The 72089-nt window shown below is 44.0% G+C and overlaps 1 protein-coding gene across 1 annotated transcript; it reads right to left on the reverse strand.

The window, feature by feature from the left end:
• Nucleotides 1–17627: 17627 nt before the first annotated feature.
• Nucleotides 17628–26450, reverse strand: CCL19 (C-C motif chemokine ligand 19). Its single transcript, XM_044276236.1, has 4 exons — nt 26293–26450; nt 23571–23697; nt 22602–22701; nt 17628–21202 (listed from the first exon to the last, which is right to left on the reverse strand). Exons 1-4 carry the CDS (start codon nt 26348–26350, stop codon nt 21185–21187), a joined length of 303 nt encoding a protein of 100 aa, XP_044132171.1. The 5' UTR covers nt 26351–26450; the 3' UTR covers nt 17628–21184.
• Between the last annotated feature and the right edge of the window lie 45639 nt (nt 26451–72089).

Raw genomic sequence — 72089 nt, forward strand, 5'->3', positions numbered from 1 at the left:
TGTCGTTGATAAAAAAAAAATGTTTGGGCAAAAAAAAAAATGGTTTGGGTAAAAGTTATAGCATTTGCAAACTATGGTACAAAAATGTGAATTTCCGCTTTTTGAAACAGCTCTGACTTTCTGAGCACCTGTCATGTTTCCTGAGGTTCTACAATGCCCAAACAGTAGAAAAACCCCACAAATGACCCCATTTCGGAAAGTAGACACCCTAAGGTATTCGCTGATGGGCATAGTGAGTTCATAGAACTTTTTATTTTTTGTCACAAGTTAGCGGAAAATGATGATGATTTTATTTTTATTTTTTTTCTTACAAAGTCTCATATTCCACTAACTTGCGACAAAAAATAAAAAATTCTAAAAACTTGCCATGCCCCTCACGGAATACCTTGGGGTGTCTTCTTTCCAAAATGGGGTCACTTGTGGGGTAGTTATACTGCCCTGGCAATTTAGGGGCCCAAATGTGTGAGAAGAACTTTGCAATCAAAATGTGTAAAAAATGACCGGTGAAATCCGAAAGGTGCACTTTGGAATATGTGCCCCTTTGCCCACCTTGGCTGCAAAAAAGTGTCACACATCTGGTATCGCCGTACTCAGGAGAAGTTGGGGAATGTGTTTTGGGGTGTCATTTTACATATACCCATGCTGGGTGACAAAAATATCTTGGTCAAATGCCAACTTTGTATAAAAAAATGGGAAAAGTTGTCTTTTGCCAAGATATTTCTCTCACCCAGCATGGGTATATGTAAAATGACACCCCAAAACACATTCCCCAACTTCTCCTGAGTACGGCGATACCAGATGTGTGACACTTTTTTGCAGCCAAGGTGGGCAAAGGGGCACATATTCCAAAGTGCACCTTTCAGATTTTGCAGGCCATTTTTTACACATTTTGATTGCAAGGTACTTCTCACACATTTGGGCCCCTAAATTGCCAGGGCAGTATAACTACGCCACAAGTGACCCAATTTTGGAAAGAAGACACCCCAAGGTATTCCGTGAGGGGCATGGCGAGTTCCTAGAATTTTTTATTTTTTGTCGCAAGTTAGTGGAATATGAGACTTTGTAAGGAAAAAAGAAAAAAAAAGAAAAATCATCATTTTCCGCTAACTTGTGACAAAAAATAAAAAATTCTAGGAACTCGCCGTGCCCCTCACGGAATACCTTGGGGTGTCTTCTTTCCAAAATGGGGTCACTTGTGGCGTAGTTATACTGCCCTGGCAATTTAGGGGCCCAAATGTGTAAGAAGTACCTTGCAATCAAAATCTGTAAAAAATGGCCGGTGAAATCCGAAAGGTGCACTTTGCAATATGTGCCCCTTTGCCCACCTTGGCAGCAAAAAAGTGTCACACATGTGGTATCGCCGTACTCAGGAGAAGTTGGGGAATGTGTTTTGGGGTGTCATTTTACATATACCCATGCTGGGTGAGAGAAATATCTTGGCAAAAGACAACTTTTCCCATTTTTTTATACAAAGTTGGCATTTGACCAAGATATTTTTCTCACCCAGCATGGGTATATGTAAAATGACACCCCAAAACACATTGCCCAACTTCTCCTGAGTACGGCGATACCACATGTGTGACACTTTTTTGCAGCCTAGATGCGCAAAGGGGCCCAAATTCCTTTTAGGAGGGCATTTTTAGACATTTGGATCCCAGACTTCTTCTCACACTTTCGGGCCCCTAAAAAGCCAGGGCAGTATAAATACCCCACATGTGACCCCACTTTGGAAAGAAGACACCCCAAGGTATTCAATGAGGGGCCTGGCGAGTTCCTAGAATTTTTTTTTTTTTGCATAAGTTAGCGGATATTGATTTTTTTTTGTTTTTTTCCTCACAAAGTCTCACTTTCCGCTAACTTAGGACAAAAATTTCAATCTTTCATGGACTCAATATGCCCCTCACGGAATACCTTGGGGTGTCTTCTTTCCGAAATGGGGTCACATGTGGGGTATTTATACTGCCCTGGCTTTTTAGGGGCCCTAAAGCGTGAGAAGAAGTCTGGAATATAAATGTCTAAAAATGTTTACGCATTTGGATTCCGTGAGGGGTATGGTGCGTCCATGTGAGATTTTATTTTTTGACACAAGTTAGTGGAATATGAGACTTTGTAAGAAAAAACAAAAACAAACAAAAAAATTCCGCTAACTTGTGCCAAAAAAAATGTCTGAATGGAGCCTTACCAGGTCGGGGGGGGGGGGGGTGATCAATGACAGGGGGGTGATCAATGACAGGGGGGTGATCAATGACAGGGGGGTGATCACCCATATAGACTCCCTGATCACCCCCCTGTCACTGATCACCCCCCCTGTAAGGCTCCATTCAGACATCCGCATGATTTTTTACGGATCCATGGATACATGTATCGGATCCACAGAACGCATGCGGACGTCTGAATGGAGCCTTACAGGGGGGTTATCAATGACAGGGGGTGATCAGGGTAATCAGGGTGATCACCCCCCTGTCACTGATCACCCCCCCTGTAAAGCTCCATTCAGACATCCGCATGATTTTTTACGGATCCATGGATACATGGATCGGATCCACAGAACGCATGCGGACGTCTGAATGGAGCCTTACAGGGGGGTTATCAATGACAGGGGGTGATCAGGGTAATCAGGGTGATCACCCCCCTGTCACTGATCACCCCCCCTGTAAGGCTCCATTCAGACATCCGCATGATTTTTTACGGATCCATGGATACATGGATCGGATCCACAAAACGCATGCGGACGTCTGAATGGAGCCTTACAGGGGGGTTATCAATGACAGGGGGTGATCAGGGTAATCAGGGTGATCACCCCCCTGTCACTGATCACCCCCCCTGTAAAGCTCCATTCAGACATCCGCATGATTTTTTACGGATCCATGGATACATGTATCGGATCCACAGAACGCATGCGGACAACTGAATGGAGCCTTACAGGGGGGTTATCAATGACAGGGGGTGATCAGGGTAATCAGGGTGATCACCCCCCTGTCACTGATCACCCCCCCTGTAAGGCTCCATTCAGACATCCGCATGATTTTTTACGGATCCATAGATACATGGATCGGATCCACAAAACGCATGCGGACGTCTGAATGGAGCCTTACAGGGGGGTTATCAATGACAGGGGGTGATCAGGGTAATCAGGGTGATCACCCCCCTGTCACTGATCACCCCCCCTGTAAGGCTCCATTCAGACATCCGCATGTGTTTTGTGGATCCGATCCATGTATCCATGGATCCGTAAAAAATCATGCGGATGTCTGAATGGAGCCTTACAGGGGGGGTGATCAATGACAGGGGGTGATCAGGGAGTGTATATGGGTGATCACCCGCCTGTCATTGATCACCCCCCTGTCATTGATCACCCCCCTGTAAGGCTCCATTCAGACATCCGCATGATTTTTTACGGATCCATGGATCGGATGCACAAAACGCATGCTGACGTCTGAATGGAGCCTTACAGGGGGGTTATCAATGACAGGGGGTGATCAGGGTAATCAGGGTGATCACCCCCCTGTCACTGATCACCCCCCCTGTAAGGCTCCATTCAGACATCCGCATGATTTTTTACGGATCCATGGATCCATGGATCGGATCCACAAAACGCATGCGGACGTCTGAATGGAGCCTTACAGGGGGGTTATCAATGACAGGGGGTGATCAGGGTAATCAGGGTGATCACCCCCCTGTCACTGATCACCCCCCCTGTAAGGCTCCATTCAGACATCCGCATGATTTTTTACGGATCCATGGATACATGGATCGGATCCACAAAACGCATGCTGACGTCTGAATGGAGCCTTACAGGGGGGTTATCAATGACAGGGGGTGATCAGGGTAATCACCCCCCTGTCACTGATCACCCCCCTTGTAAGGTTCCATTCAGACATCCGCATGATTTTTTACGGATCCATGGATCGGATCCACAAAACGCATGCGGACGTCTGAATGGAGCCTTACAGGGGGGTTATCAATGACAGGGGGGTGATCAGGGAGTGTATATGGGTGATCACCCGCCTGTCATTGATCACCCCCTGTAAGGCTCCATTCAGACGTCCGCATGTGTTTTGCGGATCCGATCCATGTATCCATGGATCCGTAAAAATCATGCGGACGTCTGAATGGAGCCTTACAGGGAAGTGATCAATGACAGGGGGTGATCAGGGAGTGTATATGGGTGATCACCCGCCTGTCATTGATCACCCCCCTGTAAGGCTCCATTCAGACGTCCGTATGCTTTTTGCGGATCCGATCCATGTATCCGTGGATCCGTAAAAATCATACGGACGTCTGAACGGAGCCTGACAGGGGGGGTGATCAATGACAGGGCGGTGATCAATGACAGGGGGGTGATCAGGGAGTTTATATGGGGTGATCAGGGGTTTATAAGGGGTTAATAAGTGACGGGGGGGGGGGGGTGTAGTGTAGTGTTTGGTGCGACTGTACTGACCTACCTGAGTCCTCTGGTGGTCGATCCTAACAAAAGGGACCACCAGAGGACCAGGTAGGAGGTATATTAGACGCTGTTATGAAAACAGCGTCTAATATACCTGTTAGGGGTTAAAAAATTCGGATCTCCAGCCTGCCAGCGAGCGATCGCCGCTGGCAGGCTGGAGATCCACTCGCTTACCTTCCGTTCCTGTGAGCGCGCGCGCCTGTGTGCGCGCGTTCACAGGAAATCTCGGCTCACGCGAGATGACGCCAATCGGCGTTAGTGTGACCTGGCAGCGCCGCAGCATTGACGCCTTTCGGCGTTAGTGTGACGGCAGAAGGTTAACTAGATAATCCATTTAGGACTATTTATTGCTGGATTACCAGGATTTCTCAACCACTAGGTGCTGGATTAAACATGCATTCATGTATTAAAGGGGCTGTCTTACTTTAGCAAATAGAATTTATTATGTAGAGGGAGTTACGGTAATAGAAGACACTTACTAATGTATTGTTATTATCCATATTGCTTCCTTTGCTGGCTGGATTCATTATTCCATCACATTATACACTGCTCGTTTCCATGGTGGCCAGGACTGTGGGAGCGCACATAGGCCTGTGCTTTTTCCTATAGTGTGCAAGCATGACCACTACTGATTGATTGTAGCGTGGTCGTAACTATGGAAATGAGCAGTGTATAATGTAATGGAAAAATGAATCCAGCCAGCAAAGGAAGCAATATGGATAATAACAATACACTAGTAAGTGCCTTGTATTAACTTCAGCTGCATGATAAATGCTATTTGCTGAAGTGGGACAACTAATGTACTGCACTCTTACACTATGGGACATTGTGCTTCTTCTTTTGACTCCCAGAAAAAAAAAAAATTGTTGACCAAAGGTGTAACAATTATTATTAAAAATGGGAACATAAATAGTAATAAAAATAAGTCCCATTTGAACACAGTTTTACAGGTTACAGAATTATATAAATTATAAACTATAATTATATATGCACATGGAAAGTAGAGTCCTATCTTGTACTGATCCTGAATTACAGCTTGCATTATAGTTCAGAGCTTCACTTTTGATTCTTCAGGCTTCAGAGCGGAAATCTCACAGCACCCTCAGTTGTTTTTTAGTGACTTACCAGAGCCTGATGTGATGTTTTGCATCAATGACAAGACTTATATTTATACCAGTTGTCCGATGTAGGAAAAATTGAGGCTATTCATACAAATTCGTCCGACAGCTTTATCTCCCAACCCTTCCATACACATGCCGATCATGCATGTCTCCTGAAAGCGGAGAGGGGGGAAAGTCACTGCCAGATACCTCCGGCAGCAGTTTATCACCCCAAGAAAAAAGGACCAGGGTGTTGAAATGTAATGTCCGATCCTTATTCCCTCTATACACTGGGAGAGTGCCAAAAAGTCCCCATACACATTAAATGGTCGGCCAGTCCAATCGAAATGTAATGAGTATGGCCAGCTGCCTCCGTCTGCATTAATATGATCGGATCCGTTCAGAACGGATCCGATAAGATGTGATGCCCACAAATAATGAATGATTATGAGGATAATTGCTGCATGTTAATGAAGCTCTACTGTGGCTCCTCAGGCAGGCAATGACAGGGAATGATCGCTTCGCTCCTGATCATATATTAGGCTGCGGCGCAATTGCACAGTAGAGCATTTTAATGAGGAGTCAGAACTAATGCATAGAAAATTTGAAGAAAAAGGATATGTAATAAATAAACTAGAGCACATTAAGGAAAATTTAAAGAAAATGGATTGTGATATTTTATTACAAACTAAACCACAGGGTATGAAAACAGAGGTTTTGAATAAAAAAAGATGATGGATCCCTAAAAACTCCCATAATTACACAATACAGTGAAAAAGAAGGAGACTTTAAGCTGATTATTAAAAGACATTGGGGCATACTCAAACAAGATAAAGTGATAGGAGAAAAAAATTCCACCGTACCCCACCTTCGCTTTTAAAAAAGCACATAATTTAGCCAGCCTGGTAGCGCCCTCTATTGGCAGAAACCAAACGGGAAGAAATAATAGGGATAAGGGTAAAAATATTGATATAGCAGGATTTTTCCTGTGTAAAATGTGCAACTGCTGGATAGTGAAAAACACAACTAGGATTGGAGAAATCAGGGATGGACAAGAGTCACATAATATTAAGGATAAAATAACATGCACCACAAAAGGATTTCATAAAATGTCCATGCAATAAAATATATATAGGCCGCACTAAAAAGGCACTTAAAATAAGGATAGGAGAGCATATTAAAAATATACAGAAAAAATATCATCCCTTATCTCGCCATTATGCGGAACACCATGGGGGTCGTTTTGAGGGCTCATCATTTGGAGGCATTGAAAAAGTAAAAAAGGACATTAGAGGTGGGGATTATATTTAAAAAAATGCCCCATTGCGAAAGTCAATGGATATATAAACTTAACAGCTAAGAAATTGAATTATTTGCCTTTTATTAGACATGTACAAATGATCCACTCAAAAATAACCATCATATAAATAAATTACTTAAATATCTATAGCGACACCCTTATATAGCCTATCTCTATTAGAGATTGTTAGAATAACAACAAGGATGGCAATCAAAGGGTTAAAGGTTAGCCTCTACCCTGTGCACAAGTAACCATGGGAACGGAACACCTACATAAGGAGGAGAATTAGCATACGTACCTATCCCTGACGAAGAAACACGAGTGTTTCTAAACGCGTTGGATGTTTTTTTTTCCCTGAAGGCACCCGTACCCTCAGGTGTGACGTCACACAGGATCCGTTCTTGGACTTGCTTTCTTCGGCTTTCCTGCGCTTATGCCAGCTACCGGCCGGAGTGGCGCGCGCAGAAGATGGGAGGCGAAAGGACAGAGCAAGCTAATCACCACGAGGATAATAGATAAAGGTAGAAGAGAAAAGAGGAAAAAAGGACTTTGGACAGGATACGCATATTGGAGGCAACTGACAGCATACCATCCCAGGTGAGGACGCTGCATATATAGATTGCATTATATCACATTGTATCATTAGGTCTCACCTTTGTAGCACCCGAGGGACGGGATCCAATCAACCTGGCAGTTTCTATTTAGATCACTATTGTGTAGTCCAGGCAGGGCTTACAATCGGAACCCAGCAGCGGCCCCTGGGATCATTCCCAAGGCGTTATCAGACACCTAGGTTGCAAAGAGTAGCGGCAGCGCAGGAGTACCCGTCTCCATTCTCAAGAATAGAACATGCTCTATATGTTTTGCGGGGCCGAGGAACGGAACTACGGATGTAAACAGAAGACATTGTTCTGTCCACATGTTTTGCAGCCGCATTGAAATGAATGGGTCCACACCCGTTCTGCAAAATTCATACGGTCGTGCAGGGGAGCACCCAGGAAAATGTGGCATGTGTAGTGCGCTGTGCTAATTCAATTTTTCAAAGCCCCCTTTATATTTCAAACTGCAGGGACGGGGTGTAGTGTGTTGCGCTGATTCTTTTACTTGGCAATTCTAAAAGCTCTGCAGGAAAACATTTTTTTTTGGGCCCGCCCATTATTAAAAGCCCCTCCTACATATAATAGGCCACTCCCAACAAACACTGTACAGCTGACATTCTATAGTTGCGGCCTGTCTCTACACATCATACGGAGAGGGGGGGGAGGTCTGTCCTGGCTGCACTGCCTGCTTCACATCATACAATAGACAGCAGGCTGCAGCCAGGAAGCTCCTCCGCTCTCCTCCCTCCCCAGATCCTGCTCAAGGCTTGTGGTTCCCCCTACCATCTGCCACCCGCCCGTGGCCTGCTGCCCCCCTTGGCCGTCCTCACCCAGCTCTGAATCCTCCTTCTGCAAATGGCAGGGGAAGGAGCCGAAGCATCTCCTCTCCTACATAGCACCTCATACCTCTTACATCCAGTGATGTCACCTTTGTTGTAGACGTTCTCTTTCCTCATCTTCTCCATTCAGACCAGACCGCCGTGATGATTTTTCAGCCATCTCCCGTCTCTGCAGAGATTGACAAACAGACATTAGTTTCCCACATTTCCATCATCTTCACATCTTCTGAACACCCTTTCCTGCCACCCCCAATACTGTGCCCGCTGTGCCCCCAATACTATACTGCAGAAACAGTCCCCCTGGAAATACTAATACCACACAGATAGTGCCCCAATACTGTGCCCGCTGTGCCCCCAATACTATACTGCAGAAACAGTCCCCCTGGAAATACTACCACACAGATAGTGCCCCAATACTGTGCCCCCGCTGTGCCCCCAATAGTATACTGCAGAAACAGTCCCCCTGGAAATACTGCTACCACACAGATAGTGCCCCCTTCAACAATTATTGGCACACAGTGCTCTAAAAAAATAACTGCGCCCAGACACTACTAGTATAAAGATAATGTCCCCCAAAAATTATTGTACCCCCGCTTAGTACCCGCTGTTGAGCTAATGTCCCCATAATGTATGCCAGTATAAAATACTCCTATATAGTGCCCCAGTAAATGCCCTCGTAGTGCTCCTCTCCCCTTCCCCATAGTGTCGCCCATAATATGCCAGTAAAAAATGCCCCAAGTGCCACCATATGCCCCAATAGTGCTCCTTTCCCCCATAGTGCCTACCATAATGTGCCAGTAAAAAAATGCCCCCTTAGTGCCACCAGATGCAATAATGCCCCCATAATGTGCCAATAAGAATAAAGGCCCCTTTAGAGCCCCCACTTCCCCTTAGTGCCCCCAAATAATGCCCCTATAGTGCCACCAGATGCCACATAGTGCCATTCTCCCCTATAGTGCCCCCCATAATGTGTAAAAAAAAGCCCCTTTAGAGCCCCCATAGTGCTCCTCTCCCCCATGGTGCCCCCCAAATAATGCCGCCATAGTGCCGCTCTCCCCTTTACTGCCCCCCCATAGTGCCGTTCTCCCCTTTACTGCCCCCATAGTGCCTTTTTCCCATTTACTGCCCCCCATAGTGCCGTTCTCCCCTTTACTGCCCCCCATAGTGCCGTTCTCCCCTTTAGTGCCCCCCCATAGTGCTGTTCTCCCCTTTAGTGCCCCCCATAGTGCCGTTCTCCCCTTTAGTGCCCCCATAGTGTCGTTCTCCCCTTTAGTGCCCCCATAGTGCCGTTCTCCCCTTTAGTGCCCCCATAGTGCAGTTCTCCCCTTTAGTGCCCCCATAGTGCCCCCATAGTGCCGTTCTCCCCTTTAGTGCCCCCATAGTGCCGTTCTCCCCTTTAGTGCCCCCATAGTGCAGTTCTCCCCTTTAGTGCCCCCATAGTGCCCCCATAGTGCCGTTCTCCCCTTTAGTGCAGTTCTCCCCTTTAGTGCCCCCATAGTGCAGTTCTCCCCTTTAGTGCCCCCATAGTGCCATTCTCCCCTTTAGTGCCCCCATAGTGCAGTTCTCCCCTTTAGTGCCCCCATAGTGCAGTTCTCCCCTTTAGTGCCCCCATAGTGCAGTTCTCCCCTTTAGTGCCCCCATAGTGCAGTTCTCCCCTTTACTGCCCCCATAGTTCCGTTCTCCCCTTTAGTGCCCCCATAGTGCAGTTCTCCCCTTTAGTGCCCCCATAGTGCAGTTCTCCCCTTTAGTGCCCCCATAGTGCCGTTCTCCCCTTTAGTGCCCCCATAGTGCCATTCTCCCCTTTAGTGCCCCCATAGTGCAGTTTTCCCCTTTAGTGCCCCCATAGTGCAGTTCTCCCCTTTAGTGCCCCCATAGTGCAGTTCTCCCCTTTAGTGCCCCCATAGTGCCATTCTCCCCTTTAGTGCCCCCATAGTGCAGTTCTCCCCTTTAGTGCCCCCATAGTGCCCCCATAGTGCCGTTCTCCCCTTTAGTGCCCCCATAGTGCCGTTCTCCCCTTTAGTGCCCCCATAGTGCAGTTCTCCCCTTTAGTGCCCCCATAGTGCCCCCATAGTGCCGTTCTCCCCTTTAGTGCAGTTCTCCCCTTTAGTGCCCCCATAGTGCAGTTCTCCCCTTTAGTGCCCCCATAGTGCCATTCTCCCCTTTAGTGCCCCCATAGTGCAGTTCTCCCCTTTAGTGCCCCCATAGTGCAGTTCTCCCCTTTAGTGCCCCCATAGTGCAGTTCTCCCCTTTACTGCCCCCATAGTGCCGTTCTCCCCTTTAGTGCCCCCATAGTGCAGTTCTCCCCTTTAGTGCCCCCATAGTGCAGTTCTCCCCTTTAGTGCCCCCATAGTGCCGTTCTCCCCTTTAGTGCCCCCATAGTGCCCCCATAGTGCAGTTCTCCCCTTTAGTGCCCCCATAGTGCAGTTCTCCCCTTTAGTGCCCCCATAGTGCAGTTCTCCCCTTTAGTGCCCCCATAGTGCAGTTCTCCCCTTTAGTGCCCCCATAGTGCCGTTCTCCCCTTTAGTGCCCCCATAGTGCCGTTCTCCCCTTTAGTGCCCCATAGTGCAGTTCTCCCCTTTAGTGCCCCCATAGTGCAGTTCTCCCCTTTACTGCCCCCATAGTGCCGTTCTCCCCTTTAGTGCCCCCATAGTGCAGTTCTCCCCTTTAGTGCCCCCATAGTGCAGTTCTCCCCTTTACTGCCCCCATAGTGCCGTTCTCCCCTTTAGTGCCCCCATAGTGCAGTTCTCCCCTTTAGTGCCCCCATAGTGCAGTTCTCCCCTTTAGTGCCCCCATAGTGCCGTTCTCCCCTTTAGTGCCCCCATAGTGCAGTTCTCCCCTTTAGTGCCCCCATAGTGCAGTTCTCCCCTTTAGTGCCCCCATAGTGCAGTTCTCCCCTTTACTGCCCCCATAGTGCCGTTCTCCCCTTTAGTGCCCCCATAGTGCAGTTCTCCCCTTTAGTGCCCCCATAGTGCAGTTCTCCCCCTTTAGTGCCCCCATAGTGCAGTTCTCCCCTTTAGTGCCCCCATAGTGCAGTTCTCCCCTTTAGTGCCCCCATAGTGCCGTTCTCCCCTTTAGTGCCCCCATAGTGCAGTTCTCCCCTTTAGTGCCCCCATAGTGCAGTTCTCCTCTTTAGTGCCCCCATAGTGCAGTTCTCCCCTTTAGTGCCCCCATAGTGCAGTTCTCCCCTTTAGTGCCCCCATAGTGCAGTTCTCCCCTTTAGTGCCCCCATAGTGCAGTTCTCCCCTTTAGTGCCCCCATAGTGCAGTTCTCCCCTTTAGTGCCCCCATAGTGCAGTTCTCCCCTTTAGTGCCCCCATAGTGCAGTTCTCCCCTTTAGTGCCCCCATAGTGCAGTTCTCCCCTTTAGTGCCCCCATAGTGCCAGCTCCCCCCCCCCTCAAAAAATAAATAAATAAATAAATACACCGATACTTACCAGCAGCGATGCGATGCAGCCTCTTCCGGCCCGTGTCCCTGCTGTGTGCTGCCCGGCTCAGGCGGCGCGATGATTACGTAATCGCGCCGCCAGAGCCGGCCTCTGATAGGCTGCAGGCATTAGTGTCTGCGGCCTATCAGAAGAACAGGGGAGGGACACACCTCTCCCTCCCCTGCCGCAGCACAGATATGGAGATGAGCGCTTCCACAATGGAAGCGCTCATCTCCTACTGCCCCTTCGGCCCCCCCCCCCCCCCCCCCCACCACTGCAATTACATCCAGGGCCGCGCCGCCTGTGGTGATCGGCGGTGCGGCCCTGAAGGATTAAAAAATTAAAATTTTGGCTGGTTGTTCTAGGGGGGGTCCAGACCCGCTGGACTCCCCCTGTGGGTGCGCCACTGCGGTCGTGTGAATGATCCCTTAGGACACTATAAAACTGATGACAGATTGCCTTTAAGTCTGGATCAGTACAAGATAAGCAAAAGTATGAGGCAGATTTACTAAAAGTGGCATACGTTACAATGTCTAACATTATGAATAACGTAAGACAAGTTTACTATTCTGGCTCATGTACCTATTGTAAATACTGCATCAGATTTATGATAGAATTCTGTCTGTGTGCCAAAAAAATGTGTCCGTGCACAAAAAGTCTAAGTTTACACCACCGAAGAGTTTTAGCACATTTTTGGAGCACAAAGCCTCATTTAGGCCATGCACCCTAGGAAAGCTTCACCCCGTTCCCACAAAGCCATTCCCCTTGTTGGACGAAAAAAAAAGCTTAGAAGAGTGCAGACCGGTTAGTAAATGCGATGCAAAGCATGCACATCAGTTTATTGACGCAAACTGTGCCAAAATTGGCATATTTTTATTAGTAAATTTACTTTAAGTAACGCAACTATTTATGTATATAAATATAAACTGCATAATGATATTGATAGGGGCATGGCCTGAATGGGCTTTGCACCTCATGGTGCCATTGAGACATATGGTTTTATTGGTTTGGGTTTTCTGCCCCCCCTCGTTGTGTCTCTGATTATTTCTCCTCAGGTGAAGTAAGCCAGCTGGATACCGGGCAGCTTCAGGATTGGTCAGTCTAGCTGAAGGGTCAGTGATTGTTATTGGTTAGATCTGTTGCTGTCCGGTTGCTGGGCCTTGTTCTATTTTTATCTAGGAGCTGGATTGGTTAGCGATGCGGTGCGGCGGGAAAGCTACCTATTTAAGAAGGTATCGTACCTGTGGAGATCAGCCCGCCCTCCCTGCATATTTGTTGCGGTCTTTGTTTCATTTTGGGGGGGTTAGTCGCTCAGAATTCTGGGTGGACTTAAATTATTTCAGTAAATGGACTTTAATATTATTCAATATGGTTTTATATTGGTTTAAAGTGGTTGAGTTATGTAACCCCCAAGAATTTTATAAAGACCGCGGCCTTTTCATCCATTTGAAGTGTGTGTTGTATTATTAATTAGTTAAAAGGTTATTGTTGAATATGGCACCATCAAAAGTAGTGATACAATCATCAAACTGATGTGGTTTCCAACTACACATAATACTGCAACCGCTGACATTTGTGCTAGATATGTACATAAAAGAAAGAGGAAGTCAGTATGGTTTACGAGGAAGTGGCAGCCGTTACCATGTCTAATAAAACTGTACATTAAAATACAGAGGTAGACAGAAATGAGACAAGCTACGGCGTGATAAAGTAAGACAAGGCAAATGAAGACGATTTCTGATGGATGAAGAAAACCTATGTTTAAAAGAGAACCGGCCTGGTAATCCGCTGATCACTTCGGCTTCAGCTTCTCTATTCCTCAAGTCCTATCAGATAACAGTCTGCATATAAGATGCTATATGTGTCATCCACTGATTCCCCCATAACAGTGCCATCCACAGATTCCCCCATAACAGTGCCATCCACAGATTCCCCCATAACAGTGCCATCCACAGATGCCCCCATAACAGTGCCATCCACAAATGCCCCCATAACAGTGCCATCCAAAGATGCCCCCATAACAGTGCCATCCAAAGATGCCCCCATAACAGTGTCATCCACAGATTCCCCATAACAGTGTAAGACACAGATCCCCCATAATAGTGTAATCCACAGATCACCATTAGTTCAAAACCCACCAAAAGCACACCTTTTGGTTCAAAATATTTTTTCTCTTATTTTCTTCCTTAAAAACCTAGGTGCGTCTTATGGGCCAGTGCCGGTCTTATAGCGCGAAAAATAAGATGTTCGTTTTTTAGAATATTCATAATTTTTTTAATCTGAAGTGAACAGTCATTGGCCCAAAAGCACATTAAGCAGGGAGGAATTATTTTTTTAGATGGAAAAAATGATGAATATTCTAAAAAATGAATATATAGCACTATAGAATATAGTGCTATATATTTGTTTTTAGAATATTCGTCAATTTTTTCCATCTGAAAAAAAATAATGATTCCTCCCTGCTTCTTGCTTGTGGGCCAATGAGTCATTGGCCCACAAGCAACTTAAACAGGGAGGAATCCTGACTTCAGATGGAAAAAAATAACGAATATTCTAAAAAACAAATATATAGCACTATATTCTATATAGTGTATATATTCATTTTTAAAATATTCATCATTTTTTTCTATCTGAAGTCTTGATTCCTCCCTGCTTAAGTTGCTTGTGGCCCAACGGCTCATTGGCCCACAAGCAAGAAGCAGGGAGGAATCATGTTTTCAGATGGAAAAAAATGCCAAATATTTGATATAACGAATATATAGCACTGTATTCTAAATATTCGCGAATTTGCGATAAATATTCGTAATTAGAATATTAACGCTAAACACTATTTGTAGTATTAATATACAATATTTAGCACACTGTTAATAGAATTCATTTTACATGGTCATGTTCCTAATTTCATTATCTACTAAGGCTTTAAAGGGTTATCCAATCTGTATAATGACCCTTAGAATTTCCGGCCCCTCCTCTAGAGCATACTTACCTGCTCCCCGGTACCCTCATACCTCCAGATCCCTGCACGGCTGCCCTGCTATTGGCTGCTTCCTTCCCTCCATACAGCAGTGGCTTCAAAGCGCAATTTCAGGCATCAGTAAGGAAGTATGGAGATAGGTTGGATAGCTGCAACATAGTACTTGTGGGTGTAGAAGTCCACTATCAGGTCTAGACTTTAGCTTTAACTTGCCTAGTAGTAGTCTTAGGTGATGGGTGCCTGGGCTGTAGTCACTCACTTTACAGCAGTGTCTATTATGCAGGCGTTCAGCTGTCTGGTCTCTCAAGCGTTTTCTTGAGGCTTGTTTAGGAAGATTCTCTGTTGAGAATATCTTCCAGGAGCAGGAGCTTGGCAGTATGCTACCTCTCCTTACTGTATCTCAACAGCAACTCCCCCTCCTACCAAGTAGGGCGGAACAGGGCAGTTAGCCCTGTTCCTGTCAACAATTTTCCAACCATACCTCTTGCTGGAAGGTACAGCCAAATAACATACAATCAGGGCCAGTACAAGGATTTTTGCCAGCACAAGCAAAGCTACATTTTGGCACGTTTTCATAAGCATTTATGTTTTTTACTTTTAAGAATTTGTCTAAACCCTTTTTGAAACTGTCCACTGTTCCTGCTGTGACCACGTCCTGAGGAAGTCTATTCCACAGATTCACAGTTCTTGCAGTAAAAAAGCTATGACGCTTCTGGAGACTGAACTTTTTCTTCTCCAGTCGGAGACAGCGCCCCCTTGTCTTTTGAGCACTTTTTACATAGAACAGCTTTTCGCTGTATTTTTTGTATGGCCCATTTATATACTTGTACAGGTTAATCATGTCCCCCCTTAGACTTCTCTTCTCAAGACTAAATAAATTCAATTATTTTAATCTTTCTTCATAACTAAGACCCTCCATGTCCATCAGCCCTCCATGTCACATTTCTCTTCCCTCCATGTCACATTTCTCTCCCTTCTTTTTACATAATCCCCTCTGTCACATCACCCCATGTCACATTTCTCCCCCTCCATGTCACATTTCACCCCCTCACTGTCACATTTCTCCCCCTCAAGGCCTCAATGTCACATTTTTCCCCCTCCATGTCAAATCACCCATGTTACATCAGCCCTCCATGTCACATTTCTACCCCTACTTGTCACATTTCACCCCTTCAATGTCACATTTCTTCCCCTTCAAACCATGTCTTCATAAGCATTTATGTTTTTTACTTTTAAGAATTCGTCTAAACCCTTTTTGAAACTGTCCACTGTTCCTGCTGTGACCACGTCCTGAGGAAGTCTATTCCACAGATTCACAGTTCTTGCAGTAAAAAAGCTATGACGCTTCTGGAGACTGAACTTTTTCTTCTCCAGTCGGAGACAGCGCCCCCTTGTCTTTTGAGCACTTTTTACATAGAACAGCTTTTCGCTGTATTTTTTGTATGGCCCATTTATATACTTGTACAGGTTAATCATGTCCCCCCTTAGACTTCTCTTCTCAAGACTAAATAAATTCAATTATTTTAATCTTTCTTCATAACTAAGACCCTCCATGTCCATCAGCCCTCCATGTCACATTTCTCTTCCCTCCATGTCACATTTCTCTCCCTTCTTTTTACATAATCCCCTCTGTCACATCACCCCATGTCACATTTCTCCCCCTCCATGTCACATTTCACCCCCTCACTGTCACATTTCTCCCCCTCAAGGCCTCAATGTCACATTTTTCCCCCTCCATGTCAAATCACCCATGTTACATCAGCCCTCCATGTCACATTTCTACCCCTACTTGTCACATTTCACCCCTTCAATGTCACATTTCTTCCCCTTCAAACCATGTCACATCACCCCCTTCGTGTCACATCATGATCACATCATTACCCCCTATTGTGTCACATTTCAGTCCCCCCCATGGCACATCACCCCCCCCCCCGGCCGGCCCTGGCCCCATCCCCATGTCACAGACTACAGACATTGTCCCCCCTCCCATCATGTCACGGTCACCAATTTTTTTTAAAACATTTATGCTGTGCACTCTGACGCTACTGCCTCATCATTGATCACCTACCCACCTGTCCTGCTGCTACGGCAATCTGGATGTGTGTGAGTCAGACTTACAGACACAGTCAGCTCCAGTCCCTGCTGCCACCCGCCGCCACTGCGCCACTCGCCAGTCACACCCCCCTGGCCTGAACCCGTGACTGTGTTGCCGTGCTGCCGGGCCCGTGCTGCTCTGTGAGTGAGGGCCGAGGCTGCGCGGCGCTCCCAGGCTAGGTAACATCAGTATGAGGGTTTAGTAAGACCGCAGAGTGCACCTGTCTTTGTAAAAGTTATTGTTATTTTGTTTTATTGCTTATCACATCCACACATTTGCTATCCTGTGAAGGATGTCTATTGTGGTACTTGTGGTCCGCTATGGGCATCCTCTATTGTATGCATTTTTGCTAGGGATTGCCATTAGCAGCGGATCACAAGTGCAGGATCTGCCCCCCGGTATAGATGCACCACTGCATATGGGGTTGAGCACTTCCTGCTTTTTAATATCACGCCAATTTGTAGTTTACTTCCACAGATCTGGCCACATGGGGGAGAGGTCTGCCTGAAAGGTCCTTGAATATGGAAAATCCCTTTAAACCATGTACATATGTTTTTTTACAAGATATGGTACCCACCCTATCTATGAGCAAAAGCAGACCTGTTCCAGTCTCTGTATTACATGATCAGCCATTCATAAAATGAATGACTGGCATGTATTATTACATTTCCTCTGAAGTAGCTGGGAAGTGTATAGCTAGACAAAAAGTTTTCCCAATCCCACCCCAGCTGATCGTAGTGGCAGCTAAGATCTATGCGTAGTTTTGATGAGACTATTAACCCAATATAGCGCATATCATTAAAATACTAAACAGCTTCAACAGACCAATAAATCAAGAGATACAAGAGGTACTTTTTTAGTTTTATTTACTTTAAATCACTTTTAATATACAAAAGACCCAACACCATAAAAATATAATAATAAAAAAAAACACATTATGTCACTCTCTATCTGGATAGACTTGGCTGAGCTGCCTTAAGCTTGTAAGAGTAAAATGCATTGATGTCCTTTATGCACCATCCATTGTACAGAAAAGAGTTGGTTTCCATTCAATCAGAATCCATTTACTAGTGAACTAAATAATAAGTGCCAGGTTATAATTCTAATTACATGGAAACGTCATGTCTTATCAGGTCTGAATTGGAAATAAACCAACAATGGCTGCTGAACAGATATGACTAAGAGCGATTTGGGGATAACTTGGTTAAAAAATTGCAGAATTTAAATGAAACTTTACAATTTCAAAGTTATAGAGGTTCAGATCGTACTATTACAATGTTAGAGCAGTCTTTCCTAGAGGGCCACCATTCTGTACATACAAAAAAATAAAAAAACAAGAGTCAGGCAAAATCTCTAACATCATCTAAGTTGATTGAAAGACGCAACCTGTTGGAAATAACAATGTTTCAAACAGTCGAAAAGGAAAATATAGAGATCATAGGATCAGGTCACTGACAAGCCCAAATAGTAGACCCAAGTCAGATTCAGATGCAACTAGACAGTACAAAATAATAATTTATTCCCAAATCGCATTATTCTGCATATCATCAAACAAGAGTTGAATTGGCTTTGGTATATCAGAAGGAAGGAATGTGAATGGTAAGTAGCTGTCAACCATGAGTAAGGGGGAAATAGTCAAGACTACAATATGTATAGCTGAGGGAGTCATTATATCAAGTCAATTTTGAAGTTGCCTCAGAAACAAGCCAGACCGATAATGTATGTACCCAACCGGCTAGAGGACACCAGTTATGTGCAAAGGAAAGATGATCTACAGTAATACCAATGTATTAAAGGGTTTTTGCACAGGTAGAGCTGGTTGCTCAAGAGTAATGGAAAGAATGTGGCACGAGGTATTTATCCTACTGACCTTGAGGAATGAGGCAAAGTCCCTACTAGAAAGCCCAGAAGGTCTTGGCTTGTCTCCTTTTAGAGCAATTAATGAGGCCTCAGAGATACTGTACATTCCAAACCTCTTCTGTAAACCAAAACTACCAAGTAATCCAGATGATAATGAAACATTATTCTGAAGAAAACACCATAAATTCCTATATAAAAATATATTAATAAAGAATATATATCATTACAATCATTAAATCTTCACTGTTGATAGTCAATGATTATCATTATTTTTTTTTTCATTTTTATTACTTACAAAATTAAAGTGACTTAGTACTGCATTTCAAAATGGCCGAATACAAGAGATGGACTGAATGTAGCTTAAATCATCAAGCCAAAAGTATCTACCTCCCACAGTCAGGAAAGTGAAGCCAATCAATTAACTGAGTCTTTCGGGAGTGGGAAAACATCACTAGTCTCTAGAGATACTGCAGTATAAGGGTATGCTCACATCCATTGCAGATAGTGTTAAAAATGCTGGATAAAATAGTCCAGTGTACTGAGCTATTTTTTTCTGATGAAATAACATTATTTTTGCTGGGGGCTGTTTAGTGCCATTGATGTCCGCCATGTGATGTATTCCATGCTTCAGTCATTTTTGTTGTTCAATGGTGAGCAGAACAAAGGAAATGACTGGGACACATGTGAACAAGTCATTAGTGAGGTTGTGTGATGTCACTGTTGTTCCCTAGTGAATACGGTAGGTAAGTGGCATTCCTAGTGATGTCACCAATCTCTAAATCAATGTGAAGCTGGTCTCTGTTGGCTGGATAGGCTGCATTTTCAGTGATGTTACCATCCTTTAGGCTTCAGTCTCAATGATGCCTTCTCTCTAGTGAATAGACAGATTTCACAATCGCTCTTCAGTGCATGGATAGACTGCATTCTTAGAGATGTTACAGTGGCCTGCACTAGGTGTGGATTTTAGGTGAAATTTAGTTAAAAGGGTTGTAGCTCACTGAAGTGAATGGGGCTGAGCTGCGAAGCCATGCACAACCCATGAACAAGTGTGACACTGTTTTTTAGCAATGTTTTTAATTTAATTTTAGTTAATGTTTCTAATCCAGTACAACCCCTTTCGGTCAATTAGATTTCAAGGTTTTATAAGTATATTGTATCCTGAATGTGTCATTCTATCCATTAGAGAACTCCCTTTGGGAATTGATTGTTCCATTTGCACCAAAAGTCTAACTTTACTTTAATTTAGACTTTTTGCAATTTCGCATCACTCTCGGAAAGTGGGCTATGTTAATTGGGTGTCCACCAGAGTTATCAACACCTCTCAGAGCAAGAAAGTCATAATCTTACGGCAGTAGGGGGGTGGTATAAAAAAAAATAGTGTTTAATCTGTAGACAGATTCTTTAACTATGCACCAAATTTACAATTTTATCAAACAAATTAGAGCAAAATATTACAATGCACTCAAGAAAATCTGACTTAAAAAATTCCACCACCATGATAAATCTCCCATGTCTGGCAGTGTCAAATGAAGCATTGTTAAACCATGTTAGTTACTTTCTGCTTACTTTTGACCAACGTGTTTGTGGAATGATTATATGGCACTTACTAATTTATCCTTTGTTGAAAATCTGGACCATTTTCTATATTTTATCAGGTATACTCCCTATTTCACAAAGTCTTTTGTGCTGTCCACACAGTGGTCCTGCCCTTAAAATGGCCGCTAATGGAGGGTCATGTGACCAAGCAAATCACTTCCATGCAATGCTTTCTCCATTCGAATTCACTGCACCTGCCATCTGTACTTGCAGTGTTGAGAGTTTAGTGCAATGTGTTTGAATAGAGGAAACATCACACAGAGTGATTTGCCTGGTCACATGACTCTCCATCGGCGGCCATCTTATGGACAGGACCTCTGTGTGGACAGAACAAAAGACTTTGTGAATGAGGGAGCATACCTGATAAAATATAGAAAATGGTGCAGAATTTAAACAAAGGCTATATTAGTAAGTGCCATATAATCATCTCAAAAACACATTGGTCAACATTAACCAGAAAGTGGACAACCCCTTTAAGACACTGTCTATATAACCCTTTGACAAGATGATTTGGCTCTTTAAAATCCTGAAGAAGTGGTTCAACCCTAGTACTTGAAAGCTACAGCACGAATGAGCAAGAGGTTTGGCTTACAGATCCAATGCTATTATTGCAAACTCACATGGAAATAAAGCACGTTACAGTAATTTACAGTTGCTATGTTGTCATTTTATAAAATGGAGGAAAAAACATAGCTAGGCTAATGAATGACATAATATTTAGTACTGTACTGAGGTTTATAGGAAAGTTCTTATTTAGCTTCCAGTACCATAGATACTGGAAGAATAAGTAAAAGTGCATAGAATATAGTGAACTGGTGACTACAGGCAGTAAAGAATGGAAGCGGATTCACATCATTGCAGGAAGTGGGCACAGAACAGCAAGGCCGGCCTCTATCGATTATGCCTTCTTCGTCATCGTCCTCCGGCACCTCCAACATGGTCAGGAGTATTTAGCGGCTACAGTATTTCTAAAGAAGCAAACACAACAGATTGGTCAGGAACAGTTCTGTTTAAAGGGGATGATAAAATGTTTTCATCTCATATGTCAGACTAGTCCAAAATGACTCCACCTTCTATGACAAAAAACAAGGCCACAAACAATAAAACTCCGGTGCAATGACTTTGTAGGGTAACATCTGGTCTGGAAGTCATTCCCAAGATAATACTTAAATGGGGTTGTCTGGGTTTCCTATATTGATGACCTATCCACTTTTGGTGTTTTTTCTGACTTTTTGACAACACAATGTCTATAAGGGAAGAACACCATGCAAAATACACTAGTGGTAAGATGAAAACACCACAAAAACAGCCTTAAAAAAGGCGAGTGCACTAGACATTAAGCTATTCAAAGACTAGACATTAAGCTATCCAAAGAGGATGCCGTACCGATATATAGGAATTCATGTGGCCCATCTAGGTGTATTACCATGCAGGAGACCTCCTATAAAGTAGTCAGTAGTTGGTATAAAACTCGAGCAGCTCTACATGCCATAAATCCCCTTATCCCCTCATGCTGCTGGAGATGCCTCTCAGGCCCTGGCTCTTACCTCCACCTATGGTGGGACTGTCCCCTGAGGAAACCCTTTTGGAATAGAGTAGGGGTAGTACTCAACAAAGTGTGTCCGGGAGCCCCAGATATCTCACCTACTTTGCTATTTCTGAACCTATTGCCTGCCTCCCCAGTTACCTATAACAGCTTATTATGGAGACATATGTTATTAGCCGCAAAAGCTATGATCCCACTATACTGGAAACAGACACATGCACCCCCCATATCCCACTGGCTGTGGAAGGTGGGCCATATAGCCATATAGCTAGAATGGAAGAACTGGGATCATACACATTTGGATCAACTACCAAATATACAAAGATCTGGTCGCCCCCTGGCTAGTGTTTGTGGGAACTGATGCTTAACAATTCATCATGGCAGATTAAAGCTAAAAGATCGACCACTTCCTATACAACTTAAGATACTCCCCACGCATTCCATTCCATTTTTGCTCCCACTGTCTCTGGATTTATCTCTATATCGGGTGTTTTGGAGATCTTGACAAATGGGAGATATGTTTCTACCTATTGTATTTGAGACTGTGTATTTCTACCTACTGTATTTGAGACTGTAACTTCACGAACAAAACTACTGTTATTCACACGGCTTTACGGCTTAACCCATGTGACATTTGCATAAGATTACCTGTAAGACATGCTGTATTGTTTATTACTTTATCAATAAAAATAAACAGAGAGTAAAAAAAAAAGGCAAGTGCAAAAAAAAATAAAAGTAAGCTGCGGTAAGTATCTCAAAGGAAGAATCAGAAGTCGCCAAAGTGGAACATAATTTGGCAAGTACACAATAAAAGAACTTACCTTGAGGTGTGGCTTGTTTTTGTCTAGTTTTGCCATTAACTCTTTTACCCATGGTGAGTTGGTTGGGGCGCACAGGTGCTTGTGCTTCTGAGTGAGAAATCTATGTAGAAAGAGAACATTCATTTAATTTCATGACATAATTTACAAATTCAATTTGTTGTGTCCTCCAACAGTTCCCTGCACTGCCGCTTTCTTCTATTTGGTAGAGACCTATTGCTGCATTCATATGGAACTTGTTGGCTAGTGAATATTTAGTAGGACACCATATTTTTTTAATATGTAGTCATAAAAAAGAGTTAAATATATTGATAAATCTTAACCTTGAATTAGTTCTGTTTGGATGATGCTGAGCTCTGCACTGGACTGGATTTGTATATTGCCTGTGACATGCATGCTGCTGCACAGGGTGCAGCCTCTCGTGTGCCTTTTCCTCTGCATCTTCTCATAATTAACAATAATCATTGAATTATGGGATCTTACTGCTGATTTCTCCCCATTACAGTTCATAGGGAGAAAGCTGTCAATCAGTCATGGGAGGACGGGAGGTCGTCAGGCTCCTGCCTCACTGCACACTACTAGTATTCAACTGTCCACAGAACTACAGTACAGTATATTCCCAGAAAGCAGACACTGCAGAAATCAGCATGCCTGTCCCTAAGTAATATTAATATTATTTATTATTTATTTGAAAGCGCCTAGAATTTAATGGCGCCGTGCATCAAGAGGGGGTAACACGTACTTAATACAAAACAAATAAAATGAGCTTGAAACTATTAACAGTCTGGTACAGAGGGGGAGAGGACCCTGCCCCGGAGAGCTTACAATCTACACATCTCTCATAGGGCAAACTAAACCTGGTGAAAGATTCTCTTTAATTAGAAGACTGCTATAAACTAGGCTATTACTTTACAAGCACACGAAGAACAAAAATACACATCTAATAGTATCCGGCAGGAGGTGAGCACTTACACAATGGCATTGATATAGCAGCCCTGTGTCGTAGTCTGCTGGATATAGCACTTCACATTTTTGTAGGGAATCGCCTTGTCCTTGGTGCTCAGGCAGCAGTCAGATGCCGTCTGATGAGCGAAAGTCACTGAAAAAAGGAGAATATTTAATGCATGAATAAATATAGAGGGTATCCTCTTCATAGGGTATAAGTAACTGATCGGTGGGGGTTAGACTGCTGCGCATGCTTGACCTGCCGCTCCAGGTCAAGCATGCGCAGTGGTCTCCAACTCGTGGCTCTCTGCCTGTTGTGAAACGACAGGTTTCAGCATGACCTGACAGCCTACATTATGCTCTAGAGCTGTATTAACAATTCTGCCAGCTTCAGAGCTAAAACCTCATAGAAATCCCCACTTGTTGGGTGTCTGTGCTGATCATCTACAATTTGTGATCTGGTTTTGGAAAAATTGAATAAACTTGAGCATTATAGAAACTCAAAGCTGAGGAACTGAATGTTTCCCCACAAACTTTCTGATTGTCCCCAATGATAACAAGCAGAATTGTCAATGCAGCTCTGGAGAATAATAGGATCAGTAAGAATAAGTAATATAATATATATGACGGAACTGAAGACTGATCCTCATAGACTGTAAGCCCTTTCCAGCAGATACCTCATTCCCCTTGTTCTAATTATTGGCTTGTCTGTTGCTATGTTATTTATGACTGTTTGTACATGAACCCCTGAACTGTAAAGCGCTGCGGACTATGTTGGTGCTATATAAATAAAGATTATTATTATTATTATCTAAATAAAGGGGTGATTTTCTTAATCTATATGTACAGGTGAAACTCAAAAAATTTGAATATCGTGCAAAAGTTCATTTATTTCAGTAATGCAAATTAAAAGGAATTGCATTAATGCAGCTTAAAATTAGAATATTGTGAAAAGGTTCAATATTCTAGGCTCAAAGTGTCACACTCTAGTCAGCTAATTAATCCATATCCCCTGATCAAAGGGTACCTCAAAATTGTGACTTTGGGGTTTCATAAGCTGTGAGCCATAATCATCCAAACTATAACAAATAAGGCTTGAAATATCTCGCTTTGCCTGTAATGAGTCTCATATATTAGTTTCACCTTTTAAGTTGCATTACTGAAATAAATTAACTTTGTACGATATTCTAGTTTTTTGAGTTTCACCTGTATATATACACATTTATCACCATGCGTTGAGGCCATTTAATTACACTCATATTGAAACCTCTTTGGTCTAATAAAGCAACCATCAGTTGACACCACAGCTTCTTGCTTCTTTGTTGTGGTGGGCAATAATAATGTATTCTTCTATTGTATCTGATACAATTGGGGCAGATCCTGTCTAATGTGTAGACACTGAAAATTTAGATTGGACCAACTAAAGATGTGCCGGTTCAGGATGGATAATTTTGGGGCATCTTTAGATACCCTTGTCTAAAGACTCTATTGTATGAACTGATTATCTGGTTCTGTTCGTACAAATGCTTGGCTAGTGCAAATGTGCCACCTATCACCTAATGAATGAGGAAACACTTGTCCATCAGGTAAAAGTACTGTTGATGTGACACCCAAAATCAGCTTTTTGGGGCAGTAGATCTTGCTGTCTAAACAGGGATCTGCTGACCAGAAAAAAAAATGAATTTGCATAGGGACAAGCAATTGCAGTAGCGCCATGGCCTCCTCGCAGCTCGCCAAGCACTGCGCCGTACATTGTATAACGCCTGTGCTTGGTATCATGCTCAGCCCCATTCACTTCTATGGGGATGAGCTGCGCCCAGGCCACTTGATCAATGAACGTGACGTCACATGGCCTAGAAAAAGCACGGGAGCACCGGTGCCTTCTCAAACAGCTGATCGGCAGTGCTCCCGGGTGTCAGACCCCCACCGATCAGATACTGATGACCTATCCACAGGAAAAACCCTTTAAATATACGGTACATTGTGAGTTGGATATTTAAAGATGGCGCGCACTCGCAAGCGCAGCAGGAAGCTATAGCCGCTAAGTGCTTCCTGTTTTAAACAGCAGACACCGAGGGCTAATGTATGCAATTGACAATAACGTCAGTCACACACTTTTAACTCCTTAGATCCCACGGTCAAATGTGACTACAACCTAGTGGGGATCGGGGTACGCAGATGGTGCTCGGTCCTTCTGAATGATCCGAGGATGCAGCAGCTATGTTCCCAAGAAGACCCTGCCTGAAACTCTGATAGACTCCAATGCTAATGAATTGGAGTCTATGTCAGAAGCAATCTAATCATCTATTGTTCAAGTTCCCTAGGGGAATTATTAAAAAGTGTAAAAAAAAAAAAAATTGTTTCAAGAAAATTGAATAAAAAGTGAGCAAACTGTCGTACACACTCCAACATGGTATCAATAAAAACGATATTGTCCGGCAAAAAATGAGAGGTTATATCTAATAAGAGCAACTCGAATAATAAAACAACACTGAGGAATTGTTATTTAGGCAATTGTGTCATAGTGCATAGTGTGTCTCTAGAATGCAGTAAATACATATATATATACACAAACTAGATATATATATAATATATATATATATATATATATAATTCTGCAGGCGAAGGAGTAAACAAAGTGACAAACTAAGAAAGTAAAAAATAAAAGCATTTGCAACAATGAAACAGAATAAGAGAAAGTATCTGAGCTATCATCATCATCATCATCAAACAGAGGTCCAGGTTTTACCTTGGTGGATAGTGCACATGGAAGCGACAAGGAGTATGATGAGGGTGGTTGGTGCCATCTCTGGAGTAAGGACAGACGGTCACAGCTGTGATAAGGATATATCCACTCTGTGAGGCTGTCAGACTCTGATCTCTGCTGGCCAGGACCTTGTATTTATCCTGAACAGCAGCTTCACTTTCATTTCTGCATTTTCTGGTCCAGCCCCCAATATACACAGAGGTAGAGCAGAAGGTTGGATTCCTGGCACCCCCTCCTCCCATTTGGAAGAGGACGCAAACTCTAAAATTTCCCTTTTTTTGTTACTGTTTTTCCCCCTAAATTTTGAGCTTTTCCTGATTATTGCGATATTCTCTTATTGCTCATCGCTATTCCTTGAGTAATGAGTCTTGAAATGTTCATTTGCAAAAGTAGAGGAAGTTTAAAGAACAGACTCGGCTCCTGCAGAAATATGAGTAGAGGGGTCATGTGTTCTTAAAAAAAGACAGATGTCTGTATCTGGAAGTAGGACAATTGCTTGCAGCATGTCAGATCTCCAACCTCCATTGCCTTGTACACCATCAAGGGTACGCTGATTCACAGTCAGGCTGGAGAAGCCCCAGAACCAGGGTGTGTCCCTAAGGGAAGAAAAGTGCACTCTTCCCATCACCGCACAGCCCAGGGGAGCATCTGAGTGACAACTACAACCACCAATCTCACTACTATCACTCTTATCCTCTCCCCTGTAATGGGATATCTGCAACATCACACCTAAGTGATAGTCACATCACACAGACTATATTGCAATCATATAATATTGGATTTAGTGGCTGTATTAGGAAGTTTTATTGTAACTCCGCATTGTACTGTTAGGGCTCTTTCACACGAGCGGATGCCGTGCGTGGAATCCGATGCATGAAAGACTGCCAAGCCCCTCTCCGGACAGCAGAGACACGGAGCAGTAACATGACTGATAAAGCTCTGTGCCTCTCTGTGATCATTTTACTACAAAATCACAGTGAGATAAAGTTGTCACCGTGATTTTGTAGTAAAAAGATCACAGAGAGGCACGGAGCATTATCCATCATGTTACTGCTCTGTGTCTCTGCTGTCCGGGACGGGGCTTGGCTCTGTTTCATGCAGCAGATTAACCGCACGGCATCCGCTCGTGTGAAAGAGCCCTTATTATCAGATTTACTCCATTTCCAAACAGAAGTGCCTCCAGCAGAACATGAGCCGCATCACATTTACATACAGTACAGACCAAAAGTTTGGACACACCTTCTCATTCAAAGAGTTTTCTTTATTTTCATGACTATGAAAATTGTAGATTCACACTGAAGACATCAAAACTATGAATTAACACATGTGGAATTATATACATAACAAAAAAGTGTGAAACAACTGAAAATATGTCATATTCTAGGTTCTTCAAAGTAGCCACCTTTTGCTTTGATTACTGCTTTGCACACTCTTGGCATTCTCTTGATGAGCTTCAAGAGGTAGTCACCTGAAATGGTTTTCACTTCACAGGTGTGCCCTGTCAGGTTTCTTGCCTTATAAATGAGTTTGGGACCATCAGTTGTGTTGTGGAGAAGTCAGGTGGATACACAGCTGATAGTCCTACTGAATAGACTGTTAGAATTTGTATTATGGCAAGAAAAAAGCAGCTAAGTAAAGAAAAACGAGTGGCCATCATTACTTTAAGAAATAAAGGTCAGTCAGTCCGAAAAGTTTGGAAAACTTTGAAAGTAAGGGCTATTTGACCATGAAGGAGAGTGATGGGGTGCTGCGCCAGATGACCTGGCCTCCACAGTCACCGGACCTGAACCCAATCGAGATGGTTTGGGGTGAGCTGGACCGCAGAGTGAAGCAAAAGGGCCGACAAGTGCTAAGCATCTCTGGGAACTCCTTCAAGACTGTTGGAAGACCATTTCAGGTGACTACCTCTTGAAGCTCATCAAGAGAATGCCAAGAGTGTGCAAAGCAGTAATCAAAGCAAAAGGTGGCTACTTTGAAGAACCTAGAATATGACATATTTTCAGTTGTTTAATGGTCTTTTTTTAATGTTATAAATAATGTAATAAAAAAAATAAAAAATTAAAAATCCCCCCCCAATATCCATTATTTACTGTAAAATACATTTTATTGTTTACACATTATATACAAATTGTAAAACATAAAGTACAGACCAAAAGTTTGGACACACCTTCTCATTCAAAGAGTTTTCTTTATTTTCATGACTATGAAAATTGTAGATTCACACTGAAGGCAGCAAAACTATGAATTAACACATGTGGAATTATATACATAACAAAAAAGAGAGAAAAAACTGAAAATATGTCATATTCTAGGTTCTTCAAAGTAGCCACCTTTTGCTTTGATTACTGCTTTGCACACTATTGGCATTCTCTTGATGAGCTTCAAGAGGTAGTCACCTGAAATGGTCTTCCAACAGTCTTGAAGGAGTTCCCAGAGATGCTTAGCACTTGTTGGCCCTTTTGCCTTCACTCTGCAGTCCAGCTCACCCCAAACCATCTCGATTGGGTTTAGGTCCGGTGACTGTGGAGGCCAGGTCATCTGGCGCAGCACCCCATCACTCTCCTTCATGGTCAAATCGCCCTTACACAGCCTGGAGGTGTGTTTGGGGTCATTGTCCTGTTGAAAAATAAATGATGGTCCAACTAAACGCAAACCTGATGGAATAGCATGCTGCTGCAAGATGCTGTGGTAGCCATGCTGGTTCAGTATGCCTTAAATTTTGAATAAATCCCAAACAGCGTCAACAGCAAAGCACCCCCACACCATCACACCTCCTCCTCCATGCTTCACGGTGGGAACCAGGCATGTAGAGTCCATCCGTTCACCTTTTCTGCGTCGCACAAAGACACTGTGGTTGGAACCAAAGATCTACAATTTGGACTCATCAGACCAAAGCACAGATTTCCACTGGTCTAATGTCCATTCCTTGTGTTCTTTAGCCCAAACAAGTCTCTTCTGCTTGTTGCCTGTCCTTAGCAGTGGTTTCCAGATATTCTACCACGAAGGCCTGATTCACACAGTCTTCTCTTAACAGTTGTTCTAGAGATGTGTCTGCTGCTAGAACTCTGTGTGGCATTGACCTGGTCTCTAATCTGAGCTGCTGTTAACCTGCGATTTCTGAGGCTGGTGACTCGGATGAACTTATCCTCCGCAGCAAAGGTGACTCTTGGTCTTCCTTTCCTGGGGCGGTCCGCATGTGAGCCAGTTTCTTTGTAGCGCTTGATGGTTTTTGTGACTGCACTTGGGGACACTTTCAAAGTTTTCCCAATTTTTCAGACTGACTGGCCTTCATTTCTTAAAGTAATGATGGCCTCTAATTTTTCTTTACTTAGCTGCTTTTTTCTTGCCATAATACAAATTCTAACAGTCTATTCAGTAGGACTATCAGCTGTGTATCCACCTGACTTCTCCACAACGCAACTGATGGTCCCAACCCCATTTATAAGGCAAGAAATCCCACTTATTAAACCTGACAGGGCACACCTGTGAAGTGAAAACCATTTCAGGTGACTACCTCTTGAAGCTCATCAAGAGAATGCCAAGAGTGTGCAAAGCAGTAATCAAAGCAAAAGGTGGCTACTTTGAAGAACCTAGAATATGACATATTTTCAGTTGTTTCACACTTTTTTGTTATGTATATAATTCCACATGTGTTAATTCATAGTTTTGATGCCTTCGGTGTGAATCTACAATTTTCATAGTCATGAAAATAAAGAAAACTCTTTGAATGAGAAGGTGTGTCCAAACTTTTGGTCTGTACTGTACATATATTAGGCATCCACAGGTCCGTAACAACATGAAGAATTTAAAGGGGTTGTCTGTTTTTTAATATTGATAGGTCATCAATATCAGATCTGCGGGGGTCCGACTACTGCCAACCTGCCGCTGTTTGAAGAGAAGGCAGCACTGTCCTCATTCACTTCAATGAGACAGCTCCATCCTACTCACTTGAACAGATGAGAGCCGTCCCGTTGAAGTCAATGGGACGTCGTTGTAATTAGACCTGCTCACCGCTGCAGTTGTGATGGTGAACAGGTAAGTAATAAACACACAAACAACGTATAAGCGCAGCTATTGACGATGGGACCCCCACTGATCTGATATTGGTGATCTATCCTGAAGATAGGTGATCAATATAGAAAAAGGGGACAACCCCTTTAATTATCAGGTTATTTAATTTAAAACATGTTATAACAAATACATTAAAAAGAAAATACAAAAAATAGCTAATTTTTCTATATTTCTGCAGCAAAAATAAATGTAACAATTGTTTTGTACACATTTTTTTTAACTAATGATTTTTTTTTAGACAATTTTTTTTTAATACAAATAATTAAGATGAGGTATGAACTCGCTGCACAGAAATGTAATATTGCCACTATACAAAGCGCTGGTGCGGCCTCACCTGGAATACGCAGTAAAGTTCTGGGCACCAATTCATAAAAAGGATGCCCTGGAGTTAGAAAAAGTACAGAGGAGAGCAACTAAACTCATAAAGGGCCTGGAAGATCTTAGTTATGAGCAAAGATTAAATGAACTGAAATTGTTTAGCCTTAAAAAAAGACCTCTAAGAGGGGGGGGGGCATAATTAACCTGTACAAATATATTAATGGACCATACAAAAAAATATCAAGGGAAGCTATTATGGGATTAAACCCCTCAAAAAACAAGGGGCCACTCCGTACCACTGGAGAAAAAAAGATTCAGTCATAAGAGGTGACAAGCATTCTTTACAGTAAGATCTGTGAATCTATGGAGTTGGTCACAGAAAATACAGAACATGGCTTCAAAAAAGGTTTAGGTGACTTTTTAATTCAAAATAACATTGAGGCTTATGACAATGTATAGAAATCTCGTTCTACACACCTTTTGGCCCAACCCCTTTTTAAAAGGAAGATGGACATTGATCCAGGGATTTGTTCTGTGGATCGATATAGCAGGATTACAGGTTGGACTTGATGGACTTTTGCCTCTTTTCCGACCTTAACAACTATATAAAACATGACCATTAGTAAAAGTGGTTTTCCAGCATTATCATATTGATTACCTATCCTGTGGATAGGTAATCACTATGAAATCAGTGGGTATCCGGCTCTTGGCACCCCCGCCAAACAGCTATTTGAATAGGCTGCAGAGCTCAGCAAGTGCTTAGGTCTTTTCCTAGGTCATTTGACCAATGAATGTGACATCACATGGTCTAGGATAGTGATGGCCAAACTCCGGCATTCCAGGTGTGGTGTATCTACGACTATCAGCATTTCTATGGAGTTCTGTGAACAGTCAAGCAAGTGTACGTCTTGGGAGTCGTAGTTTTACTACAGCTGGAGTGCCAGAGGATAGCCATCACAAGCCTAAAAACTCATCTAGGAGATGTAATGTTCATCGATCACAAGGCCTAGGAACAGCTCTCTTCCATCCAAGAGAATAGGCTGTGATACCAAGCTCAGCCGCCATGAAATGTTGAGCTTGGTAAACATCGAGGAGGCTAGGACGCTTGCTGAAGTGTCTTTTGTCTCCTCAAACAGCTGATCAGTGGGGGTCACAGTAGTCGGACCCTTGCAGATCTCAAATTGATAGTCTATCCTGAGGATAGGTCATCGATATGATAATCCAGGAAAACCTCTTTAAGGGGTTAAAGGATATGGACACCTTTGGGGGCAATTTATTTTTATTTTTATTGCATTATACTTATTTTGAGCTAAAAATCCCTTTTTCAATTGGTCTTTATTAAAAATGTTCGGCCCCTTTCTCTGTACAGCCTTGCACTTCTCTAGTAGCAGAAAGAGAAAGTCTGATTCTCACAGCTAGACAGAAGTTAAACCTTATAACAAAGCTGCTGAAAACTTTTAATAAAGACCAATAGAAAAAAAATATTTCAAGCCCAAAATGCGTAAAATGAAATCATAATTTAAAAAAAATGTCCCTGAAGGTGGAGCCTTTAAGTTTAATTTCTTCTGGATCCTCCAATTTGTATGTTTTTTCTTCACAGCTGGTGGTGGGAGTGATCACCAAGACAGGAGGATGTTTTATCTACTGAGGACATGTTCTGACACAGGGAACTTCCAAGATAAAATTGTGGACCTAGTTAAATCATTGCATCTAAATACATCTGGAGAGGCAGAAAATGTTTAGTTTATGGAACTTGCAATAGTAAACTCAGGATATAATTAATGGTCATTCATTTTCTAGATTTTAAAGGGGGGAAAAAAGTAAAAATAAATGTTATCTACATCCCCCTTCCTGGCATGTCCTAAAATAAATCCTATCTCCACTGCATACAGTGTACAAGTAGTGTTGCATATTTTTGTTTCCTTTTCCCGTTGGTGTTTTCTGCAGCATGTTTTAGGTTTAGGTTACCTACCATTTTTTCATTTTCATTTTTTTCCCTACCTTGCAAGCGCCATAACTTTTTTTTTTTTCAGTTCATATGTTAGTTTTAATTTTTTTTTGCAGTTGTACTTTGTAATGGCATCATTTAGTTTCCATATGATATATTGGGGAGCTTGAAAAAAAGAAAAGAATAAAATAGGTGGAAATGTGAAAAAAAAATTCACCTTTGCTTTACAGTTTTTTTTTTTTTTACTGCATTGACTGTGTACTAAAAAATGTTACATTACCTTAAGGGTCCATTCACACGTCCGCAGAATGGGTCTGCATCCGTTCCGCAAATTGCGGAATGGGTGCGGACCCATTCATTCTCTATGGGGCAGGAATGGATGCGGACAGCACACAGTGTGCTCTCCGCTTACGCCTTTCCGGAGCGCCCCCCCCCCCCCCCCCGATCTTCTGGTCCATGGCTCCGGAAAAAAATAGAACATGTCCTATTTTTGTCTGCAATTGCGGACAAGAATAGGCAGTTCTATAGGGGTGCCAGCCGGGTGTGTTGCGGATCCGCAATACACTACGGGCGTGTGAATGGACCCTTATTCTGCAGGTCCGTGTGATTGCAGCAATACCTAAAGTTATTTTTTTTGAATCACCATATTCTGACACCCACAAGGGTAGGTATACTTCTGTGCCTTCGGCAGGTAAATCTGGTAGTCTGTTCTGGCAGAGAAGGGGACTTTTTCTGGCAGAATGCCAGCATTTATGTTGGAAGCCCCCTAGATCCCTGTCAAATTTCATTATAGTGAATGGGGATCCATTGTCCATCTGTGTCCGGCTATGCCGGATACGATAATGCTTGTAGTCTGCTCCTCTACCTCAGACTGACGCATTTATCTGCTGCAGATGTGAACCTACCCTAATCTTTTAATATTTCTGTCTAAGGAACTCTATAAAGGCGTTTTTTTTCAGAGTGGGCTGTCGTTTTCATTGATACTATTTTAGAGTATTTATGTCTTTTTGATCACTTTTTATTCACGATTTTTTTGAGAGGAAGAGCAACCAAAAACAGCGATTCAGGCCTTTTGATTTCTTTTTTCCATTACAGCATTCACCATTTTATATGTAATTTGGGAAGCATGTATTTTTAGCCCCCTCCTAGGGAGCTGGACCACGCGATCACTGGATTACTTATACCATAGACTGCAATAAAATACTATTGCAGTCTATGGCAAAACAGTCTGTGGGAGATTTATCAAAAACTGCTAAGGCTGAGTTCACACTTCAGTTATTTACATCAGTTTTTGTGAGCCAAAACCAGCAGTGCAGTCTACACAGATAAGGTATAATGGAAAGATCTGCAACTGTTCTGTGTTTGTGACCCGCACCTGGTTTTGGAATATAATAACTGATGGAAATAATTGATCAAATAACTGGAGTGTGAACTTGGCCTTAAGGGAGAAGCAATCTATCAATCACAATCACTTAAGATTCCTTTTATTTTCCTTTGGAAAATGAAAAGTGGAATCTAATTGGTTGCTATGGGCAACTAATCCAGTTCTACTTTACACCAGTTTGATAAATCTTCCCCTATGTTCCTATTAGGGCTTAATATGAACTTTACATTAGTAGGCCTGGGAGCTCCTACTTAGTAACTAAACAGCTCCTGCCATCTTGTCAAGGAGGGGTGGGGTGGGGGTGTTTGGTCATACAAGGTGCCTGGTCCCTCTAAATAATGTCTGTCACAATTGATCATTCACATCTGAGGGTTAAATGTCTGTTATTAGAGTTGTCTCTGATCATGGATATTGCTTGCCTGTGTCTGCTGTATAACACAGCAGTCACTCACTGGCCTCTTGAGCTAGAGCCCTATTTAAATTCCAAACTTCCGCCATACATGCATGATGGATCCAGGGAAAGGGGTTTTCCAGAACCTTAAAATAGGTAAACTGGTAATAGGAGCTGCTTTTTTAACTTTATTTTTACCTCCTTCCCCCCAGAGGCCTTAGGCCCCTTTCACACGGGCGAGTATTCCGCGTGGATGCGATGCGTGAGTTGAACCCGCACTGAATACCGACTAATTCATTTCTATGGGGCTGTTCACATGAGCGGTGATTTTCACGCATTACTTATGCGTTGCGCGAAAATCGCAGCATGCTCTATTTTGTGCGTTTTTCACGTAACGCAGGCCCCAGAGAAATGAATGGGGTTGCGTGAAAATCGCAAGCATCCGCAAGCAAGTGTGGATGTGGTGCGATTTTCATGCACGGTTGCTAGGAGACGATCGGGATGGAGACCCAATCATTATTATTTTCCCTTATAACATGGTTATAAGGGAAAATAATAGCATTCTGAATATAGAATGCATAGTAAAATAGCGCTGGAGGGGTTAAAAAAATAAATAAAAAATTTAACTCACCTTAGTCCACCTGATCGCGCTGCCCGGCATCTCGTTTGTCTCCTTTGCTGAACAGGACCTGTGGTGATGTCACTCCGGTCATCACATGTTCCATCACATGATCTTTTACCATGGTGATGGATCATGTGATGGATCATGTGATGACCGGAGTGACGTCACCACAGGTCCTGTTCCTGCAATGAATGCTCACCACAGGTCCTGTTCAGCAAAGGAGACAGAAGAGATGCCGGGCTACGCGATCAAGTGGACTAAGGTGAGTTAAATTATTTTATTTATTTTTTTAACCCCTCCAGCGCTATTTTACTATGCATTCTGTATTCAGAATGCTATTATTTTCCCTTATAACCATGTTATAAGGGAAAATAATACAATCTCCAGAACACCGATCCCAAGCCCGAACTTCTGTGAAGAAGTTCGGGTTTGGGTACCAAACATGCGCGATTTTTCTCACGCGAGTGCAAAACGCATTACAATGTTTTGCACTCGCGCGGAAAAATCGCGGGTGTTCCCACAACGCACCCGCACATTTTCCCGCAGCGCTTGTGTGAAAGAGGCCTTAAACATGCAACAGGTAGATCCCTTCTGCCATAGACTGCAATTACTTACTTTTGCAGTCTATGGGAAAATTGCTGTGTTTCTATTAAGCCCTGTCACCAAACTGTACTATGGCAAGCCTGGGAGCCTTCAGAAGCTCCCAGGCTACCATAGCAACCAAATGATTCTTGCTATCTCTTTGCAAGGGAGTAGTTCAGTCCTAGGGAGCAGTCTGCCCTCAGTAATTGACTAATCAAATCCCCTGATCACAATTAACCATGGCATCCGATGGGTTAAATTTCCATGATCAGAGTTGTCTATGATCACAGACACATTTAACAGGACTGTCCGAACGGGCACCATGCACGCTGGAGGTCAGGAATCATTTTCACAGTAAGCATGCTGCCATGTATGATAGGTGCCCAGAAACATAACCACACCTCTCTTTTGAGAATCCAGTCCTCTAATCCTGAGAAATGCTTCCTTTTATTTCTAGGTTTGCTTTTTATATTTTCAGTGCACTGTGGTCGGTGCTGCTCCATCGTTTCACTAGTGAGGCCGCCCAGCGCCTCCCCTCTTGTTTGCATGACTGTCCTAGAGAGCCAGTACATATGATGTAGGGGAAGCCAGGTGCCCATCCACGGTGCACCGAAAACCTTATTTTCTTAAAAATTAAAAGAAGCATTTCTTAGGATTAGATGACTGGTTTAGGAATATGATGGCCAGCCTTAGACATTCCTGGAAGCCTCACATGCTTTTTAGGCCGTGTTGTCTTCTTCTAAGTCATGTTCCCAAACCACTCTAAAAAGTGTCTAAAACACACAGACAATCTGGGGAAAGGCAGTTTTTGGGAGGCAAACTCAGCCACAATAATGGCACATTTTGCTCAGTTTGTCTCCCGCATTATGTATCTGATATCTGATAAAGAGTCTTATGAAAGTGGTGACATTTCCACCTTAGAGATGCTTATACATGAATGTAGTCATTATCCCAGTAACCCTCTCCTACAAAACCTGTAGTTATGACCAGTGACGTACCTACCATGGAGACAGACCACACAACTGGTATGGGGCGCGGGGTATGAGGTGGCCAAACACTCAACTCCTCCTGTTCCCAACCAGATCCACAGCATTTTCCAGTAGTCACCACTAGGGGAAGCTCATTCAAAGGTACAGGTGAAACTCTAAAAATTAGAATATCGTGCAAAAGTCCATTTATTTCAGTTATTCAAATTAAAAGGAATTGCATTAATGCAGCTTAAAATTAGAATTTTTTGAAAAGGTTCAATATTCTAGGCTTAAAGTGTCACACTCTAGTCAGCTAATTAATCCATACCCCCTGAGCAAAGGGGACCTGAGATTGTGACTTTGGGGTTTCATAAGCTGTAAGCCATAATCATCCGAATTATAACTAATAAAGGCTTGAAATATCTCGCTTTGCATGTAATGAGTCTCATCTATTAGTTTCACCTTTTAATTTGCATTACTGAAATAAATGAACTTTGCACAATATTCTACGTTTTCGAGTTTCACCTGTATAAACGTATACTAGATTCTCCTGTCCAAAATATATCTCTAAATGCCGTTAACAAATGGTCAGGCAAAATAGCAGCCCTAATAATCGTGTTCTGGAAATAGAATAAAAAAAATCCATAATCAGATTTGTCTAAAACAAATTATTCTGAATGTCCTTCATGCCTTAGGATGGAGCACAGATTTAATTTTCTTCGGGGTAAATCCCTCCATTGATGGTGAGGAACCCAGTGTCAGGCCTATTGTACACGACCGTAGGTGTCCCGTGCCCATGCTGCGGACCGTATATGCGCATCCGCAATACACGGGCGCCGTTCCATGGGCATTCCGCATCACGGATACGGACCCATTCACTTCAATGGGACGGAATGGTACGGAACGGAACCCTACGGAAGCACTACAGAGTGCTTCCGTGGGGTTTAGTCCCGTACTTCCGTTCCGCAAAAAGATAGAACATGTCCTATCTTTTTGTGGAATGGGCGGATCGCGGACCCATTAAAGTGAATGGGTGTGCGATCCGCTGCAGCAGCCCCACGGTCGGTGTTTGTGCAATTTGCGGCCCGCGGCACGGCCATGGGGCGCACACGTTCGTGTGCAGGAGGCTTTAGACTGAGGCTCCTTGTGCCCACCAGAGGAAATAATTCTCCAGGCCCGACCCTTATATTATGAATACAGTCTAATTCGCTTTGAATCTAAGGAATAGACTCTGGTGGAAAGAGATAGGCTCCAAAGGCAGCCAAAACCTCTGTTTTTTTATTCCTTGACCTTTGGGTCCCACTATAGTATGAAAGCCTGGGCCCATCGGAGGATCCTCTGGTACATTCGTGGCCAGTCCGACCCGTGAGTGTCTGCTTCTCATGATGTAAAGTTGTCATCGGAACGTTAGTATATGTTTCTATATGATGTTCATCTATGGAGAGAATTTTCACTTTATGCTGCATTTATCAAATGTCTCATCCTTAGGGCTCTTGCACACGGCAATTTGCGGTCCCCAATGCACGGGCAACATCCGTGCGGCGGCCAGGACGGATCGAGACCCATTCAACTTGAGTGGGTCCGTGATCCGTCCGCACTGTAAAAAAATAGGACATGTTCTATTTTTTTGCGGTCCAAAGGCATGGACAGAAACACAGCGGAAGCACTCCGATCCGTGCTTCCGTTCCCCACCGCATATCCCGGACCCATTGAAGTGAATGGGTCCTCATCCGTGAGGCGGGGTGCACATGGCCGATGCCCGTGTATTGCGGACCCGATGTATGCGGGCCGTGTGCATGAGCCCTTAAAACCAAGACATTTTTCTAGAAAAGCTACTCCAGTTTTCCTCCTCCACCCTCCTCCTGGGGTGAGACTGAGACTTAAAAAAAAAAAAAGTCTCAGTTATAAATCTGGAGTGAAAATGGATCTAACCATGCCCACTTTCCCACCCATAGTTCAAAAGTGGAGTGAGTGGTGTAAAAATGCAAAAATCTTTTCCACAAGTGAGTCCATAAAGTTGCAAAAGCCCCATTTTGCTATTTTTTGGTTGAAGCTAGAATTGTGGCATAATAAATCAGGGCCAGTGCATTTAGTATGTAGATTAAACCTCTATGTGAACCATATAAATACAGGCCTGACTGTCCTTTGCCAACAGAGAAATTACTTAAAAGCAAAAGAAATTAGAACGTGATGCCTCTGGCCATGTCTGCGCTGTGAACAAGCACATCTGGATACACGGAGATCCCTGGATGTCTTGGATTGTTTGAAATAACCAACTAATCAAAAACATATTTTGCCCTCCAATCACTTCCCTCCAGGCTTTACTGAACAGGACAAGCAAGAATGCAATGAAAGTACGTTCCAATAAAATACAGTTACATTACATGGTGGGAATTAGCAGATTCCTGTGAAGCATTGCAATTACATGATGGAAGCAGTTGTGCAGCACTCCCTGGCAGACATACAGTCTGCTCGGCCAGTGTATCTACTGTATCACATAGCATAGGCTTAAAGGGTTATTTCCATCTGCATATTTATAACAGTTTAATAGGTGTGGGTTGCACCTCTGGGACCCTCATCTATCTAGAAACAGGGTCCTATCTCATAGCTGCTGTGAATGAGAATGTGGGCTGCATGCTCCCTCCACTGGGAGTTCCAAAAACAGCCAAGCACGCCTGCTCGACTATTAGAACTCTTATAGAAGTGAATAGAGAGGACTGTGCATGTGCAGCATGGTGGCGCAGTGGTTAGCGCTGCGGTCCTGGGTTTGAATCCGACCAACAACAACATCTGCAGGGGGTTTGTGTGGGTTTCCTCCAAAGACATACTGATAGGGACCTTTTACAGGTCCATATGCGGAACCATTCGCTTCAATGGGGCTTTACAAAAAAAAAAACGGAGCTGACTCTGTGTGCATTCCGTGTCCGTATGTCTGCATATTCGTTCCACCAAAAAAATAGAACATGCCCTATTCCTTTCCGTTTTGCAGACGAGGACAGGTATTGTTACAATGGATACGCAAAACAAACGGATGCAACACAGACGTCATCCGTTTTTCTTGCGGTTCCATGTTTTGTGGATCGCAAAACACATACGGTCACGTGCATGAGCCCTAAGATTGTGAGTCCCATTGGGGACAGCTTGATGCTAATGTCTGGAAAGCGCTGCGGAATGTAATAGAGCTATATAAGTGCATAAAATAAATAATGCGCGGAAACCTCTCCATTCACACCAGCCCCATTCTGTCGGTGTGGGTCCCAGCGCCCTTTAAGGTGCCCATAAGTAGAGATGGCCTTGCGGTTCGCCCTTTTACATTGTGAAGAACTTTGACCCATGACTAGAGTTGAGCGAACACCTGGATGTTCGGGTTCGAGAAGTTCGGCCGAACATCCCGGAAATGTTCGGGTTCGGGATCCGAACCCGATCCGAACTTCGTCCCGAACCCGAACCCCATTGAAGTCAATGGGGACCCGAACTTTTCGGCACTAAAAAGGCTGTAAAACAGCCCAGGAAAGAGCTAGAGGGCTGCAAAAGGCAGCAACATGTAGGTAAATCCCCTGCAAACAAATGTGGATAGGGAAATGAATTAAAATAAAAATTAAATAAATAAAAATTAACCAAAATCAATTGGAGAGAGGTTCCATAGCAGAGAATCTGGCTTCCCGTCACCCACCACTGGAACAGTCCATTCTCAGATATTTAGGCCCCGGCACCCAGGCAGAGGAGAGAGGTCCCGTAACAGAGAATCTGTCTTCATGTCAGCAGAGAATTAGTCTGCATGTCATAGCAGAGAATGAGGCTTCACGTCAGCCACCACTGCAACAGTCCATTGGCATATATTTAGGCCTAGCACACAGGCAGAGCAGAGAGGTCCCGTAACAGACAATCTGGCTTCATGTCAGCAGAGAATCAGTCTGCATGTCATAGCAGAGAATGAGGCTTCACGTCACCCACCACTGCAACAGTCCATTGGCATATATTTAGGCCTAGCACACAGGCAGAGCAGAGAGGTCCCGTAACAGACAATCTGGCTTCATGTCAGCAGAGAATCAGTCTGCATGTCATAGCAGAGAATGAGGCTTCACGTCACCCACCACTGCAACAGTCCATTGGCATATATTTAGGCCTAGCACACAGGCAGAGCAGAGAGGTCCCGTAACAGACAATCTGGCTTCATGACAGCAGAGAATTAGTCTGCATGTCATAGCAGAGAATGAGGCTTCACGTCAGCCACCACTGCAACAGTCCATTGGCATATATTTAGGCCCAGCACCCAGGCAGAGGAGAGAGGTCCCGTAACAGACAATCTGGCTTCATGTCAGCAGAGAATTAGTCTGCATGTCATAGCAGAGAATCAGGCTTCACGTCAGCCACCACTGCAACAGTCCATTGTCATAAATTTAGGCCCAGCACCCAGGCAGAGGAGAGAGGTCCCGTAACAGACAATCTGGCTTCATGTCAGCAGAGAATTAGTCTGCATGTCATAGCAGAGAATGAGGCTTCACGTCAGCCACCACTGCAACAGTCCATTGGCATATATTTAGGCCTAGCACACAGGCAGAGCAGAGAGGTCCCGTAACAGACAATCTGGCTTCATGACAGCAGAGAATCAGTCTGCATGTCATAGCAGAGAATCAGGCTTCACGTCAGCCACCACTGCAACAGTCCATTGTCATAAATTTAGGCCCAGAACCCAGGCAGAGGAGAAAGGTCCCGTAACAGACAATCTGGCTTCATGTCAGCAGAGAATCAGTCTTCATATCATAGCAGAGAATCAGGCTTCACGTCACCCACCACTGCAACAGTCAATTTTCATAAATTTAGGCCCAGAACCCAGGCAGAGGAGAAAGGTCCCGTAACAGACAATCTGGCTTCATGTCAGCAGAGAATCAGTCTTCATATCATAGCAGAGAATCAGGCTTCACGTCACCCACCACTGCAACAGTCAATTGTCATAAATTTAGGCCCAGCACCCAGGCAGAGGAGAGAGCTCCCGTAACAGAGGATCTGGCTTCATGTCAGCAGAGAATCAGTCTGCATGTCATAGCAGAGAATGAGGCTTCACGTCACCCACCACTGCAACAGTCCATTGGCATATATTTAGGCCTAGCACACAGGCAGAGGAGAGGTTCATTCAACTTTGGGTAGCCTCGCAATATAATGGTAAAATGAAAATAAAAATAGGATTGAATGAGGAAGTGCCCTGGAGTCCAATAATATATGGTTATGGGGAGGTAGTTAATGTCTAATCTGGACAAGGGACGGACAGGTCCTGTGGGATCCATGCCTGGTTCATTTTTATGAACGTCAGCTTGTCCACATTGGCTGTAGACAGGCGGCTGCGTTTGTCTGTAATGACGCCCCCTGCCGTGCTGAATACACGTTCAGACAAAACGCTGGCTGCCGGGCAGGCCAGCACCTCCAAGGCATAAAAGGCTAGCTCTGGCCACGTGGACAATTTAGAGACCCAGAAGTTGAATGGGGCCGAACCATCAGTCAGTACGTGGAGGGGTGTGCACACGTACTGTTCCACCATGTTAGTGAAATGTTGCCTCCTGCTAACACGTTGCGTATCAGGTGGTGGTGCAGTTAGCTGTGGCGTGTTGACAAAAGTTTTCCACATCTCTGCCATGCTAACCCTGCCCTCAGAGGAGCTGGCCGTGACACAGCTGCCTTGGCGACCTCTTGCTCCTCCTCTGCCTTGGCCTTGGGCTTCCACTTGTTCCCCTGTGACATTTGGGAATGCTCTCAGTAGCGTGTCTACCAACGTGCGCTTGTACTCGCGCATCTTCCTATCACGCTCCAGTGCAGGAAGTAAGGTGGGCACATTGTCTTTGTAGCGTGGATCCAGCAGGGTGGCAACCCAGTAGTCCGCACAGGTTAAAATGTGGGCAACTCTGCTGTCGTTGCGCAGGCACTGCAGCATGTAGTCGCTCATGTGTGCCAGGCTGCCCAGGGATAAGGACAAGCTGTCCTCTGTGGGAGGCGTATCGTCATCGTCCTGCCTTTCCCCCCAGCCACGCACCAGTGATGGACCCGAGCTGCGTTGGGTGCCACCCCGCTGTGACCATGCTTCATCCTCATCCTCCTCCACCTCCTCCTCATCCTCGTCCTCCTCGTCCTCCAGTAGTGGGCCCTGGCTGGCCACATTTGTACCTGGCCTCTGCTGTTGCCAAAAACCTCCCTCTGAGTCACTTCGAAGAGACTGGCCTGAAAGTGCTAAAAATGACCCCTCTTCCTCCTCCTCCTCCTCCTCCTCCTGGGCCACCTCCTCTTCCATCATCGCCCTAAGTGTTTTCTCAAGGAGACATAGAAGTGGTATTGTAACGCTGATAACGGTGTCATCGCCACTGGCCATGTTGGTGGAGTACTCGAAACAGCGCAACAGGGCACACAGGTCTCGCATGGAGGCCCAGTCATTGGTGGTGAAGTGGTGCTGTTCTGTAGTGCGACTGACCCGTGCGTGCTGCAGCTGAAACTCCACTATGGCCTGCTGCTGCTCGCACAGTCTGTCCAGCATGTGCAAGGTGGAGTTCCACCTGGTGGGCACGTCGCATATGAGGCGGTGAGCGGGAAGGCCGAAGTTACGCTGTAGCGCAGACAGGCGAGCAGCAGCAGGATGTGAACGCCGGAAGCGCGAACAGACGGCCCGCACTTTATGCAGCAGCTCTGACATGTCGGGGTAGTTGTGAATGAACTTCTGCACCACCAAATTCAGCACATGCGCCAAGCAAGGGATGTGCGTCAAATTGGCTAGTCCCAGAGCTGCAACGAGATTTCGCCCATTATCACACACCACCAGGCCGGGCTTGAGGCTCACCGGCAGCAACCACTCGTCGGTCTGTTGTTCTATACCCCGCCACAACTCCTGTGCGGTGTGGGGCCTGTCCCCCAAACATATGAGTTTCAGAATGGCCTGCTGACGTTTACCCCGGGCTGTGCTGAAGTTGGTGGTGAAGGTGTGTGGCTGACTGGATGAGCAGGTGGAAGAAGAGGAGGAGGAAGCCGAGAAGGAGGAGGTGGCAACAGGAGGCAAAGAATGTTGCCCTGCGATCCTTGGCGGCGGAAGGACGTGCGCCAAACAGCTCTCCGCCTGGGGCCCAGCTGCCACTACATTTACCCAGTGTGCAGTTAGGGAGATATAGCGTCCCTGGCCGTGCTTACTGGTCCACGTATCTGTGGTTAGGTGGACCTTGCTACAGATGGCGTTGCGCAGTGCACACTTGATTTTATGGGATACTTGGTTGTGCAGGGAAGGCACGGCTCTCTTGGAGAAGTAGTGCCGGCTGGGAACAACATACTGTGGGACAGCAAGCGACATGAGCTGTTTGAAGCTGTCTGTGTCCACCAGCCTAAATGACAGCATTTCATAGGCCAGTAGTTTAGAAATGCTGGCATTCAGGGCCAGGGATCGAGGGTGGCTAGGTGGGAATTTACGCTTTCTATCAAATGTTTGTGAGATGGAGAGCTGAACGCTGGCGTGTGACATGGTTGAGACGCTTGGTGACGGAGGTGGTGGTGGTGGTGGTGTTGGTGGTACATCCCCTGTTTGCTGGGCGGCAGGTGCCAACGTTCCTCCAGAGGCGGAGGAAGAGGCCGAGGCGGCAGCAGCAGAATAGGCCGAGGCGGCAGCAGCAGAAGAGGTAGCAGGGGGAGCCTGAGTGACTTCCTTGGTTTTAAGGTGTTTACTCCACTGCAGTTCATGCTTTGCATGCAGGTGCCTGGTCATGCAGGTTGTGCTCAGGTTCAGAACGTTAATGCCTCGCTTCAGGCTCTGATGGCACAGCGTGCAAACCACTCGGGTCTTGTCGTCAGCACATTGTTTGAAGAAGTGCCATGCCAGGGAACTCCTTGAAGCTGCCTTTGGGGTGCTCGGTCCCAGATGGCGGCGGTCAGTAGCAGGCGGAGTCTCTTGGCGGCGGGTGTTCTGCTTTTGCCCACTGCTCCCTCTTTTGCTACGCTGTTGGCTCGGTCTCACCACTGCCTCTTCCTCCGAACTGTGAAAGTCAGTGGCACGACCTTCATTCCATGTGGGGTCTAGGACCTCATCGTCCCCTGCATCGTCTTCCACCCAGTCTTGATCCCTGACCTCCTGTTCAGTCTGCACACTGCAGAAAGACGCAGCAGTTGGCACCTGTGTTTCGTCATCATCAGAGACATGCTGAGGTGGTATTCCCATGTCCTCATCATCAGGAAACATAAGTGGTTGTGCGTCAGTGCATTCTATGTCTTTCACCGCTGGGGAAGGGCTAGGTGGATGCCCTTGGGAAACCCTGCCAGCGGAGTCTTCAAACAGCATAAGAGACTGCTGCATAACTTGAGGCTGAGACAGTTTCCCTGGTATGCATGGGGGTGATGTGACAGACTGATGGGGTTGGTTTTCAGGCGCCATCTGTGCGCTTTCTGCAGAAGACTGGGTGGGAGATAATGTGAACGTGCTGGATCCACTGTCGGCCACCCAATTGACTAATGCCTGTACCTGCTCAGGCCTTACCATCCTTAGAACGGCATTGGGCCCCACCATATATCGCTGTAAATTCTGGCGGCTACTGGGACCTGAGGTAGTTGGTACACTAGGACGTGTGGATGTGGCAGAACGGCCACGTCCTCTCCCAGCACCAGAGGGTCCACTAACACCACCACGACCATGTCCACGTCCGCGTCCCTTACTAGATGTTTTTCTCATTGTTATGGTTCACCACAACAACAAATATATTATTTGGCCCAATGTATTGTATTCAAATTCAGCGGGATATAAATTTGAGGCCTAGTATTTAGGCGCTGGGTGACCGGTATGGATTTAGTGACAGAATTAGACTTGGAAATGCACAGAAGCGTGTGTGTGTGAAGTTATTCTGAATGACCCAATGTGCACCTTGAATATTATATACCCTTTTAGGGATAGATTTCAAATAGCTCTGATATAGCAGAAACCACTAAATTATGAAATTGCTAAATTGGGAATTGTACTTCAACCCAGAACAAAAAATGTGCTTTGACGGACACTAAATATCTTGCCCAGCAACAACAGTACAACGGTGGGTAACGAGAGATTTAGAGGGAATTAAATTTGAGGCCTAGTATTTAGGCGCTGGGTCACCGGTATGGATTTAGTGACAGAATTAGACTTGGAAATACACAGTAGCGGGTGTGTGTGAAGTTATTCTGAATGACCCTATGTGCACCTTCAATATTATATACCCTTTTAGGGATAGATTTCAAATAGCTCTGATATAGCAGAAACCACTAAATTATGAAATTGCTAAATTGGGAATTGTACTTCAACCCAGAACAAAAAATGTGCTTTGACGGACACTAAATATCTTGCCCAGCAACAACAGTACAGCGGTGGGTAACGAGAGATTTAGAGGGAATTAAATTTGAGGCCTAGTATTTAGGCGCTGGGTCACCGGTATGGATTTAGTGACAGAATTAGACTTGGAAATGCACAGAAGCGTGTGTGTGAAGTTATTCTGAATGACCCAATGTGCACCTTCAATATTATATACCCTTTTTGGGATAGATTTCAAATAGCTCTGATATAGCAGGAACCACTAAATTATGAAATTGCTAAATTGGGAATTGTACTTCAACCCAGAACAAAAAATGTGCTTTGACGGGCACTAAATAACTTTCCCAGCTACAACAGGACAACGGTAACGAGAGATTTAGAGGGATTTAAATTTGAGGCCTAGTATTTAGGCGCTGGGTGACAGGTATGGGTTTAGTGACAGAATTAGACTTGGAAATACACAGTAGCGGGTGTGTGTGAAGTTATTCTGAATGACCCTATGTGCACCTTCAATATTATATACCCTTTTAGGGATAGATTTCAAATAGCTCTGATATAGCAGAAACCACTAAATTATGAAATTGCTAAATTGGGAATTGTACTTCAACCCAGAACAAAAAATGTGCTTTGACGGACACTAAATATCTTGCCCAGCAACAACAGTACAGCGGTGGGTAACGAGAGATTTAGAGGGAATTAAATTTGAGGCCTAGTATTTAGGCGCTGGGTCACCGGTATGGATTTAGTGACAGAATTAGACTTGGAAATGCACAGAAGCGTGTGTGTGAAGTTATTCTGAATGACCCAATGTGCACCTTCAATATTATATACCCTTTTTGGGATAGATTTCAAATAGCTCTGATATAGCAGGAACCACTAAATTATGAAATTGCTAAATTGGGAATTGTACTTCAACCCAGAACAAAAAATGTGCTTTGACGGGCACTAAATAACTTTCCCAGCTACAACAGGACAACGGTAACGAGAGATTTAGAGGGATTTAAATTTGAGGCCTAGTATTTAGGCGCTGGGTGACAGGTATGGGTTTAGTGACAGAATTAGACTTGGAAATACACAGTAGCGGGTGTGTGTGAAGTTATTCTGAATGACCCTATGTGCACCTTCAATATTATATACCCTTTTAGGGATAGATTTCAAATAGCTCTGATATAGCAGAAACCACTAAATTATGAAATTGCTAAATTGGGAATTGTACTTCAACCCAGAACAAAAAATGTGCTTTGACGGACACTAAATATCTTGCCCAGCAACAACAGTACAGCGGTGGGTAACGAGAGATTTAGAGGGAATTAAATTTGAGGCCTAGTATTTAGGCGCTGGGTCACCGGTATGGATTTAGTGACAGAATTAGACTTGGAAATACACAGTAGCGGGTGTGTGTGAAGTTATTCTGAATGACCCTATGTGCACCTTCAATATTATATACCCTTTTTGGGATAGATTTCAAATAGCTCTGATATAGCAGGAACCACTAAATTATGAAATTGCTAAATTGGGAATTGTACTTCAACCCAGAACAAAAAATGTGCTTTGACGGGCACTAAATAACTTTCCCAGCTACAACAGGACAACGGTAACGAGAGATTTAGAGGGATTTAAATTTGAGGCCTAGTATTTAGGCGCTGGGTGACAGGTATGGGTTTAGTGACAGAATTAGACTTGGAAATACACAGTAGCGGGTGTGTGTGAAGTTATTCTGAATGACCCTATGTGCACCTTCAATATTATATACCCTTTTTGGGATAGATTTCAAATAGCTCTGATATAGCAGGAACCACTAAATTATGAAATTGCTAAATTGGGAATTGTACTTCAACCCAGAACAAAAAATGTGCTTTGACGGACACTAAATATCTTGCCCAGCAACAACAGTACAGCGGTGGGTAACGAGAGATTTAGAGGGAATTAAATTTGAGGCCTAGTATTTAGGCGCTGGGTCACCGGTATGGATTTAGTGACAGAATTAGACTTGGAAATACACAGTAGCGGGTGTGTGTGAAGTTACTCTGAATGACCCTATGTGCACCTTCAATATTATATACCCTTTTTGGGATAGATTTCAAAGAGCTCTGATATAGCAGGAACCACTAAATTATGAAATTGCTAAATTGGGAATTGTATTTCAACCCAGAACAAGAAATGTGCTTGAACGGACACTAAATAACTCGCCCAGCTACAGCACTAGGGACAGATTTAGCTGGATATAAATTTGAGGCCTAGTATTTAGGCGCTGGGTGACAGGTATGGGTTTAGTGACAGAATTAGACTTGGAAATACACAGTAGCGGGTGTGTGTGAAGTTATTCTGAATGACCCTATGTGCACCTTCAATATTATATACCCTTTTAGGGATAGATTTCAAATAGCTCTGATATAGCAGAAACCACTAAATTATGAAATTGCTAAATTGGGAATTGTACTTCAACCCAGAACAAAAAATGTGCTTTGACGGACACTAAATATCTTGCCCAGCAACAACAGTACAGCGGTGGGTAACGAGAGATTTAGAGGGAATTAAATTTGAGGCCTAGTATTTAGGCGCTGGGTCACCGGTATGGATTTAGTGACAGAATTAGACTTGGAAATACACAGTAGCGGGTGTGTGTGAAGTTATTCTGAATGACCCTATGTGCACCTTCAATATTATATACCCTTTTTGGGATAGATTTCAAATAGCTCTGATATAGCAGGAACCACTAAATTATGAAATTGCTAAATTGGGAATTGTACTTCAACCCAGAACAAAAAATGTGCTTTGACGGGCACTAAATAACTTTCCCAGCTACAACAGGACAACGGTAACGAGAGATTTAGAGGGATTTAAATTTGAGGCCTAGTATTTAGGCGCTGGGTGACAGGTATGGGTTTAGTGACAGAATTAGACTTGGAAATACACAGTAGCGGGTGTGTGTGAAGTTATTCTGAATGACCCTATGTGCACCTTCAATATTATATACCCTTTTTGGGATAGATTTCAAATAGCTCTGATATAGCAGAAACCACTAAATTATGAAATTGCTAAATTGGGAATTGTACTTCAACCCAGAACAAAAAATGTGCTTTGACGGACACTAAATATCTTGCCCAGCAACAACAGTACAGCGGTGGGTAACGAGAGATTTAGAGGGAATTAAATTTGAGGCCTAGTATTTAGGCGCTGGGTCACCGGTATGGATTTAGTGACAGAATTAGACTTGGAAATACACAGTAGCGGGTGTGTGTGAAGTTACTCTGAATGACCCTATGTGCACCTTCAATATTATATACCCTTTTTGGGATAGATTTCAAAGAGCTCTGATATAGCAGGAACCACTAAATTATGAAATTGCTAAATTGGGAATTGTATTTCAACCCAGAACAAGAAATGTGCTTGAACGGACACTAAATAACTCGCCCAGCTACAGCACTAGGGACAGATTTAGCTGGATATAAATTTGAGGCCTAGTATTTAGGCGCTGGGTGACAGGTATGGGTTTAGTGACAGAATTAGACTTGGAAATACACAGTAGCGGGTGTGTGTGAAGTTATTCTGAATGACCCTATGTGCACCTTCAATATTATATACCCTTTTAGGGATAGATTTCAAATAGCTCTGATATAGCAGAAACCACTAAATTATGAAATTGCTAAATTGGGAATTGTACTTCAACCCAGAACAAAAAATGTGCTTTGACGGACACTAAATATCTTGCCCAGCAACAACAGTACAGCGGTGGGTAACGAGAGATTTAGAGGGAATTAAATTTGAGGCCTAGTATTTAGGCGCTGGGTCACCGGTATGGATTTAGTGACAGAATTAGACTTGGAAATACACAGTAGCGGGTGTGTGTGAAGTTATTCTGAATGACCCTATGTGCACCTTCAATATTATATACCCTTTTTGGGATAGATTTCAAATAGCTCTGATATAGCAGGAACCACTAAATTATGAAATTGCTAAATTGGGAATTGTACTTCAACCCAGAACAAAAAATGTGCTTTGACGGGCACTAAATAACTTTCCCAGCTACAACAGGACAACGGTAACGAGAGATTTAGAGGGATTTAAATTTGAGGCCTAGTATTTAGGCGCTGGGTGACAGGTATGGGTTTAGTGACAGAATTAGACTTGGAAATACACAGTAGCGGGTGTGTGTGAAGTTATTCTGAATGACCCTATGTGCACCTTCAATATTATATACCCTTTTTGGGATAGATTTCAAATAGCTCTGATATAGCAGAAACCACTAAATTATGAAATTGCTAAATTGGGAATTGTACTTCAACCCAGAACAAAAAATGTGCTTTGACGGACACTAAATATCTTGCCCAGCAACAACAGTACAGCGGTGGGTAACGAGAGATTTAGAGGGAATTAAATTTGAGGCCTAGTATTTAGGCGCTGGGTCACCGGTATGGATTTAGTGACAGAATTAGACTTGGAAATACACAGTAGCGGGTGTGTGTGAAGTTACTCTGAATGACCCTATGTGCACCTTCAATATTATATACCCTTTTTGGGATAGATTTCAAAGAGCTCTGATATAGCAGGAACCACTAAATTATGAAATTGCTAAATTGGGAATTGTATTTCAACCCAGAACAAGAAATGTGCTTGAACGGACACTAAATAACTCGCCCAGCTACAGCACTAGGGACAGATTTAGCTGGATATAAATTTGAGGCCTAGTATTTAGGCGCTGGGTGACCGGTATGGATTTAGTGACAGAATTAGACTGGGATATGGCCAAAAAATGAACAGACTATTGCTGGTTAAATGCACTTGGTGTGACAGCTTCACCCTGATGTAGGCTTTAGCCAAAAAACAACCACACCATTGAGGGTTAAATGCACTTGGTGACAGGCGCAGCTTGCCCCTGATTTTGTATATGGCCAAAAAATGAACAGACTATTGCTGGTTAAATGCACTTGGTGTCACAGCTTCACCCTGATGTAGGCTTTAGCCAAAAAACAACCACACCATTGAGGGTTAAATGCACTTGGTGACAGGCGCAGCTTGCCCCTGATTTTGTATATGGCCAAAAAATGAACAGACTATTGCTGGTTAAATGCACTTGGTGTGACAGCTTCACCCTGATGTAGGCTTTAGCCAAAAAACAACCACACCATTGAGGGTTAAATGCACTTGGTGACAGGCGCAGCTTGCCCCTGATTTTGTATATGGCCAAAAAATGAACAGACTATTGCTGGTTAAATGCACTTGGTGTCACAGCTTCACCCTGATGTAGGCTTTAGCCAAAAAACAACCACACCATTGAGGGTTAAATGCACTTGGTCGCAGCTTGTGCTGGCGCACCACAAGACACAAAATGGCCGCCGATCACCCCAGAAAAATGAGACTGACAAACGGTCTGTGCAGCCTAAAAACAGTGAGCAATTGAGGATCAGCAGCTCAATGATCCACAGCTGCAGATCGATCAGTTAATCAAGTCCTTTGGAGGAGTTAATCTGCCTAATCTCGCCCTACTGTCGCAGCCGCAACCTCTCCCTACGCTAATCAGAGCAGAGTGACGGGCGGCGCTATGTGACTCCAGCTTAAATAGAGGCTGGGTCACATGGTGCTCTGGCCAATCACAGCCATGCCAATAGTAGGCATGGCTGTGATGGCCTCTTGGGGCAAGTAGTATGACGCTTGTTGATTGGCTGCTTTGCAGCCTTTCAAAAAGCGCCAAGAAAGCGTCACAAAAGCGCGAAGAAAGCGACGAACACCGAACCCGAACCCGGACTTTTACGAAAATGTCCGGGTTCGGGTCCGTGTCACGGACACCCCAAAATTCGGTACGAACCCGAACTATACAGTTCGGGTTCGCTCATCCCTACCCATGACACATCCATCAGGTGGTACAGGACAGCCAATTGAGACGTTTCAGCACATGGACACCCCTCCCTACCCTATAAATAAACCCGATCTGGCCGCCATTTTACATTCAGTCTTTTGCCAGTGTAGGGAGAGGTTGCTGTGTGGAGCAGGGACAGGCTGTAAGACACCAAACGCTAGCTAATAGGGCCACAAAAGTCCCTTTAAGGACTAGTATAGATGTGCTATCCATAGGTGTGACATACAGAGGGGTGTGATATACTTATAATATACTTTCTAACATAGAAAGTATATTATAGTGCATTTGTATTGTGCAGCAATTGTGTGCGGTTCTGCTGCGTTACTGCAGGTATATAGAGGGACAAACGCTATTGGAACAACTCATTTCTACTTTTCTATTTTTAAGGCCCATATTCCTGTGGCCTAAAATAAAATTCTTCTAGGCTCCAGCGGGCACATTTCAGAGAGTTTCCCTTTAAGATGCATAAAAATGTCCCCTGATTAAGATACATATTTTTTGTCTGAATTTCTGTCATTGCTCCCCCTCTGGTATGTCACTGTCCATGTTGTGGGACTATTTGTGCACTTCTACTAAGTATTTGGTGGCTGCAAATATGAGCTGAAGGTTTTTCAGGTTCACCGGCCAATAAAGTGAATGGGGCTCACCGCGAACTAGCGGTTCGCGAACATTTGATCGCCACGGCTGATGTTCGTCCATCACTACCCGTAATTATTAGGCAAGACTTGGCCAAATCTAATGATTTCAGAAGAATGTGTATTGGGGGGCCTTTCGATGCTGCGTTTCCATGAGAGAAAGGTGAGGTAATAGTGGCTTATTCCATTCTCCCCATTGAAATAAACTCATTCAGCTGAGCGCGCGTGCACAGAAGACAGTATCACACGCGATAAGCGGATATACATCTGCTCAGCAGGTAGTATCACTCATTGTAAACTTAGATACACCATCATATCAGATAGTATGACACATGAAAGTCTTAGGCCAAGTTCGTATCTCCGTTTCATTTTTTTTGTGATCCATCAGAATCATCCCTTGGCATCCATTTCAGCCATTTCCGTCTGAGATCCGATTTTTTAGAAACTAAAAAAAAGATTCCTACATGCAGTACTTTTTTTTCCTGTCTAAAAAAACAGATCTCGGAAATGGCTCAAACAGATGCCATACGTGCAACAGAATCTGTTCTTTTTACAGTATCCTGTTTTTTTGGGGTTTTCTGTTCTTCTGACAGATCAGAAGAATGGAAAGTGAAACGGAGATGTGAACTCTCCCTTATTTTGAGCATCAGCGATGATCAGAACTGCCTGCAGGTCTTTTTCTCCTGTCAAAAATAACTGATCTCTGATGCAAGTGACAGAAACTGATCACAACTGATCTGAAGCTCAAAAAGAAAGACGGATCAGTTATTTTTAGTGCAAACTGATGCTAAGTTATTATAACGGATGCTCAAAATAACGGATCCGTTTTTTTTTTTTCAGTTCTTCTGACGGATCAGAAGAACAGAAAGCTAAACGGTGATGTGAGCTCAGCCGGAGGACGGGTTCACATCACCATTTTGTTTTCTGTTCTTTTGATCCATCAAACGAACAGAAAACAGGAGAAAAAAAAAACAGATTCTGTATTTTAAGCATCCATTATGCTCAGTTATGCACATTTTGCATGTGTTTTAGCCATTTCCATCTGAGATTCATTATTTTAGGCAAAACGAAAAAATACTTTGTGTAGAACTTTTTTTGTCCAAAATAAAGGATTTCAGATGGAAATGGCAAATGTGCATAACCGAGCAGAAAAGATGCTTAAAATACAGGATTTTTTTTTCTTCTGTTTTCTGTTCTTCTGACGGATGAGAAGAATCGAAAATGAAGTCTTAGATACATTGGTTAAGTAAAGGGTATCCCACATAGTAGGCTTAGCTACACAGTTTCATCCAGGATAGGCTTGTTATATACCCAACATATCACACATGACAGACGCAGATGTGAATAATAGTCCTGGGATCAGATAGTTCTGGTTTATCAGGGAGCATGGTTGATGCACAGTAATACCAATTGTGTTACAATGTAAAAAAATTCAATCATTTACCTCAGTGATCAATCACTTACTTCAGTTCTCAATCACTTACCTCAGTTCTCAATCACTTACCTCCATGATCAATCACTTACCTCAGTTCTCAATCAGTTACCTCAGTTCTCAATCACTTACCTCAGTTCTCAATCACTTACCTCAGTTCTCAATCACTTACCTCAGTTCTCAATCAGTTACCTCAGTTCTCAATCACTTACCTCAGTTCTCAATCACTTACCTCAGTTCTCAATCACTTACCTCAGCGATCAATCACTTACCTCAGCGATCAATCACTTACCTCAGCGATCAATCACTTACCTCAGCGATCAATCACTTACCTCAGCGATCAATCACTTACCTCAGCGATCAATCACTTACCTCAGCGATCAATCACTTACCTCAGTTCTCAATCACTTACCTCCATGATCAATCAGTTACCTCAGTTATCAATCAGTTACCTCAGTGATCAATAACTTACCTCAGTGATCAATCACTTACCTCAGTTCTCAATCAGTTACCTCAGTGATCAATCACTTACCTCAGCGATCAATCACTTACCTCAGTGATCAATCCAATCTTAGACTCAGACTTGGAACATACAGCTGCAGTGGTGGCAGTTTTTCCCTGATGATAAATTCTGGATATTGTGATAGATAATAGGCCATCATGTAAATTGGTTGCAGACTGGCGGCTGCCCATAATGCAGGAGCCAGGGGCACAGCATGGCACGGTTTAATCACGGCGGTGTCAAGCAGTAAACTCTTCCATGTGAGGCGCTGTGCATGGTCAGCGTGCCAGGTCACTGATGACTGGGTATCACATAACACGGGGGGGCTCAGGTTTCAGCCTGCAACCACAGTGATCTGTGGAGACTTTTACTATCAATTAGCTGCTAAGTGTTTAGTATTTTCTGGAAGAGTTGATTTCATCAGAGGTTTTACATCTTCTAATAATCTGACATAACTTCTCTGCTGGAAGCGGCTTCTTATGATCAGTGGAAATGTCTCAGTGATCAGGGCTCTGGTTACAACCTCATAAATTCCACAGGGGACAGAATGTGTGCATGTACCATACACACACTGTGGAATTGTCCACATTGTTAACTGTGTTCTACCATACGTACTATTTATTTTATCCCGGACATACCCATATTTTCACCCAGGCAGCCCTCCTGATGTTAGCATCGGAGCATCTTATGCTCCGATGCGCTCCCTTGCCCTGCGCTAAATCACGCAGGGCAAGGGCTCTTTTGTTAACAATGACACACTGCCGGGCGGAAGCTTCCGCCCGGCAGTGTGTTCAATGACGTCACCGCCTCTGATGGGCATGCTTTAGCGCTGCCCTAGCCGCTTTACTGGCTAGGGCAGCGCTAAAGCCCACCCATCAGTGCCGGTGACGTCACCGGGCTTCCAGGCAGCCCCGGTACATCACTGGAACTCCTAATAATGCCTTCAGGTGCATCGGAGCATGAACTGCTCCGATGCTCATGTCAGGGGGGCTGCCTAGGTGAAAATGGAGGTATGTCCGGGTTCAGCTCTGAACCCGGACAACCCCCTTAAAGGGAACCTATCGGCAGTGCAGTCTGCAGGCACAATGTTATAGAGCAGGAGGAGCTGAGATTAATATATAGTTTTATGGGAAAAGATTCAGTAAAACTTGCAATTTATGAATTTAAATCTCTGCCCTTATTGATCTTAGTAGCTAAGTGGCAGGTATCTATGTCGGGGTAAAAATATAAAATTCTCAAGACATCATTGGTAACGAATTCCCACTGTACAGGGTTGTACAGGGCCAGACAGGGAAGGCACGGGGACAGGGTGATCCCACCATTAGGGTTCATCCCTGGGCAGAGGATTATCATAGGGCGGGTACAGGGAAAGAACTATCCCGAATACCCAGATCTATATGCCTTGGGCAGAGGTGTTTTACCCTCCACCCAACCACAAGCCTAAAAAGTCAATAACGCCACAGGAATTTGTTATGTATCTATCTAAATTAATAGTTTTTTGCACCAATTCACGGTGATAGCTGGACAACACCTTGTCCTATTATTTGTTTTGGGCATCCAGTTATCAATGGGTGTTTATACTTATGCTTTTTTAATTAAATCAATAAAAGCGAATTTTAAAAGGGTCCACCTCAGGATAAGTATCTATGTATACACACTTACACAGGGTAGGCTGCCAATCACTAGTAGGGACATCCACTTAATTACAGAGCTCAAAAAGAGCAGAGACTTAAAAGGGGTTGTCTCACTGATGATAGATGGCATTTATTATGTAGAGAAAGTTAATACCAGGCACTTACTAATGTATTGTTATTATCCATATTGCCTCCTTTGCTGGCTGGATTCATTTTTCCATCACATTATACATTCCTTGTTTCCATGGTTGCAACCACCCTGCAATCCATCAGCGGTGGTTGTGCTTTCACACTATAGGAAAAAGCACCAGCCTACGCACACTCCCACGGTCCCGGCCACCAGAGAGGCTGGCACTTTTTCCTATAGTGTGCAAGCACGGCCACCTCTACTGGATTGCAGGGTAGTCGTAACCATGGGAATGAGCAGTGTATAATGTGATGGAAAAAGAAATCCAACCAGCAAAGGAGGCAATATGGACAATCACAATACATCAGTCAGTTCCTTTGCAGGCTCACTGTTTGGCGGCATTGAAAGGGTTAAAATGGATGTGAGGGGTGGGAATTATATTCTTATATTCAGACTGAACAGCCTAGCGCCAAACGGTCTAAATCAGGAGATCAAATTATTTGCATTTAAATAAATACACGGATCATATGTAATAACTGGTTAGGATGACCTACAGAAAGTGGTAGGATGTCCCCATTAATCCGAGTAAATACTGCAAGGATCACTATGGGAACAGGAAGCCTATTTAATCCACAGGACTCGTAACATGAATCATCCCTGACGGCCGGAGCAGCGCGCAAAGTGTGAGTTAGAGCCAGAAGCGTTCTGTACAGCGCTGCTTGGAATAACAGGACTACACTGCTGAATGATCGTCCATCAATACAGGTAGAGACATTGCCATCATCTATTAGGGTTAAATCACTATATGTCCCACTAAGCATCCTGTATACATGTAGGATCTTCCTATTCTTTCTGTAACAGGTTTAGCAATCCGACACTTACTATTGGTGAGACCAGGCTGGACACTCACCCTTAAAGGGGTATTCCCATCTTCACTTCTTATACTTACCCTTGTTGAGATCGACGTTCACTTCCTGGATTCTTCTCCCGGCCGGGCCACGCTTGCGCAGAAGACTGAAGATTTTCTCCCGGCCGGGCCGTGCAATGTCCTGAACGCCATGGTGACTCTTTCCTGGCCTTTATAGTACAGAGCTGGCGTGCGCGTTCGCGGCTCTGTACTATACTGGCCAGGAAGAAGTCATCATGGCGAATGCGCGGCGGCGTGCACATTCAGGACATTGCACGGCCCAGCCGGGAGAAAATCTTAAGTCTTCTGCGCAAGCGTGGCCCGGCGGGATTCGACAGGAGAGGTGGCCGTAACCAGGGGAGACGAAAGACAACGATCAGGTAAGAGGGGACTTATTTTGTCAAAAAGGGTGGGAATTGGGTATGTAAATGTATTTACAAAAATGATCACTGTCAAATCATTAGCAGATTTAACAGTGATCATTGAGATGGGAATACCCCTTTAATATCAGGCAGCGGCAATTCCGGTGGACTCCCCGGTTACTGAGAGCATCTTACGGCAGCGCAAGTGTCATATACTTTACTAGTTACCAGCCTGCTCAGCCCCTCCTGCCCTGTAGCATGCTGCCTGCAGATTGTACTGCATTTTCATGATGACAGGCTCACTGCAATATACCATATATTTTTCATGGTACTAAAAATGGTTATCCAGTTTGGAAAACCTATTTTAATATACTCCATTAGGTATTTCTCAATTAAAGGAGCAGCTGGATGTGAATATTTTGTAATTGCATTTAATTAAAAAGTTTGTACAATCAGTAAGCTATTCCATAAAATGTATCTGTATAGCGCCACCTGCTGTTTATTCTATTCCTTATTTTTTGTCCGTCTCACGTTGCTGGTCGAGTTTAAATCTACAACTGCCACCAGCCATATGTTCTGTTAGAAGCTGCGGCAGTTACAAGGAGAGAGCTGCAGCAGAAAGGACACGTCCCCTGGGCTGCCAGGCTGAAGATAATCTAGCAGAGCAGTTGGAGCAGTGAATGTGGAGATCTCTGGACTGGTAACAGAAACCAAGGGTACTTTCACACTAGCGTTATTCTTTTCCGGCATTAAGTTCCATCCTAGGGGCTCAATACCAGAAAAGAACTGATCAGTTTTATCCTAATGCATTCTGAATGGAGAGCAATCCGTTCAGGATGCATCAGGATGTCTTCAGTTCAGTCTTTTTGACTTTTCAGGATGGAGATAATACCACAGCATGCTGCGGTTTTATCTCCGTCCAAAATTCCGGAACACTTGCAATTTTTCCCATTGAAATGCATTAATGCCTGACCCCGAGTGTTCCGGCAAAACGGATCCGGCATTGCGGTCTGCGCATGCTTAGAGCACAAAAAGTGTGAAAAATAAATAAATGCTGGATCCGTTTTTCCGGATGACATTTTAATGCATTTGTCATACGGATCAGCATCCTGATCCGTCTGACAAATGCCATCAGTTTGCATACGTTGTGACGGATCCGGCAGGCAGTTCCGGCGACGGAACTGCTTGCCGGAATCCTTTGCCGCAAGTGTGAAATTACCCTAACTGGTACATTTTATGAATGTTTACTGCTATGAGCCTCTCCTCAGTCTGAAATGAAACTGCCATATGTTATTATGGGGTGTTACATCCGTCATATATTTGCTGAAATATTATCTCTAACCTTATATATCATTATCGTTATCTAGGAAAATAAGAGAACCTTCCAGCTTCTGCTTGCATGTTATCATGTTATGTGATTACAGCGCTTCGCTTGCTTTCTTTGGGCGTTAGCTTTGATTAGATTTCTTTCCAGCAAATTGTCGATGGAAGCAGGAGAGCCCCAGGGGGGTTTCTGTCAGTGTTTACAGGCATGACATATGTTATCATCTGTTCTTAGTCATGTAAAAGCACCTACCTGCACCAAGTGTACTTACCAGACATAATGAGAAAAAAAACCTCCTGCACAATTAGCTAAAGCGCTGCCCCCTGGGCATTAACCATGAAAGTGAGGAGCTATGAAATATTCCGTACCCTCCATTCTGAACCTGCAGGCTGGGCAATCACAGTCTAAGGGCTCATGCACACAAACGTATTTTCTTTCTGTCTGTTTATTTTTTTATTTTTTGCAGACCACATGCGGAACCATTAATTTCAATGGGTCCGCAAAAGAAAACGGCAGTTACTCCATATGCATTCCGTTTCCGCATGTCTGTTCCGCAAAAATATAGAACATGTCCAATTATCGTCCGCATTACGGACAAGCATAGGACTGTTCTATTAGGGGCCAGCTGTTTCATTCCACAAAATACAGAATGCACATGGACGTCATCCATATTTTTTTGCGGATCCGCATTGTCGTGTGCATGTCGCCTAAGGATGTATTCCCACATAGCGGATGGAAAAAACGGGCTGCATTTTTGCAATGGCTTTCAATGCTTTCAATTGTGTTTTCACGTGTTAAACATTTTTAAAAAAACGTGTTTTACAAGCAAAAACCGCAACAGAGTCAAAAACCACAACAGAAACACATGCTTTTTTTTAACCAATTGGGTTATGATGCAGCGATCTCACTTCAGCTGCTACATGTAAATATACTGTACCTTTAGACCTCATGCACATGACTGTATTTTCAGCCCCCATCATGTACGCATTTTATACTAATAGGATGTGGACCCATTCATTTCAATGGGGCTGCAAAAAAATCTGTGTGCTGTCCACAACCGTAAGTCCATGTAAAAAAAAACATGTTCTTGTCCGTTTTGCAGACAAGGATAGGACATCTGTAGGGGAGTTTGAAAAAAAAATGGTAGCATGCACACGGTCAGAATCTATGTTTTGCACATCCACAATTTGCGTACCGCAAGATGGATATTTTCATGTGCATGAGGCCTTAGAGGATAAGCATGGTTAATAAAAAATGGCTGCACAACTTTACACATACAAACAATAGAGCTGGTGATCATTCTAAATTAAAGTGGTATTATACCTACTATAAATAGAAAAATGGAAGCTCTTTTGATCAAACTTGTGTCGGGCCCATCTACCAGGCGTCCAGGTGGCTGCCGCAGACGGGCACCTGACACTAATTTACCGCCTCTCTTGGACTCACCTAAGTCTACATTTTCAGTGCAGTATAGGATCCAGCTACATTTGTACTCTGCTCAGAAGCCCCAGGCAGATGGGCGTTGCTCAGTCTAAAAGAGCTGCTCCCCTCAATATATACTACAACAGGCCTCATGCACACGACAGTATTTTTTCACGGTCCGCAAAACGGGGTTCCGTTGTTCCGTGTCCGTTTTTTCTTCCGTGTGTCTTCCGTGATTTTTGGAGGATCACCAGACATGAAGGAAAGTTAAAAAAAAAAAGTCGCTTTGGTGTCCGCCTGGCCGTGCGGAGCCAAACGGATCCGTCCTGATTTACAATGCAAGTCAATGGGGACGGATCCGTTTGACGTTGACACAATATGGTGCAATTGAAAACGGATCCGTCCCCCATTGACTTTTAATGTAAAGTCAGGAATCCCTATCAGAGTTTTCTTCAGTCCGATGGTATATTTTAACTTGAAGCGTCCCCATCACCATGGGAACGCCTCTATGTTAGAATATACCATTGGATTTGAGTTACATCGTGAAAACTCAGACCCGACAGTATATTCTAACACAGAGGCGTTCCCATGGTGATGGGGACGCTTCAAGTTAGAATATACTAAGAACTGTGTACATGACTGCCCCCTGCTGCCTGGCAGCATCCGATCTCTTACAGGGGGCTGTGATCCGCACAATTAACTCCTCAGGTGCCGCAGACCCCCCCTCCCTCCCCAGTTTTAAATTCATTGGTGGCCAGTGTGGCCCCCCCTCCCTCCCTTCCCTGTATTAAATTCATTGGTGGCCAGTGCGCCCCCCCGGCCCCCCCTCCCCTGTATTAAATTCATTGGTGGCCAGTGCGGCCCCCCCGGTCCCCCTCCCTCCCCTGTATTAAATTCATTGGTGGCCAGTGCGGCCTCCCCTCTCCCCCCCCCCCATCATTGGTGGCAGCGGAGAGTTCCGATCGGAGTCCCAGTTTAATCGCTGGGGCTCCGATCGGTAACCATGGCAACCAGGACGCTACTGCAGTCCTGGCTGCCATGGTTACTTAGCAATTTTAGAAGCATTATACTTACCTGCGTTGTCTGTGACCGGCCGGGCGCTCCTCTTACTGGTAAGTGAAAGGTCTGTGCGGCGCATTGCTTATAGCACAGACCTGTCACTTACCAGTAGGAGGAGCGCCCAGCCGGTCACAGACATCGCAGGTAAGTATAATGCTTCTAAAATTGCTAAGTAACCATGGCAGCCAGAACTGCAGTAGCGTCCTGGTTGCCATGGTTACCGATCGGAGCCCCAGCGATTAAACTGGGACTCCGATCGGAACTCTCCGCTGTCACCAATGATGAGGGGGGGGAGAGGGGAGGCCGCACTGGCCACCAATGAATTTAATACAGGGGAGGGGGGGCCGGGGGGGGGCGTACTGGCCACCAATGAATTTAATACAGGGGAGGGGGGCCGCACTAGCCACCAATGAATTGAATACAGGGGAGGGAGGGAGGGGGGCCGCACTGGCCACCAATGAATTAAAAACTGGGGAGGGAGGGGGTCTGCCCCCTGCTGCCTGGCAGCACCTGATCTCTTACAGGGGGCTATGATACGCACAATTAACCCCTCAGGTGCGGATCACAGCCCCCTGTAAGAGATCGGATGCTGCCAGGCAGCAGGGGGCAGTCATGTACACAGTTCTTAGTATATTCTAACTTGAAGCGTCCACATCCCCTTTCACGAAGTGAAAACTCAGCTCTGAAAAAGCTGTATGCAGACGGATCTGCGGATCAGTCTGTGCTAAAGTAGCATACGGACACGGATCACGGACGCGGATGGCAATCTTGTGTGCCTCTGTGTTTTTTCACTGACCCATTGACTTGAATGGGTCCGTGAACCGTTGTCCGTCAAAAAAATAGGACAGGTCATATTTTTTTGACGGACAGGAAACGCGGATCACGGACACGGATGACAAACGGTGCATATTTCGAGTTTTCAACGGACCCATTGAAAGTCAATGGGTCCGCAGAAAATCACGGAAAACGGAACAACGGACACAGATGCACACAACGGTCGTGTGCATGGGGCCTAAGGAACACAGATGGATAGTAGAGGAATAACCTCGATGTGACCTAAAAGGTCATAGCCATCAAAAATACATTAAGCAACTCATGGTAGAGCGCACATACCCTGAGACATGGTTGTAAGACCAGAGAAGTGAAGCTGAAAAAACCTTGACGCGCGTTTCACCCTGAAGGCTTCGTCAGGAGGTAAGAAATAATTAAAATCCAGGGTATATATAGGAGAGGGAAGTGCGTAAAATAATTGAAAAATACCTCACCTGCGCTTCACATATCAGGCGCGATTCCCCCATGTTGGCCGACGCCATCCTTCAGCACGTCCTCACCAAGTCACCGTGCATGACCATATGCGCGATGAATGCACCGGAGCACGTCAGGATGTGGGCCGGACAACGCGTGCGCAGGTCCGCGACCCTGTGGAACGCAGATGATAGGAAGGGGTTTGCGTTCCATGTAACTGTAGAATAGGCGGCCCATATGGTCATGCGCTGCAACATGAGACCCAACTGTCATCAACTTCTGAGAGGCAGGCAGTAAAGGATTTGGAATCCCTACTGGAAGAACAAGAGATGGCGGAGGGTACTAAATTCCCTGTACATCTGCAGCGGCGATCCCAATTTTTTCCCCCCATGTCACTGTGCACGGCAGTCGATATTTTTGTGAAATTGGTAAAACATGATCTTGCCAATGTTACTCCGAGGATTAGGAGTGATAATTTGACGAGGTCACAGAGACAAGCATTACGGGAGCTGCAGGACCTAAAAGAAGTGGTAATAAAACCGGCTGACAAGGGGGGCAATGTGGTGATCTGGCCGGTGCAGATGTACGAGAGGGAGGCATTCCGTCAGTTAAATAACAAGCAATGTTATAGAAAAATGGATAGGGACCCTACGGATCAATTTAAGAGAGAATTGTATATGATCTTATGTGAAGCGCGCAATCAGAATATTGTCAGCTTTAAAATGATGGAGGGATTGATGGTAGATTACCCTATTAAACCAACATTATAGTTGCTCCCTAAGGTTCACAAAAATCCGACCAACCCTCCGGGACGCCCGCTTGTCTCAGGGATTAGTGGTTTATGTGCTATTATTGGGAATTTTGTTCATTTCTTTTTGGAAAAAAGTGTGGAGACTCTTCCATCCTTTGTCAAAGACACCACAGATATGCTGAGATGCCTTAATGGCATCCACCTTGATGATTACTTTCTTCTGGTAACTTGTGTCGTTGAGTCACTTTATACGTCTATATGCCACGACCAGGGAGTGCGAGCATCTAGGTTTTTTCTATCAATAACCGACTATGATAACGACCGGATGGAGTTTATTTTAGCTCTATTGGAGTTTGTCCTTACCCACAATTATTTTCTTTTTAAGGACCGCCTCTACCTGCAGCTCCAGGGGACTGCTATGGGGGGCCTTGTGCACCCTGATATGCTAATTTGTTCCTGGGGTTGTGGGAGAGGGAGATTGTCCAAAATACTATGGGATATGATGCCGCACTCCTATGGTTGAGGTATATAGACGACATCTTTTTCATTTGGCAGGGATCCCTTTCCTCCTTGGAATCCTTTCTGGGGGGTCTTAACAACAATGATGCTAATATTAAATTGACCTGGAAATATAGTCAGGTGGAAGTGGAATTTTGGGATATCCTGATTATAAGAGGGTCTGATGGATTTATATCTACTAATGTCTTCAGGAAGACAATAGCTGTGAATTCCCTTCTCCACGCCTCATCTTCACACTCATACAAGCCATTCCAGTGGGTCAATTTTTTAAGAATGCGCAGGATCTGCTCCGAAGAAAAGAACTTCGAACAACAATGTTCCATCTTGACAACACGGTTTAAGGAGAGAGGATACCGTGCCAGTACAATTTATGAGGGATATGAGAGAACCAAAAGAACGTCTAAAGACACCTTACTAGTAAGTAAAACAAAACATGAGAAAGATGAAAAAGATTCAGTGATGAGATTCATTACTCCGTTTAACAGTGAATGGCGTACCATCCAGAGCATCTTGCTTAAGCACTGGGGGGTACTACAAACTGATAGAGAATTAGCTCCATCATTGACATCATACCCTCAGATTACGTGGAAGAGATCACGGAATCTACGTGACCTTCTGACAAAGAGTCATTACACACCAAATGTATCTAGCAATGTGTTTGGCAGCAGAGGCCCCTGCGGTAATTGTCCAGCTTGTAAATATATGACCCGCTCCACCACTTTTGGTGATTCTTCTAAGAAAAAGGAATATAGGATTGTTCATAACATCACCTGCAATACAGAAGCAGTGATCTTTTTGATCATATGTCCATGTGACCTACTTTACATCAGGATGACCACAATATCCCTTAATGTTCGTATCTTGGAACATGTTAACAGAATACGAGCAGCATCAGGAGTTCTAGAAAAGGATTTAGATGGACTACAATCTGTTCCGCAACATTTTTGGAAATATCATGCCTGCGGCCCAAGAGGGTTAAGAGTAAGAGGCATAGACATAGATCAGATTAGGGTCGAGAGGTGATGATTAGGGATGAGCGAACTCGAACTGTATAGTTCGGGTTCGTACCGAATTTTGGGGTGTCCGTGACACGGACCCGAACCCGGACATTTTCGTAAAAGTCCGGGTTCGGGTTCGGTGTTCGTCGCTTTCTTGGCGCTTTTGTGACGCTTTCTTGGCGCTTTTTGAAAGGCTGCAAAGCAGCCAATCAACAAGCGTCATACTACTTGCCCCAAGAGGCCATCACAGCCATGCCTACTATTGGCATGGCTGTGATTGGCCAGAGCACCATGTGACCCAGCCTCTATTTAAGCTGGAGTCACATAGCGCCGCCCGTCACTCTGCTCTGATTAGCGTAGGGAGAGGTTGCGGCTGCGACAGTAGGGCGAGATTAGGCAGATTAACTCCTCCAAAGGACTTGATTAACTGATCGATCTGCAGCTGTGGATCATTGAGCTGCTGATCCTCAATTGCTCACTGTTTTTAGGCTGCACAGACCGTTTGTCAGTCTCATTTTTCTGGGGTGATCGGCGGCCATTTTGTGTCTTGTGGTGCGCCAGCACAAGCTGCGACCAAGTGCATTTAACCCTCAATGGTGTGGTTGTTTTTTGGCTAAAGCCTACATCAGGGTGAAGCTGTCACACCAAGTGCATTTAACCAGCAATAGTCTGTTCATTTTTTGGCCATATACAAAATCAGGGGCAAGCTGCGCCTGTCACCAAGTGCATTTAACCCTCAATGGTGTGGTTGTTTTTTGGCTAAAGCCTACATCAGGGTGAAGCTGTGACACCAAGTGCATTTAACCAGCAATAGTCTGTTCATTTTTTGGCCATATACAAAATCAGGGGCAAGCTGCGCCTGTCACCAAGTGCATTTAATCCTCAATGGTGTGGTTGTTTTTTGGCTAAAGCCTACATCAGGGTGAAGCTGTCACACCAAGTGCATTTAACCAGCAATAGTCTGTTCATTTTTTGGCCATATACAAAATCAGGGGCAAGCTGCGCCTGTCACCAAGTGCATTTAACCCTCAATGGTGTGGTTGTTTTTTGGCTAAAGCCTACATCAGGGTGAAGCTGTCACACCAAGTGCATTTAACCAGCAATAGTCTGTTTATTTTTTGGCCATATCCCAGTCTAATTCTGTCACTAAATCCATACCGGTCACCCAGCGCCTAAATACTAGGCCTCAAATTTATATCCAGCTAAATCTGTCCCTAGTGCTGTAGCTGGGCGAGTTATTTAGTGTCCGTTCAAGCACATTTCTTGTTCTGGGTTGAAATACAATTCCCAATTTAGCAATTTCATAATTTAGTGGTTCCTGCTATATCAGAGCTATTTGAAATCTATCCCAAAAAGGGTATATAATATTGAAGGTGCACATTGGGTCATTCAGAATAACTTCACACACACCCGCTACTGTGTATTTCCAAGTCTAATTCTGTCACTAAACCCATACCTGTCACCCAGCGCCTAAATACTAGGCCTCAAATTTAAATCCCTCTAAATCTCTCGTTACCGCTGTACTGTTGTTGCTGGGCAAGATATTTAGTGTCCGTCAAAGCACATTTTTTGTTCTGGGTTGAAGTACAATTCCCAATTTAGCAATTTCATAATTTAGTGGTTCCTGCTATATCAGAGCTATTTGGAATCTATCCCTAAAAGGGTATATAATATTGAAGGTGCACATTGGGTCATTCAGAATAACTTCACACACACCCGCTACTGTGTATTTCCAAGTCTAATTCTGTCACTAAACCCATACCTGTCACCCAGCGCCTAAATACTAGGCCTCAAATTTAAATCCCTCTAAATCTCTCGTTACCGCTGTACTGTTGTTGCTGGGCAAGATATTTAGTGTCCGTCAAAGCACATTTTTTGTTCTGGGTTGAAGTACAATTCCCAATTTAGCAATTTCATAATTTAGTGGTTTCTGCTATATCAGAGCTATTTGAAATCTATCCCTAAAAGGGTATATAATATTGAAGGTGCACATTGGGTCATTCAGAATAACTTCACACACACGCTTCTGTGCATTTCCAAGTCTAATTCTGTCACTAAATCCATACCGGTGACCCAGCGCCTAAATACTAGGCCTCAAATTTAAATCCCTCTAAATCTCTCGTTACCGCTGTCCTGTTGTAGCTGGGAAAGTTATTTAGTGCCCGTCAAAGCACATTTTTTGTTCTGGGTTGAAGTACAATTCCCAATTTAGCAATTTCATAATTTAGTGGTTCCTGCTATATCAGAGCTATTTGAAATCTATCCCAAAAAGGGTATATAATATTCAAGGTGCACATTGGGTCATTCAGAATAACTTCACACACACGCTTCTGTGCATTTCCAAGTCTAATTCTGTCACTAAATCCATACCGGTCACCCAGCGCCTAAATACTAGGCCTCAAATTTAAATCCCTCTAAATCTCTCGTTACCCACCGCTGTACTGTTGTTGCTGGGCAAGATATTTAGTGTCCGTCAAAGCACATTTTTTGTTCTGGGTTGAAGTACAATTCCCAATTTAGCAATTTCATAATTTAGTGGTTTCTGCTATATCAGAGCTATTTGAAATCTATCCCTAAAAGGGTATATAATATTGAAGGTGCACATAGGGTCATTCAGAATAACTTCACACACACGCTTCTGTGCATTTCCAAGTCTAATTCTGTCACTAAATCCATACCGGTGACCCAGCGCCTAAATACTAGGCCTCAAATTTAAATCCCTCTAAATCTCTCGTTACCGCTGTCCTGTTGTAGCTGGGAAAGTTATTTAGTGCCCGTCAAAGCACATTTTTTGTTCTGGGTTGAAGTACAATTCCCAATTTAGCAATTTCATAATTTAGTGGTTCCTGCTATATCAGAGCTATTTGAAATCTATCCCAAAAAGGGTATATAATATTGAAGGTGCACATTGGGTCATTCAGAATAACTTCACACACACCCGCTACTGTGTATTTCCAAGTCTAATTCTGTCACTAAACCCATACCTGTCACCCAGCGCCTAAATACTAGGCCTCAAATTTAAATCCCTCTAAATCTCTCGTTACCGCTGTACTGTTGTTGCTGGGCAAGATATTTAGTGTCCGTCAAAGCACATTTTTTGTTCTGGGTTGAAGTACAATTCCCAATTTAGCAATTTCATAATTTAGTGGTTTCTGCTATATCAGAGCTATTTGAAATCTATCCCTAAAAGGGTATATAATATTGAAGGTGCACATAGGGTCATTCAGAATAACTTCACACACACGCTTCTGTGCATTTCCAAGTCTAATTCTGTCACTAAATCCATACCGGTGACCCAGCGCCTAAATACTAGGCCTCAAATTTAAATCCCTCTAAATCTCTCGTTACCGCTGTCCTGTTGTAGCTGGGAAAGTTATTTAGTGCCCGTCAAAGCACATTTTTTGTTCTGGGTTGAAGTACAATTCCCAATTTAGCAATTTCATAATTTAGTGGTTCCTGCTATATCAGAGCTATTTGAAATCTATCCCAAAAAGGGTATATAATATTCAAGGTGCACATTGGGTCATTCAGAATAACTTCACACACACGCTTCTGTGCATTTCCAAGTCTAATTCTGTCACTAAATCCATACCGGTCACCCAGCGCCTAAATACTAGGCCTCAAATTTAAATCCCTCTAAATCTCTCGTTACCCACCGCTGTACTGTTGTTGCTGGGCAAGATATTTAGTGTCCGTCAAAGCACATTTTTTGTTCTGGGTTGAAGTACAATTCCCAATTTAGCAATTTCATAATTTAGTGGTTTCTGCTATATCAGAGCTATTTGAAATCTATCCCTAAAAGGGTATATAATATTGAAGGTGCACATAGGGTCATTCAGAATAACTTCACACACACGCTTCTGTGCATTTCCAAGTCTAATTCTGTCACTAAATCCATACCGGTGACCCAGCGCCTAAATACTAGGCCTCAAATTTAAATCCCTCTAAATCTCTCGTTACCGCTGTCCTGTTGTAGCTGGGAAAGTTATTTAGTGCCCGTCAAAGCACATTTTTTGTTCTGGGTTGAAGTACAATTCCCAATTTAGCAATTTCATAATTTAGTGGTTCCTGCTATATCAGAGCTATTTGAAATCTATCCCAAAAAGGGTATATAATATTGAAGGTGCACATTGGGTCATTCAGAATAACTTCACACACACCCGCTACTGTGTATTTCCAAGTCTAATTCTGTCACTAAACCCATACCTGTCACCCAGCGCCTAAATACTAGGCCTCAAATTTAAATCCCTCTAAATCTCTCGTTACCGCTGTACTGTTGTTGCTGGGCAAGATATTTAGTGTCCGTCAAAGCACATTTTTTGTTCTGGGTTGAAGTACAATTCCCAATTTAGCAATTTCATAATTTAGTGGTTTCTGCTATATCAGAGCTATTTGAAATCTATCCCTAAAAGGGTATATAATATTGAAGGTGCACATTGGGTCATTCAGAATAACTTCACACACACGCTTCTGTGCATTTCCAAGTCTAATTCTGTCACTAAACCCATACCTGTCACCCAGCGCCTAAATACTAGGCCTCAAATTTAAATCCCTCTAAATCTCTCGTTACCGCTGTACTGTTGTTGCTGGGCAAGATATTTAGTGTCCGTCAAAGCACATTTTTTGTTCTGGGTTGAAGTACAATTCCCAATTTAGCAATTTCATAATTTAGTGGTTTCTGCTATATCAGAGCTATTTGAAATCTATCCCTAAAAGGGTATATAATATTGAAGGTGCACATTGGGTCATTCAGAATAACTTCACACACACGCTTCTGTGCATTTCCAAGTCTAATTCTGTCACTAAATCCATACCGGTGACCCAGCGCCTAAATACTAGGCCTCAAATTTAAATCCCTCTAAATCTCTCGTTACCCACCGCTGTACTGTTGTTGCTGGGCAAGATATTTAGTGTCCGTCAAAGCACATTTTTTGTTCTGGGTTGAAGTACAATTCCCAATTTAGCAATTTCATAATTTAGTGGTTTCTGCTATATCAGAGCTATTTGAAATCTATCCCTAAAAGGGTATATAATATTGAAGGTGCACATAGGGTCATTCAGAATAACTTCACACACACGCTTCTGTGCATTTCCAAGTCTAATTCTGTCACTAAATCCATACCGGTGACCCAGCGCCTAAATACTAGGCCTCAAATTTAAATCCCTCTAAATCTCTCGTTACCGCTGTCCTGTTGTAGCTGGGAAAGTTATTTAGTGCCCGTCAAAGCACATTTTTTGTTCTGGGTTGAAGTACAATTCCCAATTTAGCAATTTCATAATTTAGTGGTTCCTGCTATATCAGAGCTATTTGAAATCTATCCCAAAAAGGGTATATAATATTCAAGGTGCACATTGGGTCATTCAGAATAACTTCACACACACGCTTCTGTGCATTTCCAAGTCTAATTCTGTCACTAAATCCATACCGGTCACCCAGCGCCTAAATACTAGGCCTCAAATTTAAATCCCTCTAAATCTCTCGTTACCCACCGCTGTACTGTTGTTGCTGGGCAAGATATTTAGTGTCCGTCAAAGCACATTTTTTGTTCTGGGTTGAAGTACAATTCCCAATTTAGCAATTTCATAATTTAGTGGTTTCTGCTATATCAGAGCTATTTGAAATCTATCCCTAAAAGGGTATATAATATTGAAGGTGCACATAGGGTCATTCAGAATAACTTCACACACACGCTTCTGTGCATTTCCAAGTCTAATTCTGTCACTAAATCCATACCGGTGACCCAGCGCCTAAATACTAGGCCTCAAATTTAAATCCCTCTAAATCTCTCGTTACCGCTGTCCTGTTGTAGCTGGGAAAGTTATTTAGTGCCCGTCAAAGCACATTTTTTGTTCTGGGTTGAAGTACAATTCCCAATTTAGCAATTTCATAATTTAGTGGTTCCTGCTATATCAGAGCTATTTGAAATCTATCCCAAAAAGGGTATATAATATTCAAGGTGCACATTGGGTCATTCAGAATAACTTCACACACACGCTTCTGTGCATTTCCAAGTCTAATTCTGTCACTAAATCCATACCGGTCACCCAGCGCCTAAATACTAGGCCTCAAATTTATATCCCGCTGAATTTGAATACAATACATTGGGCCAAATAATATATTTGTTGTTGTGGTGAACCATAACAATGAGAAAAACATCTAGTAAGGGACGCGGACGTGGACATGGTCGTGGTGGTGTTAGTGGACCCTCTGGTGCTGGGAGAGGACGTGGCCGTTCTGCCACATCCACACGTCCTAGTGTACCAACTACCTCAGGTCCCAGTAGCCGCCAGAATTTACAGCGATATATGGTGGGGCCCAATGCCGTTCTAAGGATGGTAAGGCCTGAGCAGGTACAGGCATTAGTCAATTGGGTGGCCGACAGTGGATCCAGCACGTTCACATTATCTCCCACCCAGTCTTCTGCAGAAAGCGCACAGATGGCGCCTGAAAACCAACCCCATCAGTCTGTCACATCACCCCCATGCATACCAGGGAAACTGTCTCAGCCTCAAGTTATGCAGCAGTCTCTTATGCTGTTTGAAGACTCCGCTGGCAGGGTTTCCCAAGGGCATCCACCTAGCCCTTCCCCAGCGGTGAAAGACATAGAATGCACTGACGCACAACCACTTATGTTTCCTGATGATGAGGACATGGGAATACCACCTCAGCATGTCTCTGATGATGACGAAACACAGGTGCCAACTGCTGCGTCTTTCTGCAGTGTGCAGACTGAACAGGAGGTCAGGGATCAAGACTGGGTGGAAGACGATGCAGGGGACGATGAGGTCCTAGACCCCACATGGAATGAAGGTCGTGCCACTGACTTTCACAGTTCGGAGGAAGAGGCAGTGGTGAGACCGAGCCAACAGCGTAGCAAAAGAGGGAGCAGTGGGCAAAAGCAGAACACCCGCCGCCAAGAGACTCCGCCTGCTACTGACCGCCGCCATCTGGGACCGAGCACCCCAAAGGCAGCTTCAAGGAGTTCCCTGGCATGGCACTTCTTCAAACAATGTGCTGACGACAAGACCCGAGTGGTTTGCACGCTGTGCCATCAGAGCCTGAAGCGAGGCATTAACGTTCTGAACCTGAGCACAACCTGCATGACCAGGCACCTGCATGCAAAGCATGAACTGCAGTGGAGTAAACACCTTAAAACCAAGGAAGTCACTCAGGCTCCCCCTGCTACCTCTTCTGCTGCTGCCGCCTCGGCCTATTCTGCTGCTGCCGCCTCGGCCTCTTCCTCCGCCTCTGGAGGAACGTTGGCACCTGCCGCCCAGCAAACAGGGGATGTACCACCAACACCACCACCACCACCTCCGTCACCAAGCGTCTCAACCATGTCACACGCCAGCGTTCAGCTCTCCATCTCACAAACATTTGATAGAAAGCGTAAATTCCCACCTAGCCACCCTCGATCCCTGGCCCTGA

Source organism: Bufo gargarizans, chromosome 1, assembly GCF_014858855.1.
Source record: "Bufo gargarizans isolate SCDJY-AF-19 chromosome 1, ASM1485885v1, whole genome shotgun sequence".
Classification (NCBI taxonomy): domain Eukaryota; kingdom Metazoa; phylum Chordata; class Amphibia; order Anura; family Bufonidae; genus Bufo; species Bufo gargarizans.

Coding starts and splice junctions, on each gene's coding strand:
- CCL19 (XM_044276236.1), bottom strand. CDS start 26,350: ATGGCACCAACCACCCTCATCATACTCCTTGTCGCTTCCATGTGCACT. Junction 23,698..26,292: donor CATGTGCACTATCCACCAAG/GTAAAACCTGGA, acceptor TCCTTTTTTCAG/TGACTTTCGCTCATCAGACG. Junction 22,702..23,570: donor TGCTATATCAATGCCATTGT/GTAAGTGCTCAC, acceptor CTTTCTACATAG/ATTTCTCACTCAGAAGCACA.